This window comes from Cryptomeria japonica, chromosome 6 (assembly GCF_030272615.1).
Source record: "Cryptomeria japonica chromosome 6, Sugi_1.0, whole genome shotgun sequence".
NCBI classification, from domain to species: Eukaryota; Viridiplantae; Streptophyta; class Pinopsida; order Cupressales; family Cupressaceae; genus Cryptomeria; species Cryptomeria japonica.
In genome coordinates, this window is record NC_081410.1 from 245,412,764 (window position 1) to 245,484,852 (window position 72,089).

A 72,089-nucleotide genomic window follows, 5' to 3' on the forward strand; every position below is an offset into this window, starting at 1 on the left:
GGATCAACTGTTAAAGAGAGTGATGTTGAACAAATCAATCTAGGAAGCGAAGAAACCTCCAGAAATTTTTTTATTGGAAAAAAATTAACTCCTACCATGAGGCAACAACTGATAATGTTGCTAAAAAGATACAAACATGTGTTTGCGTGGTCTTATGAAGATCTCAAAGCTTACAGGGAAGATCTTTTTCAACATGAGATACCACTTAAACCAGAAGCTAAACCATTCAGACAAAAGCAGAGACCTGTTAATCCAACATTGTTACCAAAAATGAGGGAGGAGATCATAAAGATGAAAGACGCGGGAATTATTGAACCCTGCAGATATTCCACATGGGTCTCTAACCTGGTACCGGTCAGGAAGAAAAATGGGGATATTAGATTATGTGTGGACTTTAGGAGTTTAAACATATCATCACTAAAGGACAATTATCCATTGCCAAATATGGATAACATGCTGCAGAAGGTGACAGGGTGTGAGTTATTGTCTATGATGGATGGATTTTCAGGTTATAATCAGGTTAAGGTTAAAGAAGCTGAAAAATATAAGACAGCCTTTACAACTCCATGGGGCTCTTATGTCTATGCGCGAATGCCATTCGGATTGACTAATGTCGGTGCTACATTTCAAAGGGCAATGGATGTGGCTTTTGCGGAACTGATTGATGTAATCATGGTAGTATACCAAGATGACTTAACTGCATACTCAAAGAAAGCTAATGATCATTGTGAGCACCTTGAAAAGATATTTAAAAGGGCCTTAGAATATGGGATTTCCTTGAATCCTAAGAAATTCCACTTTGGTGTTGAAGAGGGAAAGTTACTTGGACACATAGTATCCAAGGAAGGGGTGAGAATTGACCCTAAAAGGGTAGCTGCTATCAATGAGGTTCCCATCCCCCGAACTATCAAGGCCATTCAATCGTTCTTAGGACAAATTAATTTTGTAAGAAGGTTTATTTTGAATTTTGCAGACATAGTAAAACCTATAGTAAGGATGTTAAAGAAAGAGGCCCAAATAGATTGGACTGAGGAAGCAATTGATTCCTTTGTGGTGATAAAAAAAGCAATTTCTGAGGCACCAGTACTAATCTCCCCAGATTTTGGCAGACCTTTTATAATATTCTCATTCGCCTCCTGTCACACAATAGCGGCAGTATTGTTGCAGAAAAATCCAGAAGGGTATGAGCAGCCCATTGCATATTTTAGCAAGTCTTTGAGCCCTTTAGAAGTAAAATATGAATTGAATGAAAAGAAAGCTTACGCTTTGGTCAAATCAGTAAAACAGTTTAGACCATACTTGGTAGGGGCTGAAGCTATAGCTTATGTTCCCAATGCAGCAGTGAAAGATATCTTCAGACAGACTGAGGTCACGGGAAAAAGGTGTAAATGGATCAACCAAATACAAGAATTCAACATTGAGCTAAAAATCTCACAGGTCATCAAAGGACAAGGGTTGGCCAAACTCATGACAGGAACTGAAATTGAGGAGTCTTGTGTGAATCAAGTTGAGTGGGAAGAAGCTAACTTCAGTATTGAGAATACAGCATGGTACACTGATATCATATACTACCTTAAGCACTTGAAATGCCTGGATGGTATGACTGATAATCAGAAGAGAGCTTTGAAGTTAAAATCTACAAGATATGTGATTGTCAATGGGGACTTATATTGGAAAAATAGAGATGGGATATTATTGTTATGCCTAGATAACCACCAAGCAGAGAAAGTTCTTCATGAGATGCATGATGGGGTTTGTGGTGGTCATTTTTCGGCTAAGACTACTACACATAAGATATTGAGAGCTGGATATTTTTGGCCATGTGTTTTTGATGACTCTTATAAATATGTCAGAAAGTGTGAAGCTTGTCAAAAGTTTTCAAGCAAAATGAAATATCAAGAGTCACTCCCATTGAGACCAATGTTGGCTGAGGAACCATTTCAACAATGGGGGATAGATTTCATAGGAGAAATATCAGAAAAATCTAGTGGAGGACATAGATGGATATTAGTCGCTACAGATTATTTTACCAAATGGGTGGAGGCAATACCCACTAGACAGGCCACTAGCAAAGTGGTGATAAAATTTTTAATGGAAAACATTATTACTAGATTCGGTGTTCCTGCAAAGATCATCTCAGACAATGGTATGTCCTTTAGGTCGGAGGAATTCAATACTTTTTGTGGAGAATATGGCATCAAGATATCACATTCTTCTCCCTACCACCCTCAAGGGAATGGGCAGGCTGAATCAAGCAACAAGAATATCCTAAAGATCATTAAAAAGATGTTGGGACAGAACAAGAAAGCATGGGATTCAAAGTTGAATCTTGCATTATGGGCAGATAGGATAACTGTGAAGAAATCTATAGGAAAGTCTCCATTTGAGTTGGTTTATGGCAAAAGGGCCAGACTGCCTTTGGATAATCTCTTGCCTGTACATAGATTCATGACTCAAGAGGGGATAGATCTTGAAGACCCATCACAAGAAAGGATAATGCAGTTAGTAGAACTTGATGAAGTCAGAGCAGAGGCTCAGAGGCAGAATATCAGGATTCAAAATCAAATGAAGAAGTTGTATGACAAGAGGACGTCAGATAGAAAATTTTGTGTAGGCGATTGGGTTTTAATGTGGAATGTCAGGAGTCAGGACAAAGGCAAGCATGGTAAATTTGAAGCCTTATGGATCGGCCCATATGTGATCATAGATAAAAGGGGAGAGGATTCCTATTTGCTCCAAAACACAACAAGGGAGGTCCAAGAATTGCCAGTACATGGACAATTCTTGAAAAACTTCTTTTCTTAAACATACTATATCATATGTACAGTAGATTAGGATCCATTTCCATTGTAAATACCATCATGTATCTACGCTAACTAGAGATTCTGAATTCTTGAAGACATACACAATATGCCTCCATCCTCAGTCAGAGCCACTGTTGAACACTATATTTGAAATATAAAAAAAAATATTTCCATAAGTGTGAAAGACTAAAAGATTTTCGGCCAAGAAATTGTATCGAGCATTTCAAAAGGAGTTTCATCGAAAGAGTGCTTTCATCGAAATAGAGCATGATGTGTAAAGCACTATGCAAAAGGTCTTCAGTGGAATATCACTTTCGGTAAATAAAGGAAGCCACTGATCGATGCCCAAGTTTCATCGAAAAGTGAAAAGCAACATGCAAAAAGTGGTTTCGAGGAGAAACAATTGCCGAAGAAAATCATAAAGCATTCATCGAAATGCAAATCTCATCGACGGCATTATATCGAACAAAAATTGGAGTGTTTCATGGTAAAGGGAATATCGAAGGAGTGAGACTTTTGAAATAGCTTGCACAAGCTTTCACCGAAGAACGAAACTCATCGAAATATGATTTCGATGAAACTTGCGAGTAACTTATCGACAAAAAGTTTATCGATGAAAAGATGATTTCGATGAGCCTTGAAGATGGCTTCTCGACACGGGTTACTCACCGAAAAGGTAATATCGAGGAGAATGGGCTTTCGATGAAAGATCAAAACGCTCGGCCGAAGACAAGGGTTTCATCGAAAACTTGAATTACGATCATTTTGGTCGAACTGTACTTCCCGCGAAAGAATTAAAGGCCCAAGTGAAGGATGTCACATCTGCAATTAAGTTTAAACACTTGAGTAGCCGTTGTAGATGCAGAGACATTAACTATGCACAAGTTGCCCATACGATTACAGCTGAATTGATCGAATTTTCAGAGGAGCCAGATTGATGCCAAGAGACTGAAAATTGTGAAGAACTTGCGAAGATTCGTGAACGACAATCAGAAGAGCTAGACATTTTTCCAAGTAAGTGTTGTCTCTCGTATTTGCTGAAATCATGGAACCTTCTTCTTCTTCTTCTAAAAAGAGTAGGAAAGGAAAAGAGCTAAACCCTGAAGAGAAGCCCAAAAGACAGAAGAAGGAAGGGAGAGCTTTGACTCAGGATTTGCTAGACCAATGTCCCACATCTAGTGTAAGGTCTAAAAAGATCAAAAGTGAGAAGAAGGATTGGAGGATAGATTTGAAAATCTGGGAGACATCTGGACTGAAATCAGGGGACATGAATTGTTCCTATTTAGCTACAAAAGAAGGGATGCTCCTGAGCCCATAAGTAATCTATGGAAGAAGAACTTAGGGAAATTGGTAGTCCCAAACGTGTTTGTGGATGTTGAACTAATGAAAGCTCTGGCAGATTGTTATAATCCGAGAACCAAAACCATATGCGATTACCGAGGGAATCCCTTAGTGGTGATTAACAAACAAACTATTGATATGGTATTTGATCTTGAATGGGAAGTAGAGGATAGAATCGATATGCAGAAACTGTCACAAGAATTCTTTAGCATGGAAAACATCTACAGGACATGGAGACTACCTATTCACCGGCTAAAAGTGGGTGGGTCCTTTGTTCCGTTCAGCAAAAATGACAAGGTGCCGTTTGATGTCAACCACTTCCATCCATATTTTAAGTATACATATTATGCTGCAGCCCAAGTATTAGGCTTAGAGGCTCATCCTCTCATGGATATTGGGGTCATGGTTCTGTGTGCTGACTTACAATCAAAAGACCCTAGGTCATTTGATTATGCCACTTATGTTGCAGATGCCTTAAATCATGGGTTGGAGAAGTTAAAAGGAGACCTTGTGAATGTCCATTTTTCATTGTACTCTTTGTTAATGCATATTATTCTTTATTGTGGACAAGAAATCAATTTCTGGTCAAATGATTTCTGCATCAGAGCTTATGATAAGAATGGTTTGAAGAAACCAGTTCAGTTGTGGGTTTCTGCATGGGATCAAAGATTCATGAACAACCAATACTGGCACTTTCAGGAATATTTTGTGAAACCCCTTAGTGCGGCCTTTGGGCAACATAGGGATTATACTCTGTCCCCTGAAATTAAAAGATTCCTCAGGCCAAAAGACTTCTCTCCAGAGTCCCAGATTGAGCACAATTGGGGTGATTGGTATTGCTACGATAATCATACAGAAATCAGGATATTTGGGTATGAAGGAAAACCACACATGCTTCCAATCACAGTACCAAACAGGGTAGCTAGCCTGGAGATTATAAGACAATTATCTACTGTCAGTGCCAAACACCTTATAGATTTTGGTAAGCAGTCCATCGTTCCAGGTTTATTGGTTTTTTCTGATTTCATTATTAAAAGTTCAAAAAGTTACCATTTACTTCAAAATAAATTAGACTACTATGGCATGACCCTGGGTGAACCTAGAGAGAACTTTGATCCTGAGGGATATATAAGAGCTGTCAGAGCATCACAAAAACTAAAAGCTGGAATTCATGTGGCCAGAATGCCAGAGGACTTGATCAAGAACCTTGAAAGAGAGGAGGCCAGGGTTTTGAGAGAAAGAAGTGAGATGACTTGGGAGGCCTTCAAATGGAAAAGGGCAAGGGGGATGATAGATGGAGATCTACTTGGAAACCTCCAAGATCCTCTGGAAATAGCCAAAAAGCTACTTCAACATGAAGTAGAAATCATGCATAGAGTGCCCCCACAATTCCTTCATTTTATCAACACTGAGAAGGATAGTCAACCATTGGCTCGCATGTCACCAAAATCGACTGCTAGTAGTATCCCTGCTGACTCCCCTAGAGAAGATTATCCTCCTAGTTTTGAAGCAGAGATGAATGTAGACACTGGTGAGATTAACATTAAAGATGTAGTTGATATCAGGATGACAGAGCATGAAGATTTTGTTGCTGATGACGGATTCGCCTATTCAAGGGAATTCCTTTCATTTTTATACCAGTATAAAGGGGTTCATGTGAAACGAAGCATGGCTGGAAGGCCAGAAGAAGAACAGATGAAGAGACTGCAGGATGAAATCGATATCCTCATGAAAGATATGACCCCTGATAAAGGGAGAAAATTATTAAAAGAGGATGATGTAATCATCTTTTCTGGTTGGGATATAAATTCAGCACTTCTGTTTGACGAATTCTTGAAAAAGCAAGACTTGAATCAACAGGTGTTGCCTCAGGAAATAGACAAATTATTCCTAGGCTCCAGATATGATCCTGATAAGAAGGCTCTCCTACAATGGGCGTTATATCCAAAGGGAAAGAGGCCTATTATTGTAGATATTGAAGAAACCTTTGGACATCTCATGGTTCATCAGGTTGGAAAGACTGACCCTAGGGTCACTGCCAAATTAAACTTGGATGTTGCTAGATTAGATTTAGACCAAACAAAATTTTTGGTCAGAGAGAACATCACCTATAAGGGGTTGTACGAAAAATCTAAAGAGGAGAATCAAAAGTTGCAAGCAAAAATATTGCAACTTGAGACAGGGACTCCCATAAGCGAATACACCTCATACCCCACAGGACGTAGCTTGGATGATGTTTCTGATGCCCTGTACTAGAAATATCAAGCAGATAAGGCTACCAAACGGGCAAATAGTATCCAGCAAAAGATGGACAAATTGGTCAATGATATCATTGGACATCGATTCAACACCATGCTTTCGCATGTTGAACCATATTGGAAGGTGTACAATGGAACTATAAAGGCATTAACAGAGCATGAGAGATTAAAAGCACGATTGCACGAAGTGCTAAATAGTGCTGATACAATGACGCCAGAGGAGAAGACTAAAGGGATAGCGTACATGGAGAATCATGTTAAACTCGAAGATATGTTGAGAAAAGATCTTAAGGAATTGGATGATGGGAGACCTATTGGAATGCCCTCGGTCTATAAAGAAGGAGATGTTATATCCCTAGAGGATTTGCAGAATGAGCTTATCAGTGTCAAAGATTGGGCTTTGTTAGAAATGGATCGAAGTAAAGACATGGCCCCTACCATCAACCAGATGATATTCAAGTATTTGTCGCAAGGAGAAGAATTAAAGAAACAGAGTGTTAAAATCAAAACCTTTAAAGATGATGATTATATTCATCATTTAGGAATTCTTAATCTCTTTTTGCTTAAGTTTGTTAGAGACGTTCAAACTAATGATTAGCATTTCGAAAAGATGTGTCTTTTCATGAATAACTTTCATTCCCATATATATATGAGAATGGTTTTTGTAATATGTGATAAGACGAAAATACATAATAAGAAGATGGCGATGTATGATAGCCTGTAAGTTTTACAAACTTCGATGGAATACATGCTATGAACTGTTGTTTTCTTTGCGTATGTGTTGTGGATTATTTCACTTTGTTTTGGCAATCGTCTGTGATATTATCTAAAGTGATAAGGTTATTCATATTCTCGAAATCAAATTTGTGCTTCATGTTATAAGGTTGAAACAAAAGTTTTGCTTGCGAATTGTAATTGTTCCTCGCAGTACTTCATTGATTGGTCCCTTAAAGGTAGGGTTAAATTCATTCAATCAACGTATGATATAATCATTCAAATTGATCTCAAAAGAAATAATAACCGACAGGTCCATAAAAGGGTGGATTAAAAAGCTGTCTCACAGGCTCGCATGATAAGTCCTAAAGAAAGTATAATGACTCTGTAACCCAAACAACAAGGAAGGCACTGGTTAAATTCAGATTACACTTATCACCATATTCATCATATGTTATTTTAAAGCAATAGAAGTAATTAGGAAACATAGATCGAATAGCTTCTACAACAACAATCTTGAACTCATCTGCTATATCTCCATTCTAGGAACCTATGCCATTCTGCAAACTAGGAGATATCAGATTAAGAAACTAAATCTGTTATAAAAAGCATTAGTCGAAGGAACAACTAGTGAGTAGGTATACCCGCCTAGGTCCTGCAGAGCCTAAAGTGAGAGAGTTAGTAACCAAATAGGTTCACTCTATAAGTTGGCCAAGTCAATTGGAGGGTTTGATCATAGGAGTTGGCATTTCCTTAGAACCTATCCAATCTGTTGATTTGAGACCCAACAAGGGGGACCCGTATTTTCATGGGAATGAAAATGATGGGACTAGATATGCAGGGCATAACAAGTCCTCATGTTCCAAAATCCATGTCCACTCCTCCATCAAAATCTCAAAATCCTAAATCCACTTTTCCTCTATCACTCCATCACTGCTCAAGGTGTGGGCCAATGTTGATCTTGTTGAAATTTCCATCCACTCACACAATTCCTCCAACACCATATCCATTACCCAACAACTATTTTTCAACCTTTCATCTCTCTTATCTAGGCATTTGCATAAATTCAAGCCCCTTCCCATCTTGTCATCCATCTCATCTCTCTTTACCATTATGCTACCAACATCTTTAAGCATACCTTTAATAACCATGTTACATTTTAGCACATATAAAAAGCACACTATCCAAGGAACTAGATTCTTAAGTCCTTCCTCCATCTCATATTATGCATCCACTATCCTCCAAATTAAATTATCCACATCTTTATCCTCATCCATGTCTATCCAAACTATTTCCAAAATTTAGAGAAAAAAAAATAAAAAAAAAAAGAAAAAAGAAAACAAGAAAACAAGAAAAGAAAAAAGAGTAAAGAAAAATAACCCATCTGCTGGTGAAAACCACTTTTTGTAGTGCCTTGGGCAAGTACCATGATGAAAACCTATCAAACAAGCATAACGTGTAATCTATAATCCTCTTACATTATACACTTGGGGGAATTTTTCATATATGTTATCCTACCTACCAAATCCTCCATTATCTTTTATTTCCAATCCATCATCCTACCTACATCCATCTTTCATTTTCCAACCTTTATCTTGTCAAGGCTAAATACCTCCAAAAGCATCATGTATCCTATCTAATTCACCTTATGCAAACCCTTATTGGTTATGCAAACCCTTCACACTACAATCTAGAAAAAATATTGGTTATTCAAACCCTTCAGCGTATACCCTATATCTTATCCATTCCTTCTTTCCATCATCCATTATCACTTTTCATCTTTCTTATCCTACCCATATTCTTTCTCCATCTTACCCAAATCAATCCCTTGATCTTTGATCAAAACATCGGGGCATACACTTTTGAAACATGTTATCTCATTGTTGGCTAGTCCTTGAAAATCAAATTTGCTCCAATTCCATTATAAACTACCTCCATGTTTCACTTTCCATCCCACCAGTTCCTTCATCCATTCTTAATGTTCCACACCTTGCTAGACATTAGGGGAAAATATATACATATTGCTTGATAATAAATGTTGATATGTCTTATACCTTAATAAATAAATAAATAATCCAAAAAAAGGAAAATTCAAAAATCCAAAAAATGGAAAAAAAATCCAAAATCCAATTTTTTTTAAAAAATCCAAAAAATCATTTAAAAAAAAAATCTAAATAAATGCAATCTATGTCATCTCACCACACAATAAAACATCATCGTAATATCTATCTACCTACCACAATAAACATACACTTGCACCATATCGATCATCACTATCACAATCCATAATAAATTCTCTTTGGTAAGACAGTGACATTTCATGCTAAAACAAGCATTGCATTGCAACATATTTACCATAGATGAACTATCAAGATATCATTAGCCTAAACCAATCAATTGCCACACCAAAATTATTAATCTTTATGAACTACAATTTGTTTGATACAGGTTGCCCATTGTCCAAACTAGACACTTGTCTTATACGAGATGTTTCCTTTCTGAAACCAGACATGATATTGTTGAACACCTAGCAGGACTGAGAGAGGGGGGTGAATCAGTCTGAAACTTAAAAAATAGTTATTAATAAACTTATTCAATATCAACACTTTAACCATCAACATATCAAACAAAAACATATAAACACATGAACAATAAAGTTACATGGAAAACCCAAATAGGGAAAAACCATGGTGAAAATCAAACAATATGGATTACATTGTTTATAATATTTTGGGATTGTAGCCAATGAGCGCCAACCCCTGAAGGAATTGTAGGTGCACTATCTTAGGCAAGATACAATAAGACTTGTGCAACTGAAGAACACCTCTTCGGGACAAGATACAAATTGTTGCCAAAGGACACACTGTCAATTAGCAACAGATGAAATAGCTGATTTGAAAATGGGTCAAAGTATTCTCCTGATCATGAAATTTTCCAATAAAATGGAAAACATCTTTCATAATCTCCACTGTCACAACACTCTATCTGTCAGAATATATCAACTTCAAAGCTCTTCCCAAACTGACTTTTTCATCACCACAAACTCAAATATGCTTGCAAATCAATTTCATACACTTATCACACAATTCACTTCTCATACATACTCAATTCATCCTTCTGCACATCTTATATATGAGATACAACATTGAAATCCCAATCGAGGGTCGACCAAAATAATATTACACAAAATAAGCCACCCAGACAAAAAGTACTTAGATTGATCCACTCTAGGACAAAGAGGGAACCAAAATATATCATAATACATCATCCCATGAACAATCCAACAATCTACACATGCTAGCACATATTCCAAAAGATGTTGCAAAGCATAACATGTAGATATAATCAACTAATCAGCCATATAATCACTTGCAATACAGAATACTCCATGTGGATCTCCACAAACCAAAGTAAGATCCAAATAATCACCTCAACATATCTTCCAACACATATCCAGACCAAAAGAATATGATCCACTAAACGGAAATGCACTTAACAACATATCTGGAGGGCACCAAAAGCATTATGGACCATCCTAAATACAAAATTACACAAGCAACACCAAAAGAGTACCTGAACCAAACTCTATCCAGATAACCAAGTTTTGACAAGTATATCCAAACCAATATCTATCTGGATAATTTGACATCAATGACAACCATACAAGCTCATGCTTCTAACAATCTCCCCCTTTGTCATTGATGGCAACACCAACAAGCCAATAATCATCAATACCAATAAAGAATTGATAATCTCACAACTCTCTCCAATAATCTCACAACAACTCTCTCCCTGATAATCGAACAACTCACTCCAATAATCTCACAATCACTCTCTCCCATAATCTACCTCAACAACTCTCTCCCCCTTTGACAACAATGACAAAGGGCACATAAAGATAAATAGAAACACACTGACCACTCACACCATTTCTCCCCCTAAGAGCAGCAACAACATCAATCCAAGAAACAAAGATAAGCACTAAGTCTCCCCTTGGAAAGATGCACCACCAAACTTTCATCTAGTTGGAAGGAGGGGTAATAACCCTTAACTTTTGTCTAAGATACTCAAAATTATCCTTCATCAATGCCTTCATAAAGATATTTTCTATATGCTCTGATGTAGAAATGGAGTCTAGACTGACTTCTTTTTCAACAACCTTTTCTCTCAAGAAATGATAACAAATTGAAATGTGTTTAGTCCTTGAATGCATAACTATATTCTTTGAAATGTTTATAGTGTTGGTATTATCATACATTATAGGAATAGTTTAATTATATACAACTTTGATATCCTTAAGAGTCCACTTCATACATAAAACTTGAGTATAATAAGATGTTGCGATAATATATTCTGCTTCAACAGTAGATAATGATACAAATTCTTGTTTCTTACTCATCCATGAAACCAATTTGTCTACCAAAAAGAATGTTCCACAACTTGTACTCTTCATGTCATCAATATTTCTAGCCCAATTAGCATATGTATATGCCTTCAACATGAAATCTCTATCTCTCTTGTACCATAGTCCAAAATCCCGAGTCCCTTTCAAATATTTGAAGATCCTTTTTATTGCTTGATCATGAGTCTACTTCAGACTAGCTTGAAGTCTTACAACCAAACATACAACCTGCATAATATCTGGTCTAGAAGTGGTTAGATAGAATAGTCCTCCAATCATAGATTTGTACTTTTTTTGATCAATATCCGAAGATGCATCATCTTTTCCTAACTTTCATCCAAAAACTAAAGGGGTAGTAATAGGTCTACAATTCTCCATATAAAATTTCTTCAATATCTCTTTAACATACTTAGCTTGAGAAATAAAAATTCCATCATCCAACTGAGTAACTTGGAGCCCAAGAAAAAATGACATTTCTCCAAACATAAACATCTCAAATTATTTTTGTATTTCTTCTACAAACTCTTTGCACAAACTATCACTTCCTCCAAAGATAATATCATCAACATAGACAACAACAATTAACAACTTAATGCCTTCAACATTAAAACAAAGATTGTTGTCAGCAGTACCTTTCTTGAAATTTTGTTGTAACAAATATTTGTCCAATCTTGCATACCATGCTCAGGTGCTTGTTTAAGTCTGTACAATGCCTTCTTTAAAATGCAAAAATGTCCAAATAATTCAGCAATCTGAATCTGTCTTGTTATTGAATTACACTTCTTCCATTTCTTCATTAAGAAATGTTGAGTTAACATAGTTAACATCTATTTGATATACTCTAAACTTCTTGTAGGCAAAAAATGCAAGAAACATTTTGATAGCTTCCATCCTAGCAATAGGGGAATTTTTTTATTCAAAATCAATACCTTCTACCTAAGAATAGTCTTTACATACCAATCTTGCCTTCTTCCTTGTGACTTTTCCTTGATCATTCAGTTTGTTTCAGAACACCCTCTTCATTCCCATCACATTATTGTCCATTGGTTTAAGTACTAGTTCTCAAGTCTGATTCTTCTGTATTTGATTTAGTTCTTCTTCCATGGCTTTAACCCAAATTTATTCTTTGCTTTCTTCTTCATATGATTTAGGTTCAATAAGTGAAAAAAAACAACAATTAGTTTGCTCATTTACCTTTTTTTTGTAGCACCAGTAAGCCTTGTTGTCCGTAGCATATCCCAAGAATATTCTTTCATCAGTTTTGTTATCAAACTTTTCAAAATCATTCTAATGTCTTTTGATATAGAACTTTCTTCAAAAAATTATGAAATATTTCACAGTAGGTGGTCTTCCATATCACAACTCATAAGGTTTCTTTGTATGATTTATCCTTATTTGAAACTTGTTAAGAATGTAAACAACCATATGCATAGCTTCTTTCCAATAAACATTAACCAAGTTAGCATCTTTCATCATAGTTCTAGCCATTTCAATAATAGTTATATTCTTCCTTTCTACCACACCATTTTATAGAGGGGTTCTTGGAGTAGAAAGATTTCTTCTAATACCAAATTTATCATAGAAATTGTCAAATTCATTTGAATTAAATTCTCCACCTCTATCAAATATCAAACATTTTATTTTAGCATCAACTTGATTCTCTACCGTTGACTTGAAAACTTTAAATCTTTCAAATGCTTCAAATTTTTCCCTAAAAAAATGTAACCCATGTCATTCTAGATTAATCATCAATGAGTAACATAAAATACGTTTCATGATTGAGTTTGTATGTCCTTGTAGGACCACATAAGTCTATGTGAATTATCTCCAACAGGTGTGATGTAGAATACTCCTTGTTCTTGAAACTTCTTCTTGTTTGCGATTCTAACTAACATTCCTTACACACAATGTCAATAGGTTTTATAATCCTTGGTAAATCTGTCACAACCTTATAGTTATTTATCTTTATCATGTTATCAAGATATTGTGCAGGTTGTATGTTTGGTTGCAAGACTTCAAGCTAGTCTGAAGTAGACTCATGATCTTGGTTCCAAAAACTTCAAGCTAGTCTAAAGCAGACTCGTGATTTTGGTACAACGCAAGTAGAAGGAAATTTGAATTATGGAAATGGAGGGAACAACGATGTTGGTTCCTCTGGTTCTATTGCCTCTACAGCCCAAGGACAAATGCTTGATGATGAGGATGGGAGACCAGATGGGGACCCATAGCATCGGGACCCTCCTCCTGACCGTAAAAAGATGAAAGATTCTCCAAAATTGGGTCCCGAGGGAGTGAAAGTTGACTTCGAAAAGACTACAAAAGTGAAGGTTCTCAAACCCTGGAGTGATATTTTTGTAAACAAACCTACTAGAAAATTGTCTTTCCCCTCTGTGGAAGACATCTCTAATAGAAAAATGGGTAAATTAGCTATTGCTGTTCTAGATTTGGTTATTGATCATAGCATTCATTTAATGGCTTTTTCTCTAGTGAGAAAGTTTGTTGGACCTCGACCCAATATTGAGGATGTTAGATCCTTGGTAAACGGAAAATGGAGGCTGAAAGGTTAGGTTGATGTTTCAACCTTGTCAAGGGGTTTCTTTGTTTTTTCCTTTTCTTGTGGTGAAGATCTGGAAGCAACATTAGGTGGTGGACCTTGGATGTTTGGGAAATCTTCCCTTTCCCTAAGAAAATGGTCTCCAAACATGGAACTCAATGATTCCTTCTTTGAATCCGCTCCGGTTTGGGTAAGGTTACCCGACTTGCCTCTCGAATTCTGGGTTGAGGATGTTTTTTTAGGTATAGTGAATTCCTTTAGGGAGCTTGTTGCGATAGATCCAATGACTGCAGTTCGAAAGAGACTTGTTTATGAGAGAATTTGTGTCAATATCTTGTAGAAGATGGATCTTCCTAGTTCTATTGATATAAATTCCAAACTTGGGTTATGGGAATAGACAATAGAGTTCGAGTCCCTCCCCTTTGTGTGCTTCTCCTGTAAGAAAGCTGGACATTGGGCTAAGGCATGCCCTAGTAACCCCCAAAAAACTATGAAGATTACTAATCATCATAAATAGGTATGGAAAGAAAAGAATATTATTAAGGAAGATAGTAGAGTGGAAGGACGAAGCAGAATTCCTAGTAACCTAAAAGATTTATCAGAAGATGATAGAAATGCTATCCCTCTTAAGGGGTCCCTTTTGAAGGAAGATAAAAAGGATGAAATAAATGGATTTGAGATCAAAACGGTCAATAATTTTGAAGCTTTACAAACTCAGGAGAAAGAGAATATAATCATTGAAGAGATTCTTGAAGAAGGTGAGATTGATGATATAATCAAATCCCAAAATGAGGCCCTTCAAGTCTCAGTAATGAAAAGAGATAAAGAATGCCCAAATGATTTTGTAGGACCTGAAGGTAATTCTAGATGGAAGAACAAGTTTGGATCGCCTAAGGTTAACCGAAACTCTTTATTTCAGAATGTTGGAGCTGACACACCCTCTTCTTCCCAGAAAAGAGGAGAACTATGGAATAATATGCAAGCTGATCTCAGAGATGAACATGAGGAAGAAATAATAGGGAATGGAAAAAAGAAAAATAAGAAGGTAGGATGCCCTAATGGGGTGAAAACTAGGACCAGATCTAAAGTAGATATTGGTCTTTCCAAATCTCTGCAAGGTTGTAAAACCATTAAATGGCATAGGGACCAGGAAAGTAAGCAAAACATAGCTGATAGAAGGCAGCAAACTATATAGGAATCTCGCTCTCATGTTTTCAAATGAAGGTAATCTCCTGGAACATTCGAGGCCTAAATGGTCTCAATAAACAGGATATATTATGGAATGTCATTAGAGATCATAAGCCGGATATTATCCTTGTGTAGGAAACCAAAATGAATAAGAAAAAAGTTGAGAATCTAAAGTTCTTTAAAAATGGAGGAGTTTGTGGTAGTAGCTCGAATGGGGCCTTAGGTGGGGTGGCTATTTTTTGGAACAAGAAAACTATTCTAGGAGATATGATTGATGAAGGTGGTAATATTATATCTATGAAAGTTAAAAGCATCATTGAAGGAAAGGAGTGGGTGGTTACAAATATCTATGCCCCTAATTCCAAAGCTGCTAGGAGTAAATTTTGGGATAAAATCCAGCAAAAAAGAGGCTCTTTCACCCAAGATAGTTGGTTGTTGATGGGAGACTTTAATACTCCTCTACAAGGAGCTGAAAAATTTGGAGGAACTCAAGCCCAACTGGATAGCAAAACTGATTTGATGGACTTCATCAATGTTAATGCTCTTGTTGATACTGATCTCACTGGAGCTTCTTACACCTGGTCTAATCGAAGGGATGGTAAAGATCTCATTCAGGTAAGGCTTGACAGATCCCTTATTACTCATGATTCGATCCTTTCTCATAGATGTTCCCTGTCAGTTGTCAATAGAGTAGGCTCGGATCATTATCCCATTTCTTTTGTTGCTAAGTCTATTAAGAGTAAGCAGTGCTTCCCCTTCCAGTTTGAGAAAATGTGGATTTCTCATCCCTCTTTGGAAAAATCCATTGCCAATTGGTGGAATATTGATGTGGATGGAACAACCATGTATAAAGTTGCTAAAAATCTTAGAAACATCAAATATAACATTAAGATTTGGAATAAGAAGGTCTTTAGTGATATGTTTGAATCCAAAAAAAAAACTGAAGGAGGAATTAGAATAGATCCAAAACTCTATACAAAAAGATGGATATGAAAAGTATCCCAAGGCTAAGGAAGATGATATTTTAGTCAAACTTCACAACATTATAGCTAGGGAGGAAATCTATTGGAGATAGAGATCCAGGGCTATTTGGCTAGAAGCTGGGGATAGAAACACTAATTTTTTTCACATGACTTCTATGAAACATAAAGCTGCGAATAGAATATCTAGATTAATTGCTAAGAACAAAATTCTTCTTAAAGATGATGACATTGGGGATGAAGCTGTTAGTTTCTTCTCTAAGCTCCTCATAGGTAGTAAGGAGATTGATTTGGCTAAGCAACAGGATCTGGCTAACAACATCCCCAAGATCATTGAACCTCACCATAATAAGGCCCTTTCTGTCATCCCTTCTGCTGAGGAAATTAAAAAAGTAGTCTTGTCCTTTCAGAGGGATAAGGCTCTAGGACCTGATGGCTTCCCCATGTTCTTTTTTCAAGAATATTGGCATATTGTGGGAAAAGATACGGTCAATGTTGTTAAAGAAGTTTTTGGCTTAGGAAGAATCCTTAAGGAAATCAACTATACTTTTATTGCCTTAATTCCTAAGGTGGCTGGAGCGGATTCCATGGGAAAATTCATGCCAATAAGTCTATGTAACTTCTTCTATAAGATCATTTCTAAAGTTATGACTTCTAGACTTTTGGTTGTCCTCCCCCTTATCATCTCTGAGGAGCAAAAAGGATTTGTCCCTGGTAGGCATATTTTGGATTCTATCATCCTTGTGCATGAGAATATCCATTCTCTTAATGTTGCTAATAAAGAAGGATTTCTAATATAGTTGGATCTGGCTAAAGCATATGACAGAGTGGAATGGCAAGCTCTTTTCAGAATTATGGAGGCCTTTGGATTTGATGAGAAAATAATCAAAATTAACAGAGAGTTGATCTCCACCCCAATGTTTTCTATTCTCATCAATGGATCTCCATCTAGATTCTTTAAATCTTCTAGGGGGCTCAGGCAAGGAGATCCCATATCTCCTATCCTTTTTACCATCCTAGCAGAGACCATGAGCAGACTGATCCATAAAATGAAAGAGAATAAAACTATCAAAGGTCTTCAACCTTCTTCTGCTAATGTGTCTTGTACTCACCAACAGTTTGTTGATGATAAAATTTTAATGGGATATTCCTCTATTGGGGAGGTCATTGCCTTTAAAGGTGCTCTTATCTCATATTCATTGGCAACAGGCCAGCAAGTCAATTGGGACAAGTCTACTATCTATTTCATGAATACTCCTATCATAAGACAACAGAGAATTGCTAAAATTATTGGGTGTAAGGTGGAAATGCTCCCCTCCACTTATTTGGGTCTCCCTTTGGGATTAGTTCCCCCAAATTCATTTTGGAATTTATTAATTGATAAGCTCAGCAAAAAACTGGCTGGCTGGAAAGGATACATGTTATCTCAAGCTAGAAAATTGCAGCTCCTTCAAGCTACTCTTCAGAATCTTCCTATCTATGCTCTTAGCCTATTTGGTATTCTGGCTAAATTTGCTGAAGCTTTAGAGAGGATTCAGAAAATATTTCTTTGGTCAAGGGTAGAAGAAAAAAAAAGGATTGCCTTGGTTGCCTGGGACAAAGTGTGTAAGCCAAAGAGAAAGGGAGGTTTAGGTATTAAAGTCCTCAAAACTTTTAATAAAGCTCTGCTTGCTAAACAAATATGGAGGGCTTATGGCATTAAGAAAGATTGGAACCGGGTTTGGTTTGATAAATATATTCATGATCAGCCTATCCAGTCTCTTCTCTACTCTAATGACATCCTTGTTGGGCCTTTTAGATGGAATAGTATTATCAAATCCACTAAAATTGCCAAACCTGGAGCTGGATGGGTCCTAGGCAAAGGTGACAAAATTAGGTTCTGGGAGGATCCTTGATTCAAAGGTGAACCTCTCTTTAATGAAGAATGTAGTCAATTCATTGATGAATGTAAAAGAAGGTTTGGGTCTATGGTTTGTAACTACTGGAAGGAGAACATATGGGTTAGGCTTGATGCTATATATGTTGGGTTTTCGTTGCTTCAGCAAGATTTGCTATCCCGTTCTATTAATGAAGATTTTGATGATGTGTTCCTCTGGAAGAGTAATCCTAAGGGTAAATTTACTATTGCCTCAACCTATAAAAACACATTTACCCAAATCAGTAACCCTATATGGGGAAAAGTGTGGAATAGAATTCTTATTCCTAAAGTTAACATGTTTTTTTGGCTTGCTACTTAGAATAGAATTCTAACTATTGACAACTTGGCCCGAAGAGGTTTTATGTTTCCTAACAGGTGTGAGATTTGTTAGGAAGAGGAAGAATCCATTGATCATCTGTTCATCCATTGCTCCTTCACTTGGAAAATCTGGAGTATGTTTTGGGGGAAATGGAAAGTTGATTGGGTTATGTACAACAATGTCAAGGAAATTATTTGGCAATGGACTTTTCCCACCAAATCCCCTCTCATCAAGAATCTCTGGTCCTTGATCCTTCCCATGACTTGTTGGTATATCTAGAAAGAGAGAAATAAAAGAATATTTAGGGAAGCTAAATGCACATCTCAGGTGGTCTTTGATAAAATTTGCAGAGCTATAAAAGAAAACATAAATATTCCCCACAGAAACAACAAGCAATGGTTTTTTTCTGACATGAATGATTTTGAGAAAGGTATCCTTACTGAATGGAATTTGATTCATAAAGTTTACAAATTGGACAATAAGACTAGGAGAGGTAATGTTGTCTAGAGATTTCCCGATTATGACTGGGTCAAGGTGAACTTTGATGGGGATGCTAAAGGCAACCTTGGAATGGCCGAAGGGGGAGGTGTCATCAGAAATTCTCAAGGTGTCTGCATTGTTGCTATTGATTCTCCCTTTAGAGTTCAAAATAATCACGTTGTTGAAGCTCGGGCTATGCTGAAATGCCTCCAGCTGGCTCAGGGTTTCAAATTTAAAAAAATGTGGTTGGAAGGTGACTCCCTTAATATCAACCAGGCTTTTAAAGGTACTAGTTCTTCCTCTTGGAATATAACTAATACTATTGAAAGTGCTAAAAAGTTATTAAATGACTATGATAGTATTATCATAACCCATACCCTAAGAGAAGGAAATAAGGTTGCGAATCTTTTAGCTAATGAAGGGGTCTATTTAGAGGTGGAAACTAGATACATTGGAGAAGCCCAATGTAAAAGGGATGTTCAGGAGCAATTATCTTTTGATCATATTAATGATTCAAGTTAAAATCATGATTACTTCTTGGGATCCGGAAATCAAAGGCGAAGATTGGGGGTGTGCGAAATGTCAGTTAATGATTGTTTTTAGGCATAATTTTTATGATCAATGGTGTGATGGGACTTATAATAATAAGTGCCGGATCTCTGTGGCCATTATTATTTACTCTTAAAACCATAGAAGGTACTCTATGCTGTGAATCCAATATTCTGCTCAAGAGCTTGAGTTTAAGTCTTGGTCTGCATTTTGTGAGAGATACTACTGAAGACATCAACCTACTCTTCAACATGGGAGGTAACCTAAACCAAAATGAGTCATCTGATTGTGAGAACTGGAAAAGTGAGCGGAAAGTGTGGAGGAGGCTCCATCGACATGGATTCACAAACTATATGGAAAAGTTGCATGGAAGCAAAAAATCAGTGTCTCAAGGCTTTGCTAAGGGTTGGATCAACAAAAAAGTCACGTTGTTTGAGGAAACCTAGAAGATTGATGAGGATTTGGTTGTGGATGTCACGGGATTGCAGAAGGAGGGCACAAAGTTCTACAGAGACCGAAAGTTTGCTACTAAAGCAATTAAAAAATTCTCAAAAACTGAAGATGAGAAGGCTCGGCTTGCCAAGAAACACAACATTTCTTACTACCTCCCTCATCAGGTAAAGTACTTTTGATAGAAAATGCTAAGGGTTTTGATGGAATTCTTGACTGTTGATGGTAGATTTACTAAAGTTTACAACTATCATTTTGTTGTTCTTAATCATTTCCGCTATGGGGTTAAGATTTCTCTACCCTTTTATTTAGCATCATCCTTGAATGAGAGCTTGGCTGACCATGCCAAAAAGCCCAAATATTACCCTATAGCCCATCAGGGGCTTATTCTGCTCATTTACGAACACTTGAAGAAAAAAGTGAGGGTTAGCAAAGATGATACTCTGGTGACAAATGCTCATATTTTAGAGAGTCGTAATGACTTTGAGTTTGAAGATGATTTATCTAATGTTCCTATCAATAAAAAAGGAAGGGCCAACATTGACAAAGTGGACACGGAATGTGGTTGATAGAATGGAGGAGGAATAGGGGAAGGAGGCAGATATTGATCTAGATAGTGAAAAGAAAGAGGATGCTGGAGAGGGGGAGGAAGGGAAAACTAAAATCCCTGATTCTAACCCTTTGGCATCGGTTAGCAAGAATGTTGCCCACAACTCCATGGAGGAAGCTAACCCTAACTCTGTAAGCTCTAAGCAAGGAAGGGACACGATGAACACCATCTTGAATGTTGCTCAAAATTACACGCTGGAGTCTTTTAATTTTCAAAAGTGGGTTATTGAAAATATTACCAGCATACAGAGTAAATCAAGGGACCTAGAGTATAAGATTCACAATCTGATCAAGGACACTAATTCAGGGAAAAAGAGTGCAGACGGGGAAACCAGTGAAGCAGAGGATGAAATTGAAATGCAGGACTGGTCGAAGAAAGATCTTATAAAAGGAGACTTGAAACACCTAGAAGATGTGATTAGAATTATAAAAGAAAAGACCGAGATTGATAACAAAATTATCATCAATCGGGTTGCTAAAACTAAGAAGGCATTGAAGAATTTTATGAACCACAGTCTTGAGGTCTTGAGGATCTCGTCTCAAAATATGAATGCCTTGGTGGATCACTTGGAGAGGAAAAATTAGAATAAGGATATGGTTATCATTGATGATCTGCTGACTTCCAACTCTACTCCTCAAATCTCCAGGCGAAGAACCAAGAAAACAACCAGTGATTTGGAGACAAAGACCAAAGACATTCAGCTGAAGCAGGAGAACAATGATCTGAGAGAAGCTGTGAAGGCCATGATGTTGTTGATCAAGAATGCAGAGGAGTCCATTAAAGTTTTTAATTGATATGTAATGCTGGTTTTTGGATGCCAGTTTCTCGCTGGCTCTATGCTGTCCTTTTTTCCTAGCTGCTGGTTTTTTTGCAGCTTTTCTGTCTAGGTTTTGTCTTCTCTAGTTTCCTTCATGTTTATCCTTCACTTTGTAAATGGGTTTCGAGTCCCTTAAAACCTGATTTTCCTTAATAAAAAACATGTCCCATCCTCTTGTGAAACAATCAACATTTCTTACTCTTGACTCAAATAACATTTGTTTCCACTTCTGTCCTTTATATAGTAAACATTCCCACTTGTCTTGATTCCTTCAACTACTAGCTTTTCAGTTTTGCCTTTTCTAATCATACATCTAATTTATGTAAACAAGTTAATAATCTCTATTGCACATCTAACTAACACTCAACATACTATGTCTCAATCCTTCAATATAATAAACACCACCATTTTAATGCTTACCATCAATAAAGATGCTTCCTATTCCTCAGATTGATGCAAATTCCTCTCCTACAAATTTGATAGATCCATCATCATACATCTTCAGAGTAATAAACTTGTCTTCATCTTAGGTCATGTTATTTATGAAGGACAAGCAAAAATTGAGAAGGGGGGGGGGGGGGGGGGGGGTTGAATCGGTATTTTACTACATTAAACTTCTTGAAACAAAAAGATTGAAAAGTATGTAACCACAAAAGATAGAGACACATAATGTTTATCATGTGGAAAACCCTTTCAAGTAAAAAGCCACGTCAATGATAGTTTTCTTTTAAAAAGAGAGGGCACCAACCCAATTACAATTGAGAGCTGCAACTCTTATGAAGAGAACTTACAAAAACTACCAACCTTACAAAAAAGGTTCTAACCCAAACAAAATCAAAGAGGCTCCAACCTCCTAATTGAGCACCAACTCAACAAATATCATGAGAAAGAGATTACAAAAATAGTATTTGTGTTTTATTTAGTAGTGAATAAAATGCTTAAATATAATACCCCCTTCAATAAGACCAATCTCTACAATAAAAGTCCTCAGTAGAAACAATATTCTCCACCCAAAACTATCTCAGAAATGTACTTTTCTATTTAGATTCATTTCTCCTCACATCCATTTCATATCAGATAGACATGTAACACAATTGAACATCTTAAACTGTCATTTCCTTGACCTACACAAAATCATCCGCTAGTGTAGTATTCCAAAGTTTGCATTTTCTAAATTCTAGAACATATGCACAAGCATGCAGAAGTTTTCTAACATAATGAATAGAACAGCATAAGCATTCGATGAAAAACTCAGCTTAACTCTTTTTGAGCTAAATCTCCATTTGCCTTCCGTTCACACGAACATTTTCACTTCTTTTGAAAGATATACATTCATTCCATAAAAAAATTGCTCACACTATAATACTCACATCATATCGAAATTCTTCACACATGGCTTTGCTTACACACACATTCACATAATCAATACACACAAAAACTTCTCTTCAAAAATGCTGACTTCTATCTAGATATGTGAGTGACTGTTTTTTTTTTTTTGCTAGGTCGACACAAAACATGTCTTTAGAAAATGCATATCCCATAGAAAAGAAAAAATGACGCTACTCATATTTTGCGATCTTCAGCAAACACTACCACACACACACAACTTTTAAAAAATGGCTCTCATTTTAGATCATTTAAAACATTTTCAATACTTCTCAAAAACCTTAGACATCTATAGAACACCCACTTATAGGCAAAAACATCTTACCAAAAATAAAAACTCAGACATGCATTTTTTTTTTATTCTTTATGACATGCCAATAAAAATACTTAACAGTTTTTTGTTTTGGTCCAATTTGTCATAAAAAAAACCCGAGTAGACACCAAAGACTAACCACATTGCTCTCAGTAAAAAATAACGCATTCAATCATGCAATCTCATGAGAAGACAAACTTCTGCTAGAAAAATGGTTGTTGTCGATAGAAAAATCTAGACTAGTAAAGGCAAGCACAAAATAAGAAATGACACCCACATAGTTCTGTCTCAACACCATCTCGATCTGAATCATCAAAGAAAAGCAAAAAGAAATGGACCATGTTGGGAGATTTTTGGATTTGGTTGTTGTCATTTTTTCTTCTAGGATATGTTGTTGTCATTGATGTCAGCATATTCCTGTGATCTATTCCAGTGAGTTTGGAAAGATCTTTTGATCCGGTTTTGTAATTTGGTTTTGCTGATCATTGTTTTGCAGAATCTGGGATTTCCTCTGGTATATTATGGTATGGTCAGATCTTGTGTTAAGACTTTTGTATATTGTCTTGGATGATCTTGTGAACCTTCATTTTAGATGGTTTGTGATTAGGTGCTCCACAAGTTATCTTTCCTCGTGACAGTTGTTGATTGGTTGTGTTGTTGAGCTTCTAGATGTTGATCAATGAAGATTTGAAAGGTAGTGTTGGTGCACTTGTTTCAAATGATTCTAACGTGTTTTCTAGTGTTTCCTAGTCATATCCTATTTTTTTTGGCAATCAGCATTGATCATTGTGTGAGTCTTTGGTGATTTCTATGAACTAGTGTTGATTTTTTGTGTTATGCAGTATTTCTCTTGGTGAAGCATGTTGCGGTTGGACTTGGCGTGATTTTCGGTGGATGTGATCATTTGGGAATTTGAATTAGTTCCATTTTATGTAATCTAAATCATAATATTGCTCCGATGGTCGATCTTTGTATCGTGCAATGTAATTTTTATAATTGTGAGTTGAGGGTTGAGGGTTTAGCTGACCTTGTTATCAAGGTTGATGATTTGTATATATAAGTGAGATGCTTATGTAATTTGTGTGTTAGCATTGTGTTTACATTATCAGAGAGACGTGAATGTGTGAACAAGAGATTTATCCTTTGGTGTTGAGTTTTTGGTGAGATTGGTGTTGCAGAGTAGACTTTTGTTCTTAACCAGAATTGTAATCAGGAATTTGGTGATTCTATTCTTTTAGTTCATTTCTTTCAGATTGTAATCGGATTCATATTGTAAGTCAGTGAGACTTCCCTGAGGGTTGTAGCCTTCCAGGCATATATCTTTTGAGCAGTGAGCTCTAGGCAGTGTACCTGGATGCATGTGCATTCCCCATTGTAATATTTTCACATACTACTGCAAAGTATCATCTTACTATGGGTAGGTTCCCATTGTGGTTTTTCCCTTAACCGAGTTTTCCACGTCAAAATATTGGTTTTGTGTGTTATGTGTTGTGCTGTTAATTTTCCTATCTATTCATTGTTGTAGTTTATCAGTTTATGATTTGGAGTTTAATTTTTTGTATCTGGAGAAGACTGAATCACTCCCCCCTTTCAATCTTCATTTTTGATTGCTGCTAACAATTGGTATTAGAGATAGATCCTCCGGTAGAATCTCAATCGCTTGAGGAGATCTGGGATGAGAACTCAAGGTATTCTTTTCAAGAAGGACAGTCCAAGATTTGATGGAAGTAACTATACTATATGGAAGAGCCGGATGGAGGTGCACTTGAAGTTCCTGGGAGAGGATTATCAGAAAATTACTAAGAATGTCTATGTTGTTCCTTAGAATGGACCATCTACTCCCGATGAGGTTAAGGAAGTAGAATATAACATTAGATCAAAGGAAGCATTTCTTAGTGCCATGATTGATTCTGAAATGACAAATGTTATGGGACTTCAGACTGTACATGAGATCTAGGAAAAGCTTGAGATCCTGTATGAAGGTGATAGTCAAGTGAAAGTTGTTAAGTTGCAAAGCTTGAAGGGAAAGTATGAGACATTGAAGATGGGAGATGGTGAGAACATACATTCATACATGGATAAGGCGAATGCACTTGTACTTGGTATCAAAAATGTCAGTGTAAAGATTGAGGAAGATGAGATTGTTGCTAAGGTGTTGAGATATTTGCCTCCTGCTTATAAACATAAGGTTGCTACTATTTATGAGACCTGGAGTGTGACCATAGTGACAAGAGATATGTTGGTTGGAAAACTTGCTGCATTTGAGTTGAGAAAATTTGGAGAATCGCATGGAAAATCTGAGACTGCATTTAGAGAATCAACATTTGTATCCAGTAAGTAGAAATATGATCCTGATGAGTGCAGGATATCCAGATATAAAAGAGAAAAAAGAGAGATAGTAGAGAAAGAAAGAGAACTTGATGAGCTTGAAGCACTAATTTCCCGGAGATTGCCTAAAGGTGCCAGTAAGTATGATGGAAAGTTGCCCTTGAAATGTTTTTCTTGCAATAAGATAGGACATTTTTCTTCTAGATGTCTGGAGAGAATGGCCAAGTATGACAGACATGATAAGTTTGATAAGCATGATAGGAATGATAGATATGAGAAGCATGAAAAGTATGATAAGCCTTATAAGTGTAACTAGAAGTTTAGGAACCAAAAGAACTATTACTATGTTGCAGATGAAGGTGTTACAGATGATAAATAGGAAGGAGATGAAGTTGTGTTTATTGTCATTAAAGAAGACAGACCTATACATATTTATTCCATTAGCTGTTCTATTGAGGAGAAAGATTTGGTTGCTAAAGTAAAAGAGAAGGGTGAATGGGTGATTGACAGTGGCTATTCACATCATATGACCAGTGATAAAAGCAAATTTGTAAGCTTGGAAAGGTATGATGGTGGAATAGTTAGATTTGGAGATGACAAAACCTGTGTAATCCATGGGAGAGGTTCTATTTCCTTTGATGGTAAGCATAACACTGATGATGTCTTGTATGTTGAAGGTTTGAAGCATAACTTTTGAGTGTTGGATAGATGGTTGATAAGGGCTATGAGCTACAATTCAAAGATGGTAAATACAAGATCTTGAATTCCTCTGGTATAGAGATTGCATCCAGAACTAATACTGAAGGTAACATTTTTCATTTGAATGCTAGTGAGAAAAGTTGTTTGATTGCTAAGATAGATGAGAGCTAGTTGTGGCATAGAAGAATGTGTCATGTAAACTTTGATTCATTGATCAAGATCAGTTCTACACAAGTTCTTAGGGATCTATCTAAACTCATTAAACATGTTAATCCGGTATGTAAGGAATGTCAGTTGGGTAAGAAAACAAGGATTTCTTTCAAGAACAAACAATATACATCTAATGGATTGCTGGATCTTATGTATATTGACCTGTGTGGACCTACAAGTGTTAGAAGTGTATAGGGTGATCGATACTTTATGCTGCTAATTAATGATTATTCCAGGATGATGTGGGTTGTCTTGTTGAAGGAGAAATCAGAAGCATTTGAGAAATTCAAGATATTCAAAGCTAAAGTTGAAACTGAGTCTGGATTGAAGCTAAAGTGTCTGAGATCTGATAGAGGTGGAGAATTTTGATCCGATGAGTTTAATTCTTTCTGTGAGATGCATGGAATCATAAGATGACTATCTGCTCCTAGGACCCCACAACAGAATGGAGTTGTTGAAAGGAAGAACTGTATTGTTTTGGGTGCTGCAAGAACCATGTTTATTGAAGGAAATATTCTAAAGGTCTACTGGAGAGAATCTATTAACACTGTAGTCTACACATTTAATAGAGTTCATATAAAAGGTGATACCAACAGGGAAAACTTTAAGAAACCCCCCCCTTGGACAAGGTGCAAAAACTTGGCGAAAGTTGTATAATTCCTGAGGAAAAATTTAATTTTACTAGTGAATTTTTGCGGTTTACGGAGAAAAAATAATAATCTTCATTGGCGAATTAGCCATGATCGCTCAAAGTTTGTGAAAAATCTTGGCGAATTGTAATGTTTTTAAAACCCAAAAAAATATTTACATGGGCAAATTGTAATATTTTTAAAACCATAAAAATATTTGCATTAGCGATTTCAGCCTATTTTCAAACCATTAAAAAACAATATTGGCGATTTCAACCTATTTTCAAACCATAAAAATAAAATATTGGTGATTCCAAGCTATTTTCAATCCATAAAAAAAAAATATTAGTGATTTCAAGATATTAAGTCATTAAAACACGTGGCACACAGTCGTCAACTCTCTGCCTAAAAGACTGCCCATTAGAAAATCTCGCGACCTAGCGACAAGCCCTTACGATTCTATCTCCAACTCGCAAGCTGAAAATGCTAAGCCTTCATAACCTTGAGATCTAGCGACTGAGGGAAACTGAACTGCCACTCGCCAATTCTCGACCACAAAATGTTAAGTCCTCCTCATCGCAACGACTTGGAGATAGTGGTAACTTTAACCCTTGTCACATACTCGCCAACATAAAATTGTTTATCTCTTAACCGCTAGCACTTCACTCGCAAGCTCGCAGCTTGATCAGGTCTTCAAACATTTAACTTCGCGAGCTGGTGATAACCATAAAACTTAACCACAAACTGTCTAGTCGCTAGCTCGCGACCTAAAAATGCTAACATTAAACAAACATGAGAGCTAGCGATAATTGTATGAAATGAGTTACTTGCTAACTCTCGCGGCTATAATGTATGACATCAGACCAACTCGAGACCTCGCGACCAAAGCAATTTCATTAACAATCTCCAGCTCGGTAACATAAAATGCTAACACCCAAAAAGATAGAGACCTCACGATGTAAACCGAAACCAACTTGTCTCTAGCTTGTAGCTTGATCACATCTTCAGACATTTTACCTCGTGAGCTAGCAATAACCATTAAACTTAACCACAAACTATTTGGTCACTAGCTCACAACCTAAAAATGCTAACATTAAACAAACATGAGAGCTAGCGACAACTATGGTGGCAAGCTAATATGTACGAGGAATTTTTAAGGCTTGGATGTCGACTCATTCCTGAGGGACTAGTTTGAAGGTTTCTCCTAAGTCGAGGTTGATTAGACAAGCGCGAATGATGGTTTCGAAGGCATAAAAGGATTAGATAGCTTATGAATTAGAGATGGGAGATCACAGATTTCTCTGAGAAATCAAAGCTCAGGTTGCTTGTTGTTAGGGATTCTGAAGCAGAATTTGTCCAATCAAGGAGGAATAAAATCAAAACAAAATCATTCATAATAGATGAGCCTTAGCAGGATGCAGTGGATTTGATAGGCATGACTTCTAGAGTCTACAATCATGTTGAAAAACACTAAAATGATGATTTTTCACGTGAATGAGCATCACCAAATGAAGTGTTAAAAGGTTATAAATACAATGGAGTGGTGACTTAATTGGTAGAAGAGAAAATATAGCTTTTTCAGTTTCTAGGAGTGGTTTTTTCCTCAAAAAGGAAGATGATGTTTGAGTAGGATCGTGCATGGAGTTGTTGTGTTCTTTGTGATACCGAATGGGTATTTTTTTGTTTTCTCCTATGTGAGTTTGTTTATTGTCAGAGGGGTTATGAAAGTGAGAAGGATTGTCAGAGGGGGTGTGAAAGCCTTTTCTTATCAAGAAAGGCCAAGCATGGCACATCCTCTGCTTCTACTCTGCCACAAGATGGCAGGGGGTTTGAACAAGGAGCCTGCAGAGGAATGAAAGAATGATTTGTTTGGGTGGGGAGTGGCAGCCAGTCATCTTTGTGATGACATGGAAGCTACAACCCCTCCCCAACATATTACATTTACCCTAAAGCTCCTCTTTCAACTTTCCCTGATCGTGGGCATGAAGGCTCAAGCTCCTCTTTCCATTTTCTCTGTTCCTAGGCATGAAGGCTTCCTCCTCTATTTGGAAATGATCTGTTGGACAAAACATAATATCTCACATTCCATCTGAAGGCATTAGGGTGATAATGGCATGGCTCAAGCAGTTTTGCAAGTTGTATAGTCATTGGGGTTCCTTTTCTAGTTCCAGTAGTGATTCTAGACTCTAGGTGAAGGGAGCAAGTTGTATAGTCATTTACAAAGAAAATGAAAAGCATTTATTGTCAAGCTTTGTGTAGGTTCTTGAAGGAGTTATATATAAATTTATTTTGTGACGGTCGATGGAAGTAGTAATTTTATTCAATAAAAAATAAATTCTGATCTATTTCTCTCTGGTGTATAATTCTATCTCTTTCAAATGATCAGAATCATGAGTTTTAACTTTTTTCATTTGTTGCATTGTTATGGTGTATGTAATTTTTCATTTAATGCTTCCTATTATGCCCAGGAATGCAAAATTTTTGTTAGTCTGGAATCATATTAAGGATTCACCTCATTGTAATTGGTGGGCGGATTATAGGTATGAGTAAATGCCAACTTTATGGAGGAGGGAAAACATGTACATGATAGTCATAGAACACCTCCATATATATTACATAAACATCCATAGCATATAAAATCATAAGAGTATTAAGAATGAAAGTATCAAACGTGACAATAGATAGGAATACAACATAATTAGTAAAACATGCATGCAACTCAATTAAAATTAGTAAAACATGCATGCAACTCAATTAAAGGGAATATCTTTTGAGGATCCAATTTCATGATAGATTTTATAGACAAATCACAATTTCATAATCAAAGGAAAACAAGAAAACATATTCACCCAAAATGAATCAACTATTATAATTGGAAGGTCACTTCACCAAGTCAACATCAAGACAACAGACCAGTGCCTTATCCTAGGGCATAGAGTCACTAACAATCCAAAGACAACCTGATAATAAAATTTAATAAGATTCATTTGCAGATAAATAGGAATGAATATGCCATTACATACACAACCCAGATTCATACGTAAACTGAAAAACCCTTGACCATTCAATTCACAGTGAAAACATAAATTCAAGACAAAGACAATTATGTGAAGATCTCAAACTACAAATGATATTGATATTTTATTCATAATGATATCAGAAAGTAAATTCAAAATGCGATTCAACTATGCACTTATCAAATTCTTGAACAATTGAACTATTATAACTATACCAGAGTTTTCAACATCAATAAAAGTGGCCAACTGGTCATCCCTCTCTACCGATCAAAAAGAAAAAGTAGCCATCCCTCTCAAATTAATCTTGGAATCCTTTTATAAGATGAGGATTCAACAAGCTTAGAATTACTGTGAGGAATCTTGGGTATCAACCTGACATTTCTTCTTTTGCTTTAGCATGGCTTGCCACCTGTACACCTCTTTGTCTGTTGGCCAACGAAATGCCTTTACCTCTTCCAACTTTACAACTGAGTTTGTCCATCTGGCATCTATAACTACCCTGGCCTCAACAATAAACTGTGTATGGTCAACCTCAAACTTGAACAGTGAACCAAGCATACCATTAAGGAAATCAACATAAACTATTCATCTATATGCTTGATTATTTCTTCTTCCTCTGGAATCAAATCAAATTCGGTCCAATCAAAAAATGATTTCAAATCTCCATTACTACCATAAATTGAAGGCACCAATTTACTATAACCTTCCCTAAATGTCTGCAATTTTTCATTTATAAGCACATCCTTCCCTGTGAAAAATGCATAAGCTGCATTCATTACCTCCACCATGTCTTTAGTGTCACTGATCTTGGGAGGGAACTCGTCACTATACATCATTGTAGTATCTAGCTTATCCATTAATCTGCTTCTTCCTGACCAAACATTGAACAAAGGTCCAAGAAAAGCGACAACCTTAAAGGATGTTTTACTTGCCTCTTTCAAAGAAATGTGCAAATCATGCACTACCATCAATTTTCCTTTCAATACATTAATCCTGTGTTTCAAAATTTCTGACACAATAGAGATAGCCTTGACATTTTTTTCCTTTTTAAGCTTTTCAATTTTCTCTGTGTATTCCTCCATTTTTGTTGTCACATCAGCTGATATTTCTTGTACTTGTTCTTTAATCTGTATTGGAGGGGGCTCATTTGCAATTTTTTCTTTCAACTCCACTAACTCTTCCTCCAGAGCACCCTTCTTCATCAGCATCTCTTCATATTTTTTAGATAATGCAATCAATTGGCTATATGTTTCTGTGTATCTTCTTGACAAATCCTCTGTTTTTGATAAATTCATGAAAGAAACTTGAGAAAAAAATGAGGCAATCTTCGTGTCAGTTGTGTTCTGCAAATTCCAAATCATTCTGTCAGCTTTCTTTTCTACTTAGATATTTAGAAGGTGGGGATTTTGAGTGGAAGGGGCCAAAGACCAAGCAGCAAGTGTCTTTGACTTAGGATTAAATCTTGATCCTCTTATTACATCTCCAATTTCAAATTCAGTTTTAAACATTGGGTCCTCTTGCTTCCTAATTTGATCAATAATAAAAATAGACAGGATATCCCAGTCAGGCATCATAATCATACCAGTACTCTTAATCAATTGTCTTTCCTGTTCCACAGATATTTGCTCCTTGCCAGGATCATATTCCTGCAGTGCCTTGATGATCTCCTCTTTCTTTTCTACATTTCCTTCCTCTATGATCATATTTTGTCTTAATTGATTTTGTTTCAACCTTGTCAAAAAACTTTTAAATTCATCTGACTTAATAAAGTCATCATCTTTCATGAACTCATTTGACAACATCACACGCTCATCAAAGCCTTGAGCAAGGGCTTCATTTGTTTTTCCTTGTTCTTCATTCTCCCCTGCTTCTCTGAGATGTGTCCTTATTTGATGAAAGTAGTGTCCTTGTTCTATAACAATTCCTCTAGTAGGGTCTCTCCTCAGAATTGTACTGACCTCTTTGGTTTTTTGTTTCTTTGTAGTTGGCACTCAGGTAGATTAAACTTCATCCCCACTCTCTACATCATCGGCAGACACACTAAGTGGCCTCTTGCCATGTGAAGAATGTCCATCTTGGGGGTCTTACTTTTGAGCAGCCACTTCTGGAATTTGAGGCATTTGTTCCATCAGAGTTTCATATAAACTCAACATTTTGTTAATCCTCTCCAGGTCCGGGTTATCAGGGCAAAAACCTGAGAAACTAGGGTCAACAACCTTCAATTCTGCTTCAACTCTCATCAATTTTTTCCATTGTCTTCTCCTTCCTTGTACTTCCTCTTTTCTCGGCAAATTTATAACCACATCTTCATCATCCAATGGTCCATGGTCCTTTATTGTGGCCCAAGGTGTCATTTTTGGCAATGCACATTTAATAAATTGTTTAGGATCATAGAATCTAGACACAACATTAACCAACCTATATTGTTTAAGGAAATTGTTTACTTCATCAAAGGAACTCCTACCAATGGTAAAATCAGACACAACCCAAAGCCTAGGAAGAAGAGAACCCTTCCTGTGTTTTTCAAGGTATTCTTTATCAACTAGGGTCAATTGCCAATTAAACTTCATAAAAGAAATCCTAATTAGAACAAATTTTGGTAAAATATGGGGAGGCTAAGGACACCCATAGACTCTGATCACAGTAAAGTTATCAAAAAAGAAAAAGTCCCCCCAGTTATGTGAAATGGACCAGTTTGGAACATATTGGTAAGGTCTCAAAACTCTCCTAACATTAATTGACAATCGTTCCCTATTTATTCTTAGCATTTCCATAATTGGCAACGCAATCCAATTTTCAAAGAAAAGGAAAGAAGAATGGGGAGAACTACTGTCCCAAACCTGGGTCCATCTTTGTATTGGCATTAAGACACCCAATTCTTCTTTGAAAATCTCTAATTCTTTATCCATGAACTCAACATTATAGAACAATATTAAATGCATTAGCAATGAATAATGCTTGAATGTAGGGCTGGGTGCACCACTCTTAGTTTCAACTAGAGCATTATGAATGTGTTCAACCACATAGCCCACATAATCGTAATCTTTGTTAACATTTGGGTGTTGAATGTCCATAGCCATCATCAGTAATTCAGCTGACACTATTGAATCTCCATCAAAACCCAACACTCTACATAATCCATAGATTGTGCAATGCATATAATGGTGGAAAGGTGTGATGTCAAATGGTGGTTTGATACTATCTGGAATTATAACCGGTTTCCTATTCACCCTAGGCATGTATCTAGGCATTACATGCTTCTTGATAACACCTTTGTATTTTTCATAATCCTCTACAATCTGCTCCAAATCTATATCTGTACATGCAGCACCAGTAATCTGGAAAGATTCAACAAAGCTAGCTCTATTAATTGAAACTGGGGCAGACTGGTTCTTTCTTCTGATTACCCTAGATACTAGGCAATAGCGTTTGGCCAAATATTTGATGAAAACCACATCAACATACACATCTAGCACAATTAACTTTACCATATTTAAATCCCTCGAAGATAGAATGCATTAATGCAATTATACAAAATCTCGGCTCGATCATGCAATTTATGGTATTTGGGCGTCGTCACTTCTATCAAGTCTCATTAATTGCCACACTTGCATGAACTAGAAACTGTGGCATTAATTCAAAGCTGAAGTACTCGAGTGAAATTTGAAATCATGCCCTTCTATTTGATTGGCGATTGCCATTCAAAACTTTTACAGAACCCTAGCAAACAAGTCCACATGTCAATCCCCATCTTTAATCGCACACTCGCAACCGGTTATAACAATTTGGAAAGTAACCAACAAGTTAGCGACAATGCTACCAAATCCTCTTAATCGCAAGCTCGCAACCCCTTTTATGAATCCTCAAAGAATCTCTTGAGTGAGTGACAACCATTAATCTTCATCATGCCCTTCAATCGCAACATTGCAACAACATTTGTAATATTCTTTCTTTACCTGCGAGCTGGTGACCACTGCAAATCTAACAAAACAACTTATTTCATCACAAGCTCGCAACTCGAAACTTAACTTGACTTAAAGCCTTGCAATCCCGCGACAACAAGACACTTAACCACCATCACATGCTTGCAACACTTTTTGATTTAAGACTTATAAACCCACGAGCATGCGATGACCACAACATCAGACCAAAACTTACCTGTCACCAGATCGCAACATAAAATGATAAACAACTTCAAAACTTGTGAGCAAGAGACAAAACCAACTAAGCTGCGATACCAACCACATCGCATGATCACAAATTAAAATGACTTAACCGCGAACACCTCGCGACCTTGCGATAACATAAAATCACACCCAGTCGCAACCTCGCAACATAAAATGGTCAAGTGCAAAACATCTTGCGAGGTAGTGACAACTAAAATCTCCCAGAACTCGCAAGCTCACGACTTAAACTGACTTGATGATAAAGGACTTGCGAGCTAGCAATAACCATAAAATATCAAAACTATTTATCTCTTGATCGCAGCGACCCAGCGAGTACCAACAAAAATCGATGTTTTATGTTAATTGCCTTCATAAACAGGCGCGAGCAGTGGCACATAGACCATTAATGACTTACTCGCTAACTCTTGCTGCTATAATGCATGGCAGCAAACCAATTAGAGACCTCATGACCAAAGCAATTTCATTAACAATATCCAACTCACTAACATAAAATGCTAACACCCAAAAAACTAGAGACCTCACGATTTAAACCCAAACCAACACTCGCTAACTCGTCACTTAAATTGTTAAACATGAAATTTATCTGCGAGTTAGAGATGAAACATTAAACATGTCTCATTGTCTGACCAGCCATTTGACCACACTTGATGTTGACATGGACAAATAAAGAGAGGATAACTCATATTTTCAATGCATGACAACTTCAGTTTACTAGCCAACTAAGACAAAAAAAAAACACAAAACCCTGATCGCCATTAACATCATGCTAAGCATTTAATGTAGAACAGTAGAAATGTTCTAACAGGTATGCAATATGAATAATTTTATGGATCTTGTGACACAAATTGTTGCATTTCATGTTCAACATAATGTGGAACCAATTTACTAATAATTCAATTGTTTACTAATAATTCAGAAAATAAATTCTAATTGTTTACTAATAATTCAAATTCACAATTAAAAATATGAAATAAGTATCCATTATGATTGACAAATTCAAGGAATACAATATCAAAATTCATCAATGACAACTATAGTATTGCAAATTGAAATTGTAATATGACTCAAGAACTTTAGTATAAGTATAAATACCTATAAACTAACTGCTAATTCACTTCAGTGACTCAGTCTGAGGCTTCTATATCCCAAATGGATTCAAGATCCAGAAATTGACTAGTACTAACAGGTTCATCTCCATTTTGAGTTAGGTATTCAAAAATTTCTTCGTCATCATGCTGACTTTGAGTCTGTGATCCATCATTTGTCTCAGCACTAGCACTAGTAGTAGCACCACCAACTTTTAAAGTGTTGCACAACCCTCATCTTTCACGCATGGAATTCCAGATTGCCAGTGCCCTATCATATGGAAAATCTCTAACATTATACTGAGTTACAAACAACCTCAAGCAAGTTTCCAAATTTTTGTCCAATTTGTTTCTGATCTTTGATTTCAAAAGCCCTAATGCACTAAAAACTCTCTCATCTTCCACCGACCAAAATATCATTGTTTGACATAAATTAGAAAGTTTCAAATATTTTGGTATTGCAATATGCAATGCTTCACTTTGATCTATCCAAAGCCTTGTGATTGATCTAGGTTCAAATGGATTCTCTTTGTCAACCGACTGTTGTTTCATAGGCAATGCAAAACATTTACATTATTTTTTAATATGATCTGAATTTAAAATTCCTTCTATTGGTTGTCCATTGCAATATGCATCTTTTGAAAATGTCAATATCAATTCCTCTAGTTTTTTATGAAAGACATTTGCGTCATTTGGATTATCTCCAATTGAATGCCAAAATTGAGGATACACACAACCCACGACTTCAAGTATTTCTTCTCAAGGGAATCTTTCATGAATCTCAGTTGAAATTTCATATGCAATAGACTTCAAAATATCACTAACAGATTTAACAATCCTGTCAAAATATTCCTTTTTAACTGGTAGTGCTTTGCCTCGCTTTCCCGTCTTAGATTGGTGCATTGGTATCTGAAATCCTTTACAAAGACATATAACGATTCAAATTTGTAATTATCTGCCACCTAAAAAAATTTGGGCTTCACCCTGTTAGATCTGAATATAGACCATCCAGGCTCAAGCATGTCATTTTACGTAGAGTGCTATACTCATTGATATACATATTTCTGTCTTGGGCTTTCTTAACAAGTTTGTTCATTGAATCGTGCATGGGGAGAAGACTAGCTAAAATTAACAAAGTCTCTATATCACTTAACTTATGTAAGAGATCAGAAGCTTTGTCTACTGTGAGGTGTTGCTCATACATTAGTTTGATCAAGGATTGATATTCTGTTAGAACTCATTCCGCTGGTCCATGCAAGGAGATCCATCTGGTCTGAACATCCCTGAGAAGCTTGTTTCCTGCTGTTACTCCCTCAACAAAAATCTAAAATTTTGCAAAACGTTTAGGACTTCGGCAGAAGTATGAGTGGAGCTCATGGACCAGATCTTCAACTTTTGACACTATAGGGAAATTGCTTACAATTCTATATGCTAAATTCATTCGATGGGCCATGTAGTGAATGCCAACCATGTATGGTACAATACTAGTTTATAATCTTGCGCAAAGACTGGTCCTTTGACCTTGCATTACTGTAGCTCCAACACACATCAACTTCTTGGCAATTGTCAAGTCATCCATACCAACAATTTCATTCAAAGCTTTCTTAACTTCCAAATATAAATTTTTTGTTGTTGAATTGCCCCTCATTTTACGAAAATAGAGTAGATGATCTCGACAGACGTGTTCTTTTACAGTATACACATGCATACAAACCCAAGCAGTGTTATCTACCCCAGTAACTTCATCTATGGATAATGAAATGAAATTTGACTCTTTTACACTCTCTTGTAAATTTTTCTTTTCCACCTCAGCGAGACAGTTTGCCATTTCCCATCCAGCGTTTATTGACCAATGTGACATAGGATAGTGAGGAACATTCAAAAAAGATAATAAATTACTAAATTCTAGGAAATCTTTCATAGGACGCCCTCTCGAGAGAATATGAAAAATAACACTCATCTGAATAGTCTTTGTCAGGTTTGCATCTTTCGATGCATGTTCAAGCCCAGCCTTGATTGTATTTCCAAATCCACTATTACCAATCAATGTCATTTTGTGGTTATGCTCTTCATATTCCGTGACATACTTAACATGAAGACATTATTCCTTTGATTTCCATCTTACTACTGGTGTTTCCTTTCTGTCTATGATCTGTTTTTCATAAACCTTACCAATATGCTTTTCTATGGTGTCAAGCTTTAGCTGCATCTTCTTCTCTCTTTTAGTTTTCTAGCTATAAATCTTACACCTGCATTATGTTGGTTGTTCATCATTGTTTGGGACTGGTTCAATGAATGGGTATTTTGCTACCCAATAAATCTTAAAACTCCTTGTCATCTCCCACTCTCGCCCTAGTTTTACTTTCCTTTTTCTTTTCTTCCTACCAACATCATCTTCAGTACTAGCATTTGCATCCGATTGAATTATCTCATTGTGTTTATCCCTTAGAACATCTTCTTTCGTGTCAGTATTTTCATCCTCATTTGATGCATTTAACTCAATGACAATCCCACCTTGTGGTGGTGGTGAGCTACTGTGAATGGCTTCTGCAACTGTAGAAGTTGATGGACCAGAAACTTTGCCAATTCCAAAGAAAGACTTTATGGTAGTATCTTTAAGTTTAAGTTTTGGGCATTTTGATGGCCTCCCAACCCTTAAGTTTTGGGCGTTTTTCTCTCTTGTTATAAAATTTGCTGGGGGAAATAAGGGTTGTTATTTATGAATTATGAAGTCCACTCTGCACCTTTTCGAAAATATTTTTATTCTTGCTTGCACAAAACCCATTGTCAGTGATACAGACCTGAAAGCAGAGAATTTAGAAGTCTTGAAGGAAAGGGTGTTTAAAGGAATTGACGGTTCTTTTAGTTTAGAAATTCTAAGTAGTGGCCTCGTAGAGGTGGCAGCCTTTCCTCCTACTATCCCTTTCCCAGAATTAGTTAGGGAGTGCATTGCAAGGTATGATCCTATTTCTGAAACTATCAAGAGAGATAATGGTGAAACCCTCCTCGCGATTAACAGGGAAGTCATTTCTTATATTTTCAAATTGCCTGATTATAAGCTCTCAATTTTTTTCTCCCGCCCAATCAGTCATTAAGTTCAATGCAGATAAAACTGGAGACCGGAATAATATAGCAAAGCATTGGTTGAAAGTTCCTCAGAGGGGTGGCTCCAGGTTACCTAAATATCCCAACAAAAATCACATGCTTCTCCACATCCATGATGTTATGTTACTGTTGCACCGAGTTAGAGGTTTAGCTGAGGCCTACAACTTTGATGATTGGATTTACTGTTATGTGCAACTGGTGTTGGAAGGAAAGCAGTATCTTGACTGGGCACAGCTTATTGCCGATTCCATGAGGGAACAACTAAGCATGGCGAAGAAGTTCAACCAAAATTTATTTATGTCCTCGTATTTGATATATTGTCTGGCATGTGTTAAAGAAATAATGGGGATACCTAGGCAACTTGCTAAAGGAGATGTTTCTGTGTATGACTTTTACCCCATGTTGCAAAAAGATAATGCATTGCAGGATTTTAGGAGAGTACATAATGCTTTCCTAAGAGACTTGTGTTATGAGTTAAAAAACATGAAATCTAAAAAAATGTCTGAAGATGCCCAGACATTAGTGAAAAGATATGGTAGTTTCTTTGTTCTGTTTCCTCATTTTTGTTATATAAGGGTAGGTGGTTTTGAAGAAGAGCCTTCAGACTTCCTCACTTTTGTTCTGATTGTTTTGTCCTTGCTAAGATCTGCAAGTAGTTGTCTACCATAATTAAGAAAGCTCAGCCCAAAGATAAATGGGAGGATCATTTTCCTATTCAATTAGGTATTTTATCTTGCAGTTCAATGTCAGATGCATTGAGCATAGGATCTGACTTGAAGAATTTCAATTTTCCACTGTATCATGAAAGGAAGGGCTTTGATAATAAAGGTTTCTCATGGAGTCTTGGTTTGATGCCGCATCTTCCAATCCCACACTTCGAGGACTTTTGGGAAGATTGCGATGATGAGCTTGAAGTGTTCAAAAGAGAAAATATGAGAATGGTTCTGGAACAGGTAGTTTCATTGCAGGTGAAACTTGATGTAAGTGGGAGTGAAGAGGATTATCTGGAGCTTTTTGAACCTAGATATCTAGACCAAGCTAAACCCGAAACGTCCTGCATTAATTGGGATGTGGAAGAAGAGGATGATATACAACTTAGAACAAAGAGAGTCTTGGAAAGAACTGCAGATTAGGTTAATAAAAAAAGAGAAATGAAATTAGGCATCAAGATTGATCCTATAAGAGATAATGTGGTTTCTTTACGTTCCCCAAAACATTTTTCTAAACCCACTTCTATGCATGTTCATGCAGGTAAAAATAAGAAGTCATCTCACACCAAGCATGAGCCTAATCCTGCTTTGAACTTTCTTGCCCCTCGATATACAAGGTCATGGAGTGTTGCACAGAGGAAAATGGATCAGGTCAAAGACATAGAGGTAAAAGACAAGATCCTTGATACTCATATTTTTGAGGTTGAGGACCTTGATAGTGACATTGTCAACACTATGGATTCTCATGCAATCACTATAGCCATGACACCCCCACCTAAAGTAACTGGAGGAGCAACTAGTTCAAATACAACTCCTAAATGGTTAACTACTTCAGTAAGCAAGAAACAGAGCTTCATCCCAGTGTCCATCCCAATCAAAGACATGGTGGTCAAATACATGGAGAAGGGTCCCAAACAGAAGAAGTTCAAAACAACTGCCAGATTGGATGGTGATGAAAAGACCAGGAGGTGGGTTGCTGAAATTTCTTCTTATAAGCCCAAAGATGAGAATAAGGAAGTAAATGCAGAGGATTTACTTAAAAGACAAAAGTTCAAAAAACAATCATTACTCAACAAGTTGATGATGTGCTTAATAGTTTCTGCAAATTCGGGTACAAACCTTCTCAAGAAGTTTACCTGATCGAAAAATGACCTTACTCTAGTTTGGTTTGAAGGCAAGCTGAGGTGTTGGATTGCATTGACTCTTTCTGGATCAATCTTGACACCTTCTTTTGAAATGATGTGCCCCAATAATTTGCCCTTAGTTACACAAAAAACTGACTTTTTTGGATTCAAGGAGATACCATGTTCTCGACAACGTTGTAGAACTGCCCTCAGATCTTTGAGATAATTTTTCTCCTCTTTAGAAAAAATGGTCAAGTCATCTAGGTAAACAAAAATAATTTGTCATGAAAATCCCTAAAATAAGAATCCATGGCCCTCTGAAAACTTGCTTCGGCATTAATCAAACCAAAAGGCATACGATTATATGGAAACGTTCCCCAAGGGGTGATGAATGTTGTCTTGTGCTGTTCATTTTCTGCAACACTAATTTGATTGTAGCCAGAAAAACCATCTAACATTGACATCATTTCCAATCTAGCTATTGTCTGCAATATATAGTCCATATTGGGTAAAGCATAGTTATCCTTAAGACTTGCCTGGTTCATATTGCGAAAATCTACACAAATCCAAATTTCCCCATTTTTCTTCCTCATAGGTACTATATTGGCCACCCAAGTGGAGTGATGAATTGGATATATAATCCCATCTTTAAGCATTTTATCTACCTCCTTGAAAATTGCTTCTGCCATCATGGGATTGAAACTTCTCAATTTTTGCCTAAAAGGAGAAACACCGGGCTTCAATAGAATTTGATGTTGAAACTGACCATTCCTAAATTCCTTCAAATCATCATCAGACCAATCAATGTATTCTTGCAATAACTCATTGAGAATTCCTTTCTCCTCAGAAGAAGAACATTTGCCGATTGTTACCATTTTGGGGTTAGATTCATCACCCAGATTGATCTTTTCACAACCCACCTTACTGTCATTATCAAGAACTTTCTTTCCAGTGAACACATCATTACGGGTGAAAAACCTCTCTAGAGTCACCAAACCTTTCAGGATTTTGTTTCCCTTAAGCTGAATGAAACTCTTATCAGAATCAATACCAGGATTTGGGCAAAATTCTTTACACATATCTTCAAAACCCTCAAAATATGATTGGACAAAGGAACGGGTACACTCCATGAAATCTTTAATCTGAGCATCTGTATCAAATACTTGCCAATGGTTCACATTGTCAGGGACACTAGGCCTATAAATCATTTCAATCCTATAATAATCATTCTTAAAGTCTTGGTGTGGTAACAAGAGAGAAGCGGATGGTCAGTTTCAACATCAAATTCTGTTGAAGTCTAGTGTTTCTCCTTTTAGGCAAAAAATGAGAAATTTCAATCCCATGATGGCAGAAGCAATTTTCAAGGAGGTAGATAAAATGCTTAAAGCTAGGATTATATATCCAATTCATCACTCCACTTGGGTGGCCAATAGAGTACCTATGAGGAAGCAAAATGGGGAAATTGGGATTTGTGTAGATTTTCGCAATCTGAACCAGGCAAGTCTTAAGGATAACTATGCTTTACCCAATATGGACTATATATTGCAGATAGTAGCTGGATTGGAAATGATGTCAATGTTAGTGGTTTTTCTAGCTACAATCAAATTAGTGTTGCAGAAAATGAACAACACAAGACAACATTCATCACCCCTTGGGGAACGTTTGCATATAATCATATGCCTTTTGGTTTGATTAATGCTAGATCAACTTTTCAACTAAACAACTAGGTAAGTGTGACATACATCACTTCCTTCTGAATTTTAGATAGGTACAACTCCCTCCATGAGTTATTCAAAGAATAATCTAACTAAATAAACTAATATGCTTTTAACCTGAAAGAACGTAAGGCTGCCTACTTCATTCTTTGATGAGAGGCCAGACAATATATAAAATATTTTAAGATAATTTTCTACGAAGTGCTTCACCACGAATATCAAAAGAAATCAAAGCAAAGTTTAATAACATTGATTTCAATACTTCTTAAGAATAAACAAGAGAAACAAAGTCTCTTTTCAACTAAATATCTTTCCGAACAACACAAAAAGAAGCACCAGATTGATAACAACATCCATCATCAGAAAGGTAATCATAGACATTTTGATTCAATTAATATTTGCAAAGAAATACCACTCCACGGATTCAAACTTAAATATTTTCCACCTCAAAATGCATATGATCTTTATATATGTATTTCATGCAACAAAGACATAACAATACACGCATAAGTTCTTTCCATGTTCAGATTCTGAAAAAATTGATCAATTCCTTTCGACCAAAATAAAACTTCTCAAAATCTTAGTGTCTTTTTCGAAAAATAAATATACAGTCTTTCCTTTTGATAATCCCAATGCTCAAATTTTGTTCCAAGAGTGTGAATTTGGAAATTATCTCATTCTTGCACTTGATAAAGAAGAATTAGAAGAAGCAGTTGATAAACAAGAGGAATTGTGGCAAATGGAATTTGATGGAAGCTATTCCAACTCTGGTTCAGGAGCAGGCATAGTTGTGCTTTCCCCTAACGGTAATGTTTTCCCTTTTTCCTTTAAATTAGATTTCAAGAATACAAATAACACTGCGGAATATGAGGCATTACTTTTAGGGTTGAATGAAGCCAAATATAAGGGCATAAAATTGCTTAGGGTAAAAGGTGATGCAGAGTTGATTGTTAAACAGGTAAGAAATGTTTATTCTGTTAAAAATGATAGACTAAAACATTATAGAAACAGAGTTTGGGATGAGATAGAGTTTTTTGATGCTTTCTCAATTGAAGCTATACCAAGAGAGCAAAACATTAGGGCAGATTCATTGGTCGTTTCCGCTTCTCTTTTGTTACCACACCCAGACTTTAAGAACAATTCTTATAGGATTGAAATGATTTATAGGCCTAGTGTCCCTGACAATGTGAACCATTGGCAAGTATTTGATACAGATGCTCAGATTAAAGATTTCATGGAGTGTACCCGTTCCTTTGTCCAATCATATTTTGAGGGTTCTGAAGATATGTGTAAACAATTTTGCCCAAATCCTAGTATTGATTCTGATAAGAGTTTCATTCATCTTAAGGGAAACAAAATCCCGAAAGGTTTGGTGACTCTAGAGAGGTTTTTCACCCATAATGATGTGTTCACTGGCAAGAAAGTTCTTGATAATGACAGTAAGGTGGGTTGTGAAAAGATCAATCTGGGTGATGAATCTAACCCCAAAATGGTAACAATCGGCAAATGTTATTCTTCTGAGGAGAAACGAATGCTCAATGAGTTATTGCAAGAATACATTGATGTGTTCGCTTGGTCTTATGATGATTTGAAGTAATTTAGGAATGGTCAGTTTCAACATCAAATTCTGTTGAAGCCTGGTGTTTCTCCTTTTAGGCAAAAACTGATAAATTTCAATCCCATGATGGCAGAAGCAATTTTCAAGGAGGTAAATAAAATGCTTAAAGCTGGGATTATATATCCAATTCATCACTCCACTTGGGTGGCCAATATAGTACCTGTGATGAAGAAAAATGGGGAAATTCGGATTTGTGTAGATTTTCGCAATCTGAACCAGGAAAGTCTAAAGGATAACTATGCTTTACCCAATATGGACTATATATTGCAGACAATAGCCGGATTGGAAATGATGTCAATGTTAGATGGTTTTTCTGGCTACAATCAAATTAGTGTTGTAGAAAATGAAAAACACAAGACAACATTCATCACCCCTTGGGGAACGTTTGCATATAATCGTATGCCTTTTGGTTTGATTAATGCCGGAGCAAATTTTCAGAGGGCCATGGATTCTTTTTTTTGGGATTTCCATGACAAAATTATTGTTGTTTACCTAGATGACTTGAATGTGTTTTCTAAAGATAGGAAAAAACATCCCAAAGATCCAAGGGCAGTTCTACAACATTGTCGAGAACATGGTATCTCCTTGAATCCAAAAAAGTCAGTTTTTTGTGTAACTGAGGGAAAATTATTGGGGCACATCAATTCAAAAGGTGTCAAGATTGATCCAGAAAGATTCAATGCAATCCAACACCTCAGCTTGCCTTCAAACCAGAGTGGAGTAAGGTCATTTTTCGGTTAGGTAAACTTCTTGACATGGTTTGTACCCAAATTTGCAGAAACTACTAAGCACATCATCAGCTTGTTGAGTGAGAAGTGTCCTTTTAAATGGACTATTGAGGCCAAAAAAACATTTGAAAAGATCAAGAGCTCAATTTCCAATGCGCCAACCCTCATCAACCCAGATTTAAAAAGAATTTTGTCATATACTATTATGCCTCAGAACATACAATGTCGGGAATATTATTACAGGAAGATGAATCTGGGACTGAAGCACCTATAGCATTCATGAGTGTCCCTCTTAAGAAATGTGAACTTAAGTATTCACTCTCATAAAAACAAGCCTTTGTCGTGGTTAAAGCAATTAAACAATTCAGGTATTATATTATGCACTCTCACTCTATGGTGTTTGTTCCATATTCTGTAGTGAAAAGTATTCTAACTCAATAGGAAGTTGGACTTAATAAAAGAGCGACATGGGTAACCAAAATTCAGGAATATGATCTAGATATTCATCCTACAAAGATAGTTAAAGGACAGGGCTTATGAAAATTAATAGCAGAAAATAAGATAGAGACAGAAAAAGAGCTACCATTAACTCTATTTGTTGGGTTGCAAGATACATGGTTTTTTGTTGTAGCTTATTATTTGACCTATGGTAGTTGCCTAAGTCATTTGTCAACTAAAGAACAAAGGAATCTCAAATTGAAAGAAGCTAAGTATGTTATTTGGCAAGATGTTTTGTACAAAAAAGGCTTGGATGGTACCTATTTGAGATGTGTAGATAAGCCTCAACAACGAAAGCTTCTGGAAGTTTATCATGATGAAGCCTGCGGTGGACATTTCTCATCCTTGGTAACCTCTTTTAAGATTTTAAGAAACTATTTTTATTGGCCTGGTATGTTTCGTGATGCATATACTTATGTTAAGGGATGTGAAAAATGTCAACTCTTTTCTCGAAAACCACATTTAGCTGCTCTACCTTTAAGGCTTGTGGTAGTGGATGAACCTTTCAAACAATGGGGTATTGATTTCATTGGTCCAATAAATCCTCATTCCAGTGCTGGCCATACGTATATTCTAATAGCAATAGATTATTTTATTAAGTGGGTAAAGGTTGTCCCCACTAAGAAGGCGAACTCAGAGGTTGTATGTAATTTTCTCGAAGATTGCATTTTAGTCCGTTTTGGGGTCCCTCAGAAGATTGTCGCAGATAATGCATCATATTTCTCCTCTGAAGAGTTGACTATGTTCTGTTATGAACATCAAATTACTCTTTCACATTCCTTCGATTACTTTCTACAAGGTAATGGGTTAGCAGAATCAAGCAACAAGAACCTGGTAGCCATCATGAAGAAGTTAGTTGATGATAATGCCTGAAACTGGCATAAAAAGGTATATGAAGCCTTATGGGTGGATAGAATTACTCCTAAAAGAGCAATTGGAATGGCACCTTATGAACTGGTGTATGGGATTGGCACAAAGGTTTCTTTACCTCTGGAATTGGCAGTGGTGAGACTTCAAACTGTAATTGAGGACTCCTTCTTCCAAAATGCTCTGGAGAAGAGATTCATGTATTTTATGAAGTTGGAAGAGGAAAGAGAGATGTTAGTGGATAGAATTACTAACCATCATAACAGGGTGAAGAAAATCTTCGATATGAGAGCTCGACCAAGAGGGTTCCTAAAAGGAGATGAAGTATTGTTGTGGGACAAAAGAAGGGAACCAAAGGGTGCCCATGGAAAATTTGATTCATTGTGGAAAGGTTCGTTCAAGATCCATGAAGTAGCAAGACCGAATGCATTCAGACTAAATTATTCTGATGGAATGGTTATGCCCTATACCTATAATGGGCAAGACTTGAAGCTTTATAAACTTTGAAATCTGTGACCAAGAGTTCACATACAGAGTAGGTTAGTTGTTTGTTTTGTGCCTTTTTGGTGTGTGTCCTTTTTGTCCCCTTTCTATTTTTGTTATGCGAAACCAAAGATTTAGAATTCTTTGCATTTTTCACAAAATACAATCCCCAGTTAGAGCCAATATTATCATGCCATTCATCCCTCATAAAAAGAGTAAGTCGCCCTACAAAATTTTATTTGAGTCTTTATCTTGTTAAAAATTCCTTGGTTCAATCCTTAATCCTCTTGTAATTCGTCTCTTAATCCGAAGCACCAAGTTTCAATGGTTTGTTTAAACCTCATGAACCCCTTGAACCATTTTGAAAGGAGTTCTTAATGTTCATTTAGGTAGCGTAGGTTCTAAGTTGTGTCTAAAATGTTTCCAGACTAACGTTCACTCAAGTTTTTTGCAGCAGTTCTATTTCACGGTTGTAGATGATGTTTCATATCCTCTTTCTCTAGACCGTGAACCGTTTGAACCTAGTTCAAATAGTTCAGTGATGTTCAACATGTTCGATAAAGTTTAAAAGGTCAGCGACAGTTAACAAAAGTTAATCTTTTCAAAGTAAAATTTCCTTGGCACAGCGTACGCTTTGAACTACCTGAACCCTCATGAAGTCAATTCAAATTGTTCATGCATGTTCAAATCAGGTGGGTCCCATGGACTAAACGACATGATGGCACATTAATTGCTAAGTATGATGAAGATTGAACCATATCTCAGGTGACGTCAACTAGCCAATTTTTGAAGGCAAGTAATCATTTTTGGGAATTGGCGGTTATCCCAAAAACGTTGCCATGCATTCAATACACACGCGTGATGTCAAATCCCAATGCTCAACACATTTGAGTTGACGACCAAAATTAATGCACCAAATGAGATTTTATCACTTCATTTTCTATAAGGTATGAAGTGATTAATTTCTGAAACTTGTTCTTCATTGCTGCAGAGTGTTTGATAGAAGGTTTGTCTGCTGGTAATCATTCCATTGGTTTCAACTGTCAAGGTGAGTTTTGATTCCTATCTTCTCCAGTGATTTTTAGCTATTTTTTTGTCTCGTAATAAAATTTGTTGGGGGAAATAAGGGTTGTTATTTATGAATTATGAAGTCCACTCTGCACCTTTTCGGAAATAGTTTCAGTCTTGCTTGCACATAACCCATTGTCAGTGATACAAACCTGAAAGGAGAGAATTTAGAAGTCTTGAAGGAAAGGGTGTTTAAAGGAATTGACAGTTCTTTTGGTTTAGGAATTCTAAGTAGTGGCCTCGTAGAGGCAACAGCCTTTCCTCCTGCTATCCCTTGCCCAGAATTAGTTAGGGAGTGCATTGCGAGGTATGATCCTATTTCTGAAACTATCAAGAGAGATAATGGTGAAACCCTCCTCGTGATTAACAGGGAAGTCATTTCTTCTATTTTCAAATTGCCTTATTATAAGTTCTCAAATTTTTCTCCCGCCCAATCAGTCACTGAGTTCAATGCAGATAAAACTGGACACCAGAATAATATAGCAAAGCATTGATTGAAATTTCCTTAGAGGGGTGGCTCCAGGTTACCTAAATATCCCAACAAAAATCACATGCTTCCCCACATCCATGATGTTATGTTACTATTACACCAAGATAGAGGTTCAGTTAAGGCCTATAGCTTTGATGATTGGATTTACTGTTATGTACAACTGGTGTTGGAAGGAAAGAAGTGTCTTGACTAGGCAGAGCTTATTGCCGACTCCATGAGCAAACAACTAAGCATGGTGAAGAAGTTCAAGCAAAATTTCTTTATGTCCTCATATTTGACATATTGCCTGGCATGTGTTAAAGAAATAATGGGGATACCTAGGCAACTTGTTGAAGGAGATGTTTCTGTGTATGACTTTTACCCCATGTTGCAAAAAGATAATGCATTGTAGGATTTTAGGAGAGTACATAATGCTTTCCTGGGAGACTTGTGTTATGAGTTAAAAAACATGAAATCTAAAAGGATGTCTGAAGATGCCCAGGCATTAGTGAAAATATATGGTAGTTTCTTTGTTCAGTTTCCTCGTTTCTGTTATATAAGGGTAGGTGGTTTTGAAGAAGAGCCTTTCAGACTTCCTCGCTTTTGTTCTGATTGTTTTGTCCTTGCTAAGATCTATAGGTAGTTGTCTACCGTAATTAAGAAATCTCAACCCAAAGATAAATGGGAGGATCATTTTCCTATTCAATTGGGCATTTTATCTTGCAGTTCAATGTCAGATGCGTTAAGCATAGGAGCTAACTTGAAGAATTTCAATTTTCCACTGTATCATGAAAGGAAGGGCTTTGATAATAAAGGTTTCTCACGGAGTCTTGGTTTGATGCCGCATCTTCCAATCCCACGCTTGGAGGACTTTTGGGAAGATTGCGGTGATGAGATTGAAGTGTTCAGAAGAGAAAATATGAGAATGGTTCTGGAACAGGTAGTTTCACTGCAGGTGAAACTTGATGTAAGTGGGATCGAAGAGGATTATCTGGAGCTTTTTGAACCTGGATATCTAGACCAAGCTGAACCCGAAATGTCCTGCATTAATTGGGATGTGGAAGAAGAGGATGATATACAACTTAGAACAAAGAGAGTCTTGGAAAGAACCACAGATTGGGTTAATAAGAAAAGAGCAATGAAATTAGGCATCAAGATTGATCCTGCAAGAGATAATGTGGTTTCTCTACATTCCCCCAAAACATTTTTCTAACCCCACTTCTATGCCTATTCATGCAAGTAAAAATAAGAAGTCATTTCACACCAAGCACGAGCCTAATCCTGCTGTGAAATTTCTTGCCCCTCAATATACAAGGTCACAAAGTGTTGCACAAAGGAAAATGGACCAAGTCAAAGACATAGAGGTAAAAGACAAGATCCTTGATACTCAGATTTTTGAGGTCGAGGACCTTGATAGTGACATGTCAACACTATGGATTCTCATGCAATCACTATAGCCATGACACCCCCACCTAAAGTAACTGGAGGAACAACTAGTTCAAATACAACTCCCAAATGGTTAACTACTTTAGTAAGCAAGAAATGGAGCTTCATCCCAGTGTACATCCCAATCCAAGACATGGTGGTCAAATACATAGAGAAGGGTCCCAAACAGAAGAAGTTCAAAACAACTGCCAGATTGGATGTTGATGAAAAGACCGGGAGGTGCGTTGCTGATATTGCTTTTTATAAGCCCAAAGATGAGAATAAGGAAGTAAATGCAGAGGATTTTGAGGTCACCAAAGTGGATCTCAGGAACATGAGCAGGAACTCTGATAATCACCTTTTCCAAGTGTCGGCTAAGAAGATGCTCACCAGGTCAGAAAAAGATGGACAAGAGAAAAGAGAACTAAAACTGCATATCAAGATTCTAGCTCAATTCATTGATAGCATAGGCTATTTTGGAGCACTTCCCATATCGCATGCTTCAGAAAATTTTGACCCTACTTCACGAGAGAACAAGAAACTGATGAATCAAGTTCAGTGAGTCAAGAGCATCATAGGGGCCATAGAGAAATGGATTGAAGGAGTGATTAGAGATGGTAAAAAATATATCACAAACTCCAGGAAGCTATGCGATGAAATGCAAAACCTCACTGTGGAGATTCAGAATCAGATTGTGCCATTGGAAAAGGAAGAGCATAAATGGGAAAATGTATTACCCATGCTCACCAAGATAGAAGAATACTGAGCTACAAAGTTTTTAGCAGAAAATTAAATTAAATTGGTAACTGATGAGTATCAGCTTTTCGTATTGAAGAAAACTATAGCATGGCGGGTAATTACATTCAAGTCTGTGATTTTTTATGCCAGGGCCTCTGTTTATGAGCTTCAAGAAGTTCAGTGTAACTTGTTCAATGACAATAAAGTGGTTAACCCAGACCATGATTGGTAACTGGGACTTTGTGGGCTGAACACACACGACGCGGTAAAGGCATTTAGGCTGCACGTGGAGAAAGTTAAGGCCAAAGACAACTTTACTCTCGAAGATATAACACAAATCATCCAAATTGAGTCCATGAAATTCATTGATAATGATCACTTACCTAAACATGCCGAGAAAATGTGAAACACGGGTGGGACAAGGAAGCCGCAAAAGCCAAGATCAATGCCATGAAAAATCCAAGTCAGTCAATAATTCAGGAGCTTGCAACCACCCACGATGCCCAGAAAAGTGGAGGAGAGGATGACGATGGAGAAGAAGCATAGCATGATGCTAATGCTTTGTTTTTATTTTATATGCTTTTCATAATCTTGCAATGACTTCGGGACATCTGTCCCCTAAATACTCTGTTGGTTTTTATAACTGTTTTAGAGGAGGTTGAGTTTTGCGGGAGACCTCCTCTTTTCTTTAAAGACTACTATAAATTAGATTAAGATAGATAGAGAAAGGGTTAGAAAAATACTACGATTTTGAGAAGTTTTATTTTGGTCGGAAGGAAGTGATCAAGTTTTTCAGAATCCAAACATGGAAAGAACTTATGCGTGTATTGTTATGTCTTTGTTGCATGAAATACATATATAAAGATCATATTCATTTTAAGGTGGAAAATATTTGAGTTTGAATCCATGGAGTGGTATTTCTTTGCAAATATTAATCTAATCAAATTGTCTGTGATTACCTTTCCGATGATGGATGTTGTTATCAATTTGGCACTTCTTTCTGTGTTGTTTAGGAAGATATTTAGTTGAAAACAGACTTTGTTTCTCTTGTTTATTCTTAAGAAGTACTGAAATCAGTGTTATTAAACTTTGCTTTGATTTCTTTTGATATTCGTGGTGAAGCACTTCATAGAAAATTATCCTGAAATATTTTATATATTGTCTGGCCTCTCATCAAAGAATGAATTAGGCAGCCTTACGTGCTTTCAGGGTAAAACTATATCAGTTTATTTAGTTAGATTATTCCCTGAATAACTCATGGAGGGAGTTGTACCTATCTAAAATTCAAAGGGAAGTGATGTATGTCACACTTACCAATTGTTTAGTTGAACTTTTGTCTTTCAAAGGGGTAACAGAGCTTAGAGTTAATTCAATTTAAAGAAAGACAAAATCTGTTCACTAACAAATGGTCTACAAAGGGTATTCACAGCAAGAAGGGATTGATTATGAAGAAACTTTTTCTCTGGTTGCTAGAGTTGAAGCTATTAGGCTATTACTTGCTTATGCTTCTTATAAATATTTCAAGGTTTATCAGATGGATGTCAAATCTGCATGAATGGTGGTCTAGAGGAAGAGGTTTACATTGAGCAACTTGATGGATTTTCACTGTCGGATGATGGATACATGGTATGTAAGTTGAAGAAAGCACTTTATGGATTGAAACAAGCTCCTAGATCCTAGTATGCTAGATTAGACAAATACTTGATTAAATTGGGATTTATCAAAGGTACTGTTGATAGTAATCTATACTTTAAGATTTAAAATGATAACATTTCGATTGTTGAAGTCTTTGTTAATGACATTATTTTTTGTGGTGATGATGATATGAGTATGAAGTTTGTCAGTGATATGCAAAAAGAATTTGAGATGTCTATGATTGGTGCAATGAAATTCTTCTTAGGTTTGGAGATTGCACATACAGGAAAAGGTATCTCTATATCTCAAACTAAGTATGTGAAGGAATTGCTGAAGAAGTTTGGACTAGATGACTCCAAACTGGTTGGAACTCCTATGGTGACTTGTTGTAAATTGTCTAAAAATTATGAATTCCTAAAGCTAATCAGAGTTTGTACAGATCTATGGTTGGTGGACTGTTATATCTCACTTAGACTAGGACTGGCATTATGCATGCTCTATGTATGGCTGCTAGATATCAAGTTGATCCGAAGGAGAGTCATGTCACTACTGTTAAGAGGATATTCAGACATCTAAAGGGGGTTGTGGATTATGGTTTATGGTATCTAAAGAATGATGATTTTATGTTGTGTGCCTACACTGATGTAGATTGGGCTGGTGATGTTGATGACCGAAAGAGTACTACCGGTGGAGCATTCTTTTTAGGCAAGATGTTGGTTTCATGGGCTGTCAAGAAACAAGATCCAATGTCTTTATCTACTGTCAAAGATGAGTACATTATTGTTGCTAGTAATTGCACTTAGATACTTTGGATGAAGCAAATGTTGAAAGATATCAAAGTTATTCATGATGAGCCTATTGTTATATATTGTGATAAATCCAGTGCTATAAACATGTCAAAGAATCTGGTGTAATATTCAAATACTTAGCATATATCATTCAAATATAATTACTTGAGAGAGCAAGTCAGTAAAGGGAAGGTGAAGCTGGAGTATGTATCTACAACGAACAAATTGTTGGTATTTTCACTAAGCCTTTGCCTACAGATACATTTGTCTATTTGAGAGACAAGTTAGGGGTATCCACTCCTCCTGATGAGAACTAGATGCATTGAGTTGCATCGATCTAGTGGAATTCAAAGTCTATTTCGTTTATCCAGATTGGTGTGTTGGTACTGATCCTGTGTTGGAGTAGTCTGTTGATTTGGTTGTGTCCCAGAGGGAGAGAGATTCATGATTCTATTTTGAGGGAGAATTTGGTTTTCTATTTTGGAGATATTTGGCATTTCTTTCAAAGGGGGAGAGAGATCATGTGAAAAACTGCATTATCTATCTTGATCTTAGGGGGAGTTTGTTGGTGATATCGTCTTTCTTTGTATTGACTATTTTTCACATTCATATGTTGCCATCAATGCCAAAGGGGGAGATTGTTGGAATATTGTTGGATTTGGTTGTTGTCATTGTTGTTGCTAGGATATGTTGTTGTCAACATATTCTTGTGATCTATTCCGGTGAGTTTGGAAAGATCTTCTGATCCGGTTTTGTAGTTTGGTTTTGTTGATCATTGTTTAGTAGAATCTGATATTTCTTATGGTATATTCCAGTATGATCAGATTTTGTGTTAAGACTTTGGGATATCGTCTTGGATGATCTTGTGAATCTTCATTTTGGATGGTTTGTGATTAGGTGCTCCACAAGTTATCTTTTCTCATGACAATTGCTAATTGGCTATGTTCTTGAACTTCTAGATGTTGATCGACGAGGATTTGAAAAGTGGTGTTGGTGTAGTTGTTCCAGATGATTCTAACGTGTTTGCTGGTGTTTCCTAGTCGTGTCCTATTTGTTTTGGCAATCCAAATTGATTGTTGTGTGAGTCTTTGGTGATTTCTATGAACTGGTGTTGATTTCCATGTTATGCATATTTCTGGTGGTGAAGCATGTTGCAGTTGGACTTGGCGTGATTTCCAGTGGATGTGATCATTTGAGAATTTGAATTAGGTCCATGCTATGTAATGTAAATCATAATATTGGTCCGGTGTTTGATCTTTGTATTGTGCAATATAATTTTTGTAATTGTGAGTTGAGGGTTGAGGGTTTAGCCAACCTTGTTATCAAGGTTGATGATTTGTATATATAAGTGAGATGCTTATGTAATTCATGTGTCAGTATTGTATCTATATTATCAAAGAGAGGTGACTGTGCGAACAAGAGATTTATCCTTTGGTGTTGATTTTATGGTGAGATTGGTGTTGCAGAGCACACATCTGTGCTTAATCGAAACTCTAATCAAGCATTTGGAGATGTTATTCTTTCAGTTCATTTCTTCTAGATTATAGTTTGATTCATATTGTAAGTCAGTGAGACTTCCTTGAGGGTTGTAGACTTTTGGGCTTATATCTTTTTAGCAGTGAGCTCTAGGCAGTGTGCCTAAATGCACGTGCATTCCCCATTGTAATATTTTCACATACTACTGTAGAGTATCATCTTACTATGGGTAGGTTCCCACCATGGTTCTTCCCTTAACTGGGTTTTCCATGTCAAAATCTTGGTGTTGTGTGTTGTGTTGTTAATTTGCCTATCTATTCATTGTTATAGTTTATCAGTTTATGATTTGGAGTTTAATTTTTTACATCCGGTGAAGACTGATTCCCCCCCTCTAAATATTCCTTCTTGATTGCTTCTAATAGACCATACACCTGTAACCAATAACAAGTAACCGCTCGCTGACAAAACTTACTGAATATTATTCTTTCATAACTGCCAAATGACATCAGAGAGTAAACACACTTTTACATAAGCTAGCTAACAATCATCAAATTCTTTCAAAAAGGCCACGCATGTGGCACAATCTGAACTCATGCACATTGACTGACAAGAACTTACATGTGCCTCTAATCAAACAAGTATAATGGCAACAATGCAACAATACTATAGATCGAACAAAGCAAAGAAAAGTTCACATCAATGACACAATATAACAATCTCCCCCTATCATTGATGGCAAATTGAATTAAGAGACCAGTAGTGAAACAAATTCCCCCTGTCATACTGCTCCCCCTTTGACATCAATGACTAAAAAATTATTGAAAACAACTCTTATACCTAAGACGAGGCATGAAATAAAATAGTAAACACTCCCCTTGAATTTATTTTGTAAATCAGTATTGGAGTGAAATCACTCCAAGCTTTGCCTTAAGTATTCAAATGTCTCTCTGGCAAGCGGTTTGGTAAAAATATCAACTACCTGTTCTTCAGAACACACATATTCCAGCTTGACAATCTGATTAGCAACTTGTTCTCACAAATAATGATATTTAATGGAAATATGCTTAGTACGTGAGTGCAAAATTGGATTTTTTAAAATATCAATAACACTTGTATTGTCACATAAAATAGAAATAGGCTCAACATACTCAACCTTAAAGTCTTGAAAGGTGTGTTTCATTCAAATAACCTATGTACAACAAGATACAACTGCAATATACTCCACTTCAACTATGGATAATGAAATAGAAGCCTATTTTTTGTTAAGCCAAGAAACAAGACAACCACCAACAAAGAAAGTACCACCACTCGTGCTTTTTCTATCATCTACTGAACCTCCCCAATCTGCATCAGTGTAGGTTGTTAGTGTAAAATAATGACATCTAGGATACTATAAACCAAAACTCATTGTACCCTTAAGGTACTTGAAAATCCTCTTCATTGCTTGCATGTGCGTGTCTTTAGGAAAGGCCTGAATTCTTGCAGCATATCCAACTGCCTGTATAATATCAAGTCTAGTAGCTATAACATGCAATAAACTGTCTACCATAGACCTATAATATGTTTGATTAACATTAGGAGATTCATCATCAACACTCAATTTACATCCTATTATCATAGGGGTACTTACAGGATTACTATCTTCCATTCTAAATCTTTTTAACATCTCTCTAATATACTTTATTTGAAAGATAAAGATACCTTTTGATGACTGTTGAATTTGAAGACCCAGAAAGTAAGACATCTCACCTAACATAGACATTTAGAACTCCTGTTTCACATTTGCAGTGAACTCTTTGCTCATGTCTACACAATCACTACCAAATATTAGATCATCTACATAAACAACAACCATAATGTTGTTACCTTCTTCCTTCACATAAATATTTCTATCTGCCACTCCTTTTCTAAAGCCTTGTTGCTGCAAGTACTTATCCAATCTGTCATACCAAGCTTGTGGAGCTTGTTTAAGACCATACAATGCCTTTTTCAGCTACATACATCATCAATTTTTTTAGTCAAAATAAAACCATCAAGCTGTTCAATATAAACTTCCTCACTCAAATGTCCATTAAGAAAAGTAGATTTGACATCCATTTGAAACACCTTAAACCCTTTATAGGAAGCAAAAGCAATAAAAATTCTAATAGCTTCAAGACGTTCTACAGGAGGAAAGGTCTCATCATAATCTACACCTTCTACGTGTACATAACCCATACACACCAAATGTGCTTTGTTCCTTACTACTTGACCTTCCTCATTCAGTTTGGTTATGTAGACCCATTTTGTGCCTATGGCATTCCTATCTTTAGTTCTTGGCGCAAGTTCCTATTTGTCCCTCTTTTGGATCTACTCAAGTTCTTCTTTCATAGCAACTATCCAATATTTATCTTCAACTGCTTCCTTAAAACATTTAGGTTCAAACATAGATAACAAGGAAATATCATCATATTCAAAATAATTAATATTACTTCTAGTAGCTCTATTCCTAATTTCAAGCAATATGTGATCAACAGTATGATTTATTTGCACAAACTTAGAAGGAGTTTTATAAATAGTTTTACCATAATCATTTTCTGATTCATTAACATGATGAGTATCTGTTGTTCCAAACTATAAACTGGAAGGAAAGATGTCTTTTTCACTTGATTGAGCATTCCTTTTTACTGCTTTGCACATTGCTACTTGTTGTCCCATCTTGTGAGTGTGAAGATGAAGAATGAACAACACCTCTTGTTTCCTTTTTTTGAACATTGCTATCACCATTTCCATTCTTACCACTAGTGTTAGTAAGCTCACGAGCTTTGACATTAATGCTTTCAACAATTTTATGCAACCTCTTATTGAAACACCTATAAGCTTTACTTTTAGATGAGTAGCCCAAAAAGATGCCTTCATCTAATCTAAGATCAAATTTACCTAGATTATCATCATCTCTTTTAATAAAATAGGGACTACCAAAATTTTTAAAGTACCTTACAGTTTTTGGTTTACCTTTCCAAAGCTCATAAGGAGTTTTGTTGTATTTTGCTCTCAGCAAACTCTTGTTTTGAATATACACAGTTGTACAAATAATTTCTCTCCAAAAAGAATCACTAACCATGGCCTCATTCATTGTACTTCAAGCCATTTCTTGAACTATTTTGTTGTTTCTCTCCACAACACTGTTTTGTTGAGGTGTTCTAGGAGCTGAAACATGTTTGTCAATCCCATTCTTTTCACAGAAACTGACAAACTCATTAGAAGTGAATTCACCACCATTATTAGAACTAAACACTTTATTTTTAATTTTTTTAGTCTCAACTAAAACCTTAAAAGCTTTAAATATTTCTAAAGCTTCAAATTTCTCTTTCAAAAAGCTAACCCAAGTCATGCGAGAAAAAACATCGATTAACAACATAAAATATTTTTCACCTTGTAGACTTTCTATCCTAGTTGGTCCACATAAATTAGTATGGACTAAATCAAGTGGTTTAGTACTGGATAATTCTTTAGACTCAAAGTTAATTCTAGTTTTCTTACCCATCTGACAATCTTTGCAAACAATATCTACTAGTTTTTCAAGCTTTGGCATATCTCTAACAACTTATTTCTTGCTAATTTAAACCAGATTATCAAAACTCATATGCCCAAGTCTTCTATGTCACAACCATGTTTCATAGAGAGCTTACTCAAACAACACTTTTCATCATTAGAATCATCAAGAATATACAAATTATTTGCTTCTCTAGTTGCATTTGCAATATGCTTCCCACTTTTATTAATGACACAACAATTTGAATTAAAAACAAGATCATATCCTTGATCACATAACTGACTCACACTCAACAAATTGTGCTTCAAACCTTTAACATACAAGACATTCTCAACCTTTGTTTCTCCATCATTTAAGACAAGAGTACCAATACCTATAACTCTTGCTGAAGAGTTACCTCCAAATATGACTTTACCTCTATTCATTCTTCTAAGAGAATGAAATTTGTTCTTGTCGCCAATCATATGCTTGGAACAACCACTATCAACATACCAAATGTCTTATTCATTCTGTGCTAAAAATGCAATTTGCACAACTAAAGATATTTCTCAACTTGGCTTTTCCTTTTTCCTCCACACTTTGATATTCTCCTTTTCTTTGCCTTTGTCATTCACCTTCTTGGATGAATCTGTCAGAACATTCTTACAAAATCTTGCAGAATGACCAAGTTTATTGCACTTATAACAAACTAAATTATAATTATTTAGAGGAGCAAAAGAATTTTGTTTTGCAAATGAATTTTTTCTTAAGAAATATTCTATAATTTACAGCCTTGTGACCTAAATAGTTGTAGGAAAAACAATAACTATGAAAGGAAGCATTGTTATATCTAGTCAAATGAGTTTGTCTAGCATTAGAAAACCTGTTGTAGTTACCATTTCTATTTTTAGGAACAAAACCTACATTGGTCTTTTGTTGTTCACTTCCATAAGATTTTGAACATTGACCTTCATCAAGGCCAACTCCACTCTTGTCAAAAGACATCTTTTGTGAGCTCAACAGACCATCCAAAGTCATAGTACTATTCTGAAAAGTGTTCTCATTACTGAACTATAGTGAGGATTTTTCAAACTTTCTTAAAAAAACTACTTCATTTTCAAGTGTTTTCACAGATAACCTCTTTGTCCTTGAGTTGCTTTTTTAGATCTTCCTCAATAGTTTTGGCTTCTTCAATCTACACTTTAAGGTCTTCAATTTGTTTTCTAGCAACTTCTAAAGCAATTATTTTCTCAGAAACTTTGTGATTTTCCTCTTGCAGCAATACTTTCAAACTTTGTTTCTTCTTCTAAGCTTTTGTATTTCATTTAGAGTAGAGACGAGTTCTTGTTCCAAATCAACTTCAACTTTTATATCATTTTCAAACAAAATTTCTTCTACAACCATAAAAAGAACATCATTTGGAGATTCTTCTTCACTAGCTTTAGGCGAGAGCGCTTTCCTCTTTTGAATAAAGACTTCTTTTGGAGAGGCAAAACTTTTTACCTTTCTTCAGGAATTTCTTCTTGTTGTATTTATAATCATTTTCATAAGCCTTGTCCTCCTCCTTCTCATAAGGACATATTGAAGAAAAACGCCCTTTCTTGCCATAGTTAAAACAAGTTAAAGGCAACTTGTTTTTAAACTTATTATAAATCTTTCTTGGTTTTCTTGAAAAATGGGCTTCTTCGCCATCACTTTCTTCCTCTAAACTGTCACTAGACACAAGATTTTTCTCTTTACATTTCTTCAATACTTTGAAAGTAGTTTCTCTTTTTGAAGATGCTTCAACACTTGTTCACATTTCATAAGTCATTAGAACCCCATGCAGCTTATCAAGTTCATAATTTCTTCTATCACTAAAAAATTGGCATCAAATCTTAAGGGCAACGATCTTAATATTTTTGGGACAACAACTTTATCATCCAGTTTCTCTCCCAAACCTTTCAAAGAATTGACTACTTCACCAACTCTTAAGAAATACACTGCTATGATCTCCTCCTCACACATTTTTAGACCTTCGAACTACATTTTATGTGTCTACAACTTAGCATTTTTAACCTTTTCATCCCCTTCATAGGCATTTTGCAATTTTTCCCACATGGCCTGAGCAGAGTCACAATGCATGACTTTAACAAACTCAAATTTAGACAAACCACACAAAATGGCATTCATGGCTTTGGCATTATTCTCAAAAGCTTTCTTTCCATCAAGATCTGTGGGTGGTTTAGAAGGAGGTGTGTAGCCAATGACAAGGCTCATATAGACATCAAATCTTAGAGACATGATATATGTCTTCATACACACACTCCAAAATGCATAATTTGACCCATCAAACAAGGGATCTCAATTGGTTGCTACACCTTCTAGAGGATTCATACTAACCTACTAGAAACAAATCTTCAGGCTTCAAATCTTTGACAGAAGATGACCGACTCTGATACCAATTGAAGGAAAAGCAAAAATATTGAGAAGCGCGGGGGGGTGAATCAACATTTTACTACATTAAACTTATTGAAACAAAAAGATTGAAAAGTATGTAACCACCAAGACAAAGACACAATGTTTATCACGTGGAAAACCCTTTCGGGTAAAAAAACCATGTTAATGATAGTTTTCTTTTAAAAAGAGTGGGCACTAACCTAATTACAATTGAGAGTTGCAACTCTCATGAAGAGTACTTACAAAAAATACCAACCTTACAAAAAAGGTTCTAACCCAAACAAAATCAAAGAGGCTCCGACCTCCTAATTGAGCACCACAATGTTCTCCACCCAAAACTGTCTTAGAAATGTACTTATCTATTTAGGTTCACTTCTCCTCACATCCATTTCATATCAGATAGACATGCAACACAACTGAACATCTTAAACTATCATTTCCTTTACCTACACAAAATCAACAGCTACTATAGGATTCCAGAGTTTGCGTTTTTCTAAATTCTAGAACATACGCTCAAGCACGTAGAAGTTTTCTGACATAATGAAAAGAACCAGCACAAGCATTCAATGAAAAACTCAGCTAAACTCTTTTAGAGCTAAATATCCATTTTCCTTTCATTCACATGAACATTTTCACTCCTTCTGAAAGATATACATTCATTGCATACAAAAATCGCTCACACTATAATACCTACATCATATCAAAATATTCTTCACACATGTCTTTGCTTACACACACATTCACATAATCAATACACATAGAAACTTCTCTTCAAAAATACCGACTTGTATCTGGATAAGTGAGTGACCATTTTTTTATTTGGTAGGTCGACAAAAAACATGTCTTTAAAAAATGCATATCCCATAGAAAGAAAAATGACGCTACTCATATTCTGCGATCTTTAGCAAACACCACCACACACGCACAACTTCAGAAAAATGACTTTCATTTTAGATCATTTAAAACATTTTCAATACTTCTCAAAAAACTTACATGTCTATAGCACACCCACTTACACGCAAAAACATCTTACCAAAAACAAAAGCTCAGACATCCATTTTTTAATTCTTTATGACGTGCCAATAATAATACAATAGTTTTTGTTTTGGTCACATTTGTCATAAAAAACTAAGTAGATGCCAAAGACTAACCATAGTCCTCTCAGTTAGTAACTGATGGTATGATGAAAGAATAAGGATCTGGTCAACTAATGAGAGGGGGGGGGGGCGTGAATCAAGAGATAGAAAAACTGATATTAACTTCACCAATCTCAAAATCAACCTCTCAATGTAAACTTAGAACTATAAATGCAATATCACTGCCAAGATTAAACTGTCAAGTTAAATCAGTTGTATGTAACAACAGATTAATAGTAAACAACTTGAAACTCATATACATCCAAATACTTTTACTGAAATAAGTAAAACCTCATTTCATATTGTTGTCGGTTATGATGACTTATCAAAATGGATTAAGTAGTTAAGCAAATCAACCATAATAAAACATAACCACAAAAACATTCACCACTTGACATAATATTTTGACGTGGAAACCCAAATGGGAAAAACCACAGTGAGATGAGACTCACAAGATAACTATCTGAACTCTTTTGAAGTTCGCCCTGTTAGGAGCCAAGCCTGTTAAAGCTTTGCAAAAAGTCATGTTAAGAACAGATCCTATTAGGGACCACCTGGTTAAGGGATTGACTATAATGCCTTGTTAGAAGCAATACCCTGTGAGGAGTAACCTCGGTAGAGGATTTGAAATCCAAGCTAATGGACCACTTGGTTAGAGGATTCAAATAACACCAAGCTTATTAGAGCTTACCTGGTTAGGGGATTTAACTGTTGTAATTGTTAGAAAACAACAGGGGTTTTTTGATTTGTTTGAATAGCACTACAATTGCTTGTTCATATCCTTTTCATGCTCCTATCTGCCTTTACTCAAACTACAGATACATCATCTGGTTTGGCAACCACACACTTGACTGAAACTTTGCCAACTCTTAAACAGAACAACTCATCAACCTTATAAACAAATCAACTAGGTCGGTAACACAACAAAAATCTAATTCTCTCATAGAGATTACAAACAAGTCGGTTCAAGTATGACCGTTGGATTACATAAATCTCTACACATCATTCAAGAAAGCCTTGACCGCTCCTTGATCACTGCTTCATCGAACTTAGTAACTCATCACGTGCTTTGCATTGCATGCAATATACTTGCTCATTCCCTAGACAAAAATGGTTACCTCAATGCGCCAAAAACACTTTGAAACTCTCTTCATACAATATGCATATGTGTCATAATCATTACCGCTCATCATCAGATCATAAACCAATACAACCAATTCACCAAAATTAATCAGTTAGGGTTTATCAAATCAACAGGTAGGGTTATCGGTTCAACTCTCCAATACTTAGCAATACCGATTCACTCCACAAACTTACCTATCGGTTACAGTTTCTTTCACTAGCTCTTCCTATCGGTTGCGAAACAACATTACAATAATATCATTACCAGTTAATTGACATCAATGACAACATAACATTTCATTAATGCAATCTCCATACAAATGCCAACAATATCCCCCTTTGGCATTGATGAAAATACAAATATCAATACCATTGATTGTTATGATTGTGAATAGGAATCTGGTTTACATTTTACCATGTACTCTCCTTGTCTTCAACCGGTAGCTGGTTGTACATCTTGCCTCTATCAATCATATAATTCATCTCCCCAAAATCACATAGTTCTTCTCCCCCTTTGACAACAATGCCAAAGTGAAAGTAAAACATGCAATGTCAAATTTCACTATTCAGCATCAACAACCTGCAACTTGATCCTCCCCCTATGAAATAAATCCACTTCTACACCAATCTTGCTGTAAAATTCTGCAGGTAGCTCTGGGACTGATGTACTCTACATCATGCTCAATTCACGTCATGAAGGGGTACAACCCCTAGCTGACTTCTTCCCTCAAGAAAGGATACTTCAATTTAATATGCTTGGTTCATGCGTGCAAAATAGAGTTCTTGGAAATATTTATGGCACTGGTATTGTCACATAAGATCTTTATAGGTTTTGTAAACTTCATCTTGAAACCTTCCAAAATGTGCCTCATCCAAATAGCCTAGGTACAATTCATATAAGCTGCAACATACTCAGCTTCAGCAGTAGACTGTGATATACAACTCTACTTCTTGCTACTCCATGAAACAAGTCTTCCTCTAAGAAAGAATGCTCCACCGGTTGTGCTTTTCCTATCATCAACATTACCTTCCCAGTCTACATTTGTGTACACCTTCAAGTCAAAGTTTCCTTCATATGGATACCATAATCCATAGTCAACAGTACCTTTCAAATATCTAAAAATCCTCTTGGTTGCTATCAAATGTGTTTCCTTCATATTCTTCTGAAATATAGCAACTAGACCAACTGCATGAGCTATATTCGGTCTGTTGTGAACAACATAGTGCAATTTTCCAATCATTGACTTGTACTCCTTCTCATCAACAGATGTGGCTTCATCTTCCTTAGACAACTTACAACCTGTAACCATTGGTGCCCCAACAAGTTTATAGTCACTCATACCAAATGTCTTTAATACCTCTTTCACATACTTAGACTGTGTGATGAAAATACCACTCTTCATTGTTTTATTTGCAAACTATGAAATTTTTTATCTCTCCTACTAGAGACATTTCAAACTCACTTTTCATTTCATTTGCAAAGTCATTGCTCATGTCATCATTACCTCCAAATATGATATCATCTACAAACACTTCACTAACCAATATCCTATCTCTTTCAAATTTGAGATATATGTTGTTATCTTCACTAGTTCTCTAAAAACCTATCTTCATCAGGTGTGAATGAAACCTTTCATACAATTCTCTCCATGCTTGCTTTAATCCATAGAGTTCTTTGTGCAACTTACATACCATGTCTTTCTCATTAGTCAGAGCATAATCATTTGGTTGCTCAATGTATACTTCTTCTTCCAGTATTCCATTCAACAATGTTGACTTCACATCCATCTGATATACTTTGAATCCCTTATGTGCTGCAAATGCAAATAAAGTTTTGACACCTTCCATTTTGGGCACTGGTGCAAAAGTCTCACCATAATCTTCTCCTTCTTCTTGTGCATAACCTTTGCAAACCAGCCTAGCTTTGTTGCGAACTACAACACCATCTTCATTCAGCTTGTTCCTGAATACCCACTTAGTACCTATCACATTTTTATTTACCGGTCAGGGTACTAGGGTCCATGTATTGTTCTTCTCAATTTGATCAAGCTCCTCCTCCATAGCTTTGACCCAATGATCATCTCCAAGTGTTTCCTTAGCAATTCTAGGCTCAATAGTGGAGATCATGCAAGAATTTTCTCTAATTCTTCTTCTGGTTAGCACTCCATCATCCTTATCTCCACTAATATGTTCAAGATTTTGATTGAGTCTCACATACCTTAGAATAACATGATCATTATCTTCAAGTTCTTATTCTTCATTATCATCATCTTCTCTGAATCTACTTGTTTCGGTTGAACTGGTACAACAACATTCTCTTTACCGGTTTCAAGTTTCACAGGTTCTAGTTCCAAAAAAAAAATGCAAGGATCTTCACCCTTTTTCTCCACACTAGTTTCCCCTGAGACTTCAGGATACTCATCCACTTGAACATCAACACTCTCAATGATTCTTTGTGTCCGGTTGTTATAACATTTGTAGGCCTTACTCTTGGTGGAATAACCAAGAAATATGCCTTCATCACTTTTAGCCTCGAACTTGCTAACATAGTCACCTTTCTTAATAAAATATTTTCTACCAAATATCTTGAAATAACTAACATCAGGTGATCTACCATACCAGTATTCATAAGGAGTCTTGTCCTTACCTCTTTTTACCAAAATCTAGTTCATAGTGTAAACAGTTGTGTTGAAAGCTTCTCTCCAGAAAGTTTTCACTACACCTCCTTGTATCAACATCGTCCTAGCAGCTTCACAACTGACTGGTTGTTCCTCTTTGCAATACCATTCTGCTATGGTGTCCTCGGTGCAGAAAGTTGTCATTTGATACCATTTTCTTCACAATATCTAGTCAATTCCTCAGAAGTAAATTCACCGCCTTGATCAGTCCTCACACTTTATCTTCTTACCACTCTCCTTTTCATCTAAGGCCCTGAATGCCTTGAAATTACTAAATGCTTTTGTTTTATCCTTCAAGAATGCGACCCACATCATTCTTGAGCAACAATCAGTGAAGATCATGAAATATCTATCACCTTGAATACTTTTAGTCCTTATTGGTCCATAAAGGTCTGTATGAACCAAATCTAACAGATGTTCCGCTAAAAAATATTTTCTCTTGAAAGTTGAGGATGCCATCTCTCCCAACTGGCATTCCTTACATAGAGCATTAATTGGTTTGTCCAACTAAGGCAAACCTCTCACTATCTTGGACTTACTCACTTTAACAATGTTATCAAAATGTATATGACAAAATCTCCTATGCCAAAGCCAACTATCATCTACTTTAGCAATTAAACAGTTGTTGACTTTAGAATTTAGGTGAAACAAGTTACCTTTAGTCTACTTGCCGGTTGCAATCAGTTCACCTTTGCTCTCATAGATTTTGCACAAACCATTCTTAAACTCCAATGGATATCCTCTGTCATTAAGTTGAGCAACACTCACAAGATTGTGCTTTAGACCTTGAACCCAGTAGACATCATCTGCACTGCTCTTTCCATTAAGAGAAATAGTTCTCTTACCTTTAACCATGCAGGGTGAGTTATTACCAAATCTTACAACTCCGCCATCAAATTCCTTCAAAGAAAGAAATTTGCTCTAGTCACTGGTCATATGATGTGAAGAACCACTATTAATGATCCAATCATCATAATTATCCATGCGAGAAGCTAAAGCCTTCTGATCAGATGTTTCTTCTTTAATGGTTACAAACATAATGTCTTCATTAGCATCACCATCGGATTCCTCATCAGTGATACCACCATCAACTGCAATAAGACAATCTTTTTGCCTTTTTCCTTGTACTTCTTGAACTTCTCTTGCTTGTGCTCATTATCACCATTAGGACAATTGGCTGCAATGTGTCCAATCTTGTTGCATGCAAAACATTTCAAAGGTAATTTACCTCTATATTTACTGGTACCTCTGGGCAACTGCTTGGCCAACAATGCTTCAAGTTCAACCAAATTGTCTTTGTCATCAACTTCTCTGCTAGATCTAGATTCATAACTGTGACTGACATATCTACTTTTTCTCATAGATGGGTTAGAAACTAAATCTCTAAATGCAGACTTAGATTTCTGAACACTACCATCATAACCATTTAATTCAAGAGTAGTAAGTTTACCAATGATGGAGTCAAGGGTTACCTTAGTTTTGTCAATAGATTTTAGCTCCTGAATGGTTGTTGTAGACACCTAAAATTGTCTAGACTAATTAAATAAATATTTTTATTTATTTAATTATTTAAGCCTAATTCTTCAATTAATTAAATAAATCTTTATTTATTTAATTAATTCATTTATCCTTTTCTAGCCTCATTTCTTATTTAAATAAATACTTTTATTTATTTAAATTATCCTTTTCCTAAAATTAAATAAATACTTTTATGTATTTAATTTTTTTTTTCAATAAAAGTGGAGAACCACTAATTTTATTAATATTTATTATTTTTATACAACCTGGTTCAAAGAGCACCAATAGGAAAGAACCAGGCAAAGAAAACCTCTGGTCTAGCTCAGAAATCCCAATGGGAAAATAGTACAGCCAATTACAATCGAAGATGTGAAGAGAATAACCCAACCAACCCCAAAATATCCCCCAAAAAACCATAAGGGCCAACAGAGCCATTTACATCAGAAAATCCCAGCCCCCCAGAATATGTGAAGCCAATACAAAAACTATAAGAAGGTGAGTCTAAAACATCATCAATGGAAAAACCAAGTACTAGAAATTTCCTCAAGAGGAGACAAAGACTGGGAAGTCCCCTCATTCTGATCCTCTAGAACCATGACCTAAAGATGCACAATTGCACTTGGAAGAGACATTACTGCCTTCAATGAGTCAAGAAGGAAGTGAATACCTGAAAACACATTAACAATTGCGGACAAGATATCTGGAGACACATGATCTAAAAAAGCTACAAGAGAAAACATCGTGTCATCATAAAGATTAGAAATCAAACCACCTCTTATAATTGAAAGTAGCTCACAGTGCCAGCCACTAGATAATAATTTAGAACGAGGTATAAAACCACCATAAGGAAAAGCGCCAAGCTCAAAACGATAAAGAAACAAAGAATTATCCATATCAGAAGAAGAATAAAGAGAGGGATGAACGCATGCCTCCAATAACGTCCGAACCAGAGAAGTATCTAAGAGCATGTCCAAACACACAGTAATAAAATGAGAAGCAACTTCAGCAAGAAAAATATTGGCATTCTCCACCAACCATCGTCTACCCACCACTTTGTGAAAAGAAAAAGAGAATTCCAAAGAATGAACTTTAAATAGTCAACCAAGTTTCTCATCATCAAAAAAGCGAGGATCCTGAAAAATCACACTGCTTAATAGGCAATAAAACTCTATAGCCAGCAACCTCCATCACCAAAAAACCACAAAGGAAAATAATGCATTCAATAGAAGGAGCAAGCTTATAAAGTAAAAATAAGCCATCATTAATTAAGAATCCCATCCTCCAAACGAAAATAATATCAGATCAAAGATCAACACGAGCTAATTCATAGCAAACCATACCAACAAGCTTTCACAGGCTACCACCTTTTAGAAAAATAATCAAAACTTCCTCATTAAACCACAAGCATAACTTGCACATAATGTCCCATAATGAATGCAAGATAATAACCAAATCCCCAGGGTCGTGTTAATAAGCATGCCCAAATCGCCACCTCAAATTGCAAGCAATAAAGCAACAAAAGTAATCATACGTGCAAGCACTACTGCAAGTGTAGAGGATAATCATTTAGAGATCAATTAAAAGAGAAATCGTGTAAACAACCAGTATCAATCGATCAGTACAACACAGAGAAAAATGCAATCAAGAGCAGTACGATGACCAGAGACAACCCAAGCCGCCACAATGTTTTAAATTAATAAGCAAAAATGTAGAAACCAAATGATAATGTAACACGACCAAGAAGGCCCCATACACCCTCACACTATCCTGCATAAACAATCAGATCAATACGACAACCCAAAGGCTAGGCACCGACTAGCACCGTGGTTAAGATTACAAGCAAGCATACATTATTAATGTGCTGATATAAACAAGACCAAGAAGGCCCCATACACCATCGCACTAAGCTGCATACATGCTAGCAATCTCAAACAAGATGCGAGGTAGAGGCAAAGAAAAAGAGTTTGCAGCGAGAACAGAAAAAATTAAAGCTTTAAAGGATGAGGAGGCAGGCAAATCTCTTCAATATCAACCAAAGATTGGATATTTTCATTAAGGCCTTATTTCCCAAGAAATCTGCAACATTATTAGCTTCTCTATAACAATGAGAAATAGAGAAAGAATTAAAAAACTCGAGCTGCAATAGAACCTTGTCCAACCAATATTTTAAATGCCAAGAGTTAGAAGAGCAATTTGTGATCGCATAAAAGACAACTAATGATTCTCCTTCTATCACCACATCTAAAACGTGTAATGAAAGAAGCAAATCAAGCCCAATAGATAGAGCATGCAACTCTGCCACATTATTTGTCCCATCAGGGATACACTGACATTGTGCTTTGATGACTCTAGACTTATCATCAGAAACCACCACTCCAATGGTAGACTTCCCTGGATTGCCTCGAGAAGGCCCATCAAAGTTTAATTTATATTTGGAAGGAGGGGGGGCAACCAGACTACTTCTTTTCTATTAATTGGGGGAGACCTTTTCTTAGAAATGGCCCCTTGCATAGGAGGGAAATGCAAAGCCGACCAATGCTTGATGACCCAACTATCCCATGAAGTAAAAGTACATTTAGGACTAAGGCCCTTATAAATAAAGGCCAAAGTAGATTCTGAGATGGATTTCTCAATACAGAAGAGCACATTCAATAATGAGGAAGAGTGTTTCCTAAAAATTTTGTTATTCCTTTCCAGCCAAATCTTCCAAATTGGAATAGAAGGGGCAATTATCTATACACAAGCATAAAAAGAATACGAACATAACAATGGCCAGCCCAAAAATTGAGACCGAAGATCCCCACATAAAGCTGCAAACCAGTTTAATTTCTTGAGCAACCAATACCAACATTGAGAAGTAAAAGGCCAATGAAGAAAAAGATGATCAACTGACTCTAGTGACCCCCCACACATGACACATGGAAAAACAACAGTGATACCAAGCCTATCCAGCCTCATGCCCATGAGAATTCTATCCTGAACAGCTAGCCAAGCAGAAGCTCCCGCCTTTGGAAGACAGGCAACATGCCAAAACAACCAATAGGGCAAAACTCCCCCCTACAGTCAGCAGACAAATAATTATATCCATCCTTAACTGAATACTCCCCAAATTTTGAATGAATCCAAATAAGCTCATCATCAGCCTCAGAGTAAAGCAATTTACGCTTACTCAATTCCTCAACAAAAGTAGATTTGAGCTCTTGATCAACCGAAAGAGACTCAACTGATTTCCATCTAGGAATAGGGACAAGCCCCGAGGAATCCACACAAAAATAATCAGCCACACATAAACCCCAAGAAGATTTGAGAAGAGACATAAGAGGCGACCAATCTCTCAGACTAGTCAGAACCGAGAAACCATTCCAAACTTGCTCCCAAAATCTAGCTTTTCGACCATTATGTACAAGCCAAGATAAACCAGGAAGAATAACAGACCTACATTCAACCATGAATTTCCAGATTATAGACCCCTTAGGGAGCGAGGAAGCAGTAAAGATCGCCTCCCTAGAACAATTTCTTAAGTATTTTGCAAATAAAATAGATGCCCACTTAGAGGAGGGTTGCTTGTATAACTTCCAAACTAACTTAGCACCTAAAGCCAAATTTTGTTTGCTTAGGTCCCTAATCCCTGCACCACCATTGTCTTTCAAAGAACAAACCTTATCCCAAGCTTACAAAGGGATTCGAGCCCTGTTATTAACATTATCATTCCACAAAAAAGACCTCAGGATTGACTGCAAATCAACCACTAATTTCTTGGGAGCCTTTAAAACAGACAATAAGTAAATAGGAACCGCATTTAAAACAACCTTAATAAGCACAATCTTTCCTGAAAAAGAGAGTTATGAGACCAAGAGAGAACCCTTAAAGAGATAGAAGTAGAAATTCGTTCCCAAAAATTATGTTTCTTAGACCCAGTGAAAAATGGAATCCCCAAATACTTACAAGGGAATTGACCAACAAAAAAACCCCAAAAATGTGTCAATCTAGATTGCACCAAAGGGGAAACATTAAGAAAGAAAATCTTAGATTTAGCAATATTTACCTTCTGACCAGAGAATGTAGAGTAATCCATAATGATCCTACATTACCTACCCTCTTATTATTTTCTTATTTCTTCTACCTACCCTTTAATCCTAGCTGACCATCTATCTTTTACACCTCTTAATCTTATCCCTCTGTTTCCTAAAGTGTCTTCTATATAAGGAGATGCTTCCTTCATTATCAATCCTCCTACGCATTTTAATTTGAACTAAGCATTCGAACTTTCATATGCGATCAAGCCTACTTGCAACCACATTTCCGTTCTTTGTTGAGCTCTTGTGCACACATAAAATTTGAGAGAAAATATATCAAGCAAGATCAACAGAGATAGGAAGAATGGAGATTCAAACCCTAGTGTGCATGTGATGGTATAATCTTTTTGATTTTATTGATTTGCATTGTCTTAGGTAATCTTCATATGTTATGGTGGATCTTTGTTGTTGTTAGGCTAGGGTTTTTTGTGGTTGAATTCATTTAGTCTTTCAATATTGTTGTTTTCATTTTTACCATAAACAAATGCAACTTAGATAGCGTAGATCGATAGCAAGGTTCTCAACACCTTACTAACCACTATGGCATCTTACACTTTACCATCTGCACTCTTGATCTCACCAACTATCTCTTTTATCCTCTGACCATACTGTTAGATATTTTCACCTTCAGCCATTTGCATGCCATCAAACTTTCCTCTTAGACTCTCTTCCTTGGCAATCTTCACATGTTCATCACCGCTACAAATATCTTCACGCTTCTTTCATACCTCATATGCAGTCTCTAGACCATGGACATCAACATATTTTGCATCAGACAAAGAACTGATAATAGCCTCTAGTGCTTGATTATTTTCTTGTTTCTCTTTCTTCTGATCATTAGTCATAATACCATTAGGTGCAACATATTGAGTACCAACATGTTCCCAGTATTGATTTCCTAGACTCTTGATATAAATTTTCATTCTATCACTCCATATTCTATAGTTCTCTCTATTAAACTTCGGACCTTCCTTCTTCATCATGTTCTACAAGATCTTTACCTCAAGTTGTTAGGCTTAGACCTTAGAGAACCTGAGATGCTCTGATACCAATTGATGGTATGATGAAAGAATAAGGATCTGGTCAACTACGGAGAGGGGGGCGGGGTGAATCAGTAGATAGAAAAACTGATATTAACTTCACCAATCTCAAAATCAACCTCTCAAAGTAAACTTAAAACTATAAATGCAATATCACGGTCAAGATTAAACTGTCAAGTTAAATCGGTTGTCTGTAACAACAGATTAACAATAAACAACTTGAAACTCATAAACATCCAAATACCTTTACTAACATAAGTAAAACCTCATTTCATATTGTTGTCAATTATCATGACTTATCAAATGGATTAAGTAGTTAAGCAAATCAACCATAATAAAACATAACCACAAAAACATTCACCACTTGACACAATTTTTTGATGTGGAAACCCAAATGGGAAAAACCACAGTGAGATGAGACTCATAAGATAACTATCTGAATTCTTCTAAAGTTCGCCCTATTAGGAGCCAAGCTTGTTAAAGCTTTACAAAAAGTCCTGTTAAGAACAAATCCTGTTAGGGACCACCCAGTTAAGGGATTGATTATAATGCCTTGTTAGAAGAAATACCCTGTGAGGAATAACCTCAGTAGAGGATTTGAAATCCAAGCTAATGGACCACCTAATTAGAGGATTTAAATAACACCAAGCTTGTTAGAGCTTACCTGGTTAGGGGATTTAACTAATGTAATTGTTAGAAAACAACAGGGGTTTGCTGATCTGTTTGAATAGTACTACACTTGCTTGTTCATATCCTTTTCATGCTCCTATCTGCCTTCACTCAAACTGCAGATACATCATCCTGTTCAGCAACCAGACACTTAACTGAAACTTTTCCAACTCTTAAACAAAACAACTCATCGACCTTATAAAGGTAACACA

The 72,089-nt window shown here is 36.3% G+C and overlaps 1 protein-coding gene across 1 annotated transcript; it reads left to right on the forward strand.

Moving 5' to 3' along the window:
• Positions 1-15,699: 15,699 nt before the first annotated feature.
• LOC131876583 (uncharacterized) lies at positions 15,700-46,110 on the forward strand. Its single transcript, XM_059222022.1, has 2 exons — positions 15,700-15,876; positions 45,625-46,110. The coding sequence occupies exons 1-2, from the start codon at positions 15,700-15,702 to the stop codon at positions 46,108-46,110; spliced, it is 663 nt and encodes a 220-aa protein (XP_059078005.1).
• Positions 46,111-72,089: the final 25,979 nt, after the last annotated feature.

Coding starts and splice junctions, on each gene's coding strand:
- LOC131876583 (XM_059222022.1), top strand. CDS start 15,700: ATGGGAGACTTTAATACTCCTCTACAAGGAGCTGAAAAATTTGGAGGA. Junction 15,877..45,624: donor ATGGTAAAGATCTCATTCAG/GTAAGGCTTGAC, acceptor TGGCATAAAAAG/GTATATGAAGCCTTATGGGT.